This window comes from Danio rerio, chromosome 7 (assembly GCF_049306965.1).
Source record: "Danio rerio strain Tuebingen ecotype United States chromosome 7, GRCz12tu, whole genome shotgun sequence".
In the NCBI taxonomy this organism is placed as follows: Eukaryota; Metazoa; Chordata; class Actinopteri; order Cypriniformes; family Danionidae; genus Danio; species Danio rerio.
Genome location: NC_133182.1, coordinates 57,582,771 through 57,654,859, shown reverse-complemented (window position 1 = coordinate 57,654,859; position 72,089 = coordinate 57,582,771). Strand labels below are relative to the sequence as shown.

At 36.4% G+C, this 72,089-nt stretch overlaps 3 protein-coding genes across 5 annotated transcripts; 1 reads left to right on the top strand and 2 right to left on the bottom strand.

Moving 5' to 3' along the window:
* Positions 1-15,936: 15,936 nt before the first annotated feature.
* kcng4b (potassium voltage-gated channel, subfamily G, member 4b) lies at positions 15,937-23,390 on the bottom strand. Of its 3 annotated transcripts, none has more exons than XM_009303500.4 (3): positions 23,028-23,390; positions 19,302-20,147; positions 15,937-16,894 (listed from the first exon to the last, which is right to left on the bottom strand). In XM_009303500.4, the coding sequence occupies exons 2-3, from the start codon at positions 20,046-20,048 to the stop codon at positions 16,034-16,036; spliced, it is 1,608 nt and encodes a 535-aa protein (XP_009301775.1). In that variant the 5' UTR covers positions 20,049-20,147; positions 23,028-23,390; the 3' UTR covers positions 15,937-16,033. The 3 variants fall into 3 exon arrangements, with proteins under 3 accessions (XP_009301775.1, XP_009301776.1, XP_073763465.1); XM_009303501.4 differs by having other exon boundaries at positions 23,109-23,390; XM_073907364.1 differs by lacking the exon at positions 23,028-23,390 and having other exon boundaries at positions 18,634-19,991.
* An 11,002-nt stretch (positions 23,391-34,392) lies between these two features.
* Positions 34,393-56,244, bottom strand: dpep1 (dipeptidase 1). Its single transcript, NM_001320118.1, has 10 exons — positions 56,034-56,244; positions 51,177-51,303; positions 50,558-50,690; positions 47,498-47,648; positions 46,422-46,491; positions 44,446-44,622; positions 38,824-38,908; positions 38,648-38,723; positions 35,074-35,209; positions 34,393-34,975 (listed from the first exon to the last, which is right to left on the bottom strand). The coding sequence occupies exons 1-10, from the start codon at positions 56,150-56,152 to the stop codon at positions 34,805-34,807; spliced, it is 1,245 nt and encodes a 414-aa protein (NP_001307047.1). The 5' UTR covers positions 56,153-56,244; the 3' UTR covers positions 34,393-34,804.
* An 8,801-nt stretch (positions 56,245-65,045) lies between these two features.
* On the top strand, positions 65,046-69,341 carry sult5a1 (sulfotransferase family 5A, member 1). Its single transcript, NM_001076656.1, is given in 7 exon segments — positions 65,046-65,234; positions 65,379-65,587; positions 66,605-66,731; positions 66,841-66,938; positions 67,591-67,771; positions 68,102-68,417; positions 68,517-69,341. Coding segments are annotated over 6 exon segments (936 nt in total). The 5' UTR covers positions 65,046-65,095; the 3' UTR covers positions 68,284-68,417; positions 68,517-69,341.
* The last annotated feature ends 2,748 nt before the right edge of the window (positions 69,342-72,089 follow it).

Here is a 72,089-nt window from a genome sequence, read left to right as displayed (position 1 = left end):
CAATTTATCATGATTGCTGAACATGTACCTGGTTGCAAAAACCAAATTGCTGACTCTCTCTCTCACTTCTCTCTACAGAAATTCTGGCAACTGGCCCCGGAAGCAGACCCTAACCCAATGCCTGTACCTCCGTATTCAGAAACGATATTGCCATAAACCACCCACTTCACAATCTTCACCAGACTTCTCTATCTCTCATCCTGCAAGCAATAGCTCCTAGAACCCTCAATGCATACCTCACAGCATGGAATTCGTTCAAACAATTCCATATTCTACACCAACTTCCCTTCCCTGATTTTTCTCTTCTCTCTATCACTTCCTTTATATCCCACCTTCACACCGCAAATCACCTACAAGCCAGTTCAATAAAGAGCTACCTTAGCGGGATCCAGTTCTTTCATAAATCAATCCATGGGTCACCTTCCGACGCCATCACAAATTCGCAAACCTCCCTTCTTATCAAGGGTATTCAGAAAAACCACCCCACCAGCCCTGACGCTAGACAACCCATCACACTCAATATCCTTACCTCATGCATCTACACCCTTCGTAAAGGTTATATTTCCTCCCATACAGCCCGCACCTTAGATGCTATGTTTAATCTAGCATTTTTGGGGTTTCTTAGATGTTCCGAATTAACAGTTACATCTAAATTACATCGACATACCTTCACCTACACGCCCATTCCAAACCCTCCTAGCCTATCTTAATCTAAGAAAATCTCAAGTAGCTAACCCAATGGCCCCGCTTTTTACTGACGACGCTAACCGTCCAGTATCTCGATTCTGGTTTCAAAAACACCTTAAAGAAATCCTTCACCTATCAGGTTTTTCCCCAGAGCCTTTTTCCAGCCACTCATTCAGGATTGGCGCAGCCACTACAGCAGCCTCTAACGGGCTCTCACACAATCAGATCCAGACCCTTGGTCGCTGGTCCTCTGAAGCTTTCAAATCTTACATACGCCTCAGTAAATACCAACTCAAGGAAGCCCAACAGGCTCTAACCAACCCCCAAGCAACTCCTCACACGGCTCCAACTCACAAAGGTACCTAATAGAGCCTCAACTCTCGCAAGAGTCATCCAAATCAAACTCAGCAGAAGCCTAATCGTCCACCCATGGCACCCCTACAGGTTTGGCAAGGACGCCCCCAAAGGCCATTACAGTTAGCATTTTCAGCAACCTCAATTTGCTATACAGAGGCAAACATTCGTATCCTTACTGCATTTGTACATATGTATTATATTTGTGCTTGTTCCCTTCCTAATCTTCTATCCTTATAACCCTACTCTTCAGCCTCTCGTGCCTTTCTTCTCTACATTCCATTCTCAACTAATTTATTCTTCACCCTACCTCTAAACAATCTTTTCTCCTTTCTAGACTCTTCGGACTCCCGAACGAGCCCCTTGAGCTCCAACTCTCGCAGAATTCGGCCACAGTCCTTTCTTCTTCACGATGTTACCTATTCTTTTCCGCCTAGACTCTTTCTCCAAACTCCAAACCCCGCAGGGGTCTGCTCAAGCTAAAACTTCTTCACTATATTTCAACTACCTCTCTCCTTATGACTCACCTTCTAGCTCTGACCCCGCAAGGGTCGCTCCGAGCCCCAATCTCTCGCAAGTTACCCAGAACCCTCTCTTCTACCTTTCTCCTCCCATCTACACTTTACCTCCAAACTCGGACATCCATTGAGGTCGCTCCGAGCTCCAACTCTCGCAAGAGTTATACAAATCCTCTCTCCCACTCACAGATATCTATCTCTTCCTATCCGCAATCTACCCTCAAGCTCTGACCTCCACAAAGGTCGCTCCGAGTTCCAACTCTCACAAGAGTTACTCTCTTCCACTCAATGCTACCTATCTCCCCTATCTTCACTCTACCCCCAAGCTCTGACCTCCACAGAGGTCGCTTCAAGCTCCAATTATCACAAGAGTTACTCTCTTCCACCCACCGCCTCCTACCACCTCCTAGCGCTTACCTCCGCAGAGGTCGCTCCAAGCTCCAACCCTCGCAATAGTTACCCTAAAACCGCTCTTCCACCCACTGCTACCTATCCCCCAATCTATACTCTACCCCCTAGCTCTGACCCCCGAAGGGGTCGCTCCTTGCTCCAACTCTCGCAAGAGTTACCCTAAAAACCTCTCACGGCTAACCCCTACCTCACCGCTAACCAGCACCTCCCATCTACACGCTACCTCCAAGCCATGATCTCCGCAGAGGTTGCCCCTATCTACACTTTACCCTCAAGCTCAAACCTCCGCAGAGGTCGCTCCTATCTACACCCTACCCTCAAGCTCTAACCTCCGCAGAGGCCGCTCTAAACTCAAACTCTCACAAGAGTTACTCCCTCCCACTCATTGCTCCTCCCAGCTACACTCTACCCTCAAGCTTCGACCTCCACAGAGGTGCTCCGAGCTCCATCTTTCGTAAGAGCTACTCTCCTCCACTCACTGCTCCATACCTTCACTCTACCCTGACCCCTGCAGGGGTCACTTAGAGCTCCAACTCCCACAAGATTCACTCAAACCACCTATTCTCCCCTTTTTCATAACCCTGCAAACCATGACCCCTGCAGGGGTTCCTTCAAGCTCTAACTCTAGCAAGAGTTACTAGAATCCTCTCTTCACCCTTATAAATCCTATCTAATTAATGCCCATGCATTTAACCTTCTTTCCTTCTATTATATCCAGCAGCCGGATATAGCTCTAAATTTCCTGCCTTTTGGGGTTTTTTTTCTTTGAATACGCGGCTGCTGTCCTGAGTGATTAATTTCTGCATTTTGGGGAGTTCTGAGATCCACCGAGCTCGGGCTCCCTTCTTGCTCTGCCAACGGGAGGAAGCCCCGGGCTCGAGGAGCCCTTGAGCTCGGGGCTCTCTCCCGGGACAGCATGCCAAATAAGCTTTGTAAATCATCAGCTAAGTGTGAACTCTTGAACTAAGATTAAGAATCCCAGAATAAAGACATTATTCTCAGCTGGAGCAATGCTTTTGAAAGGAATATAGATTCAAGCATAAAACCATGCCTACATAGATGTCAGAATCTACTTGCGTTGAACTATGACTAACGGGATAGAACTTATGATCGAAGTGAGCTAGTAGCACCTGTGCATTGCAGCAGCACTTTTATACTTACACTCTCACAGTTTCCACACCAACCCCTGAATGGGATTTCCCCAGTGCATCAAGTGTAGTTTTGTATTTCTAAATGTCATTTTTAATGATAAAAACAATTTTTTATTATAAGTTTTAAAAACAGCTCTGGGCTGCCGCAATTCATTTGCAATCAAGAGGGAAGTATTGTTTTCGCCTATACCATACCCCAGCTAATGTGACACCAACCATAGTGCAGAATTTTTTCATGCTTCACCACACTGCACATTTCATATGGTTCTCTTTTCCCATTAGCCATCTGTTGTAATTTGACAATACGTGACCTAAAAAGTGGACAGGATATTCTCTACCATGATTCCAGTTTGAAGAGAGCATAGCCCATCTGCTTCATTCAAATGGCAATTTCAAGAGTTCACACTTAGCTGATAATCAATAAAGCGTAATTGGCATGCTGTCCCAGGAGAGAGCCCTAAGCTCGTAATATCCTTGAGCCCAGGGTTCCCTCCCGTTAGAAGGGCGAGAGAGGAGTTCAATGATGTTGATCATAAGCACGTGATCCTCTCGAAATTAGTTTATAAATAAACCACTCTTAGTGTGTGCTATGGGAAATTATTTTTTATTTCTTTATGGAGTACATTTACATGGTACATTATTTCAAAGTTCATGCTTCTCTAGTATCATGCAGCAGGCGGTGCTATCGTGTAAAGGGCCAAAGGGAAATAAAGGTTTCTCATGCTCAAGTAGAGCAATAAAGGAGAAATTAACTATGTACACAGGGACATGCCAAACCAAAGCCAAATCATGCAAAGAATTCTTCTAACTAACTGGTTGTCTGAATCAGTTGCGTTTAAAAGGCATGCAAAACATGCAGATTAGTGGGGCACAAGGTTAGAGATAAATGCAAAATATGCAGATTGGTGGGTTGCAAGGACCGAGAGAAGTGATTAGTGAACAATAAACATGTCAATCTGAAGACAAGTCATGCAAGGAGCTCTTTCTTTCCATCTTCAAAAATGTTGAAAAATGTTAAGGGATGGGTTGTATTTATTATACATGTATTTCAAATACATAATTAGCATTTGGTAGGTTTAATGAAAATGGCTTAATAATTTGTATAAAAATACTTTGGTGTCTTGTATATTTGTTTAAAATACTGTAAAAAAAAAACTTTGTACGAAGTCTACAAAATGACTTTATAATGTCACTGATTGGTGCCTTCCTAAACAAAGGCTCATTCTGAAAACATAGCCCTATATACATTTTTGGAGATCACGAATTATGTAGCCAAATGAACACTATGAGGCAGAATAACGCAGTTCCTTTTCTTGGTTACCAGCTGACCGCTTACTTCTGGACGGCTTTTACCAATGTTATCAGTTTGTCCAATAGCTTGCCATGTACATCAGTGGGTTTGAGACACAGTGAGGAGTTGACCGTGATGACGGGTTTCGAGCAGGCCCGGCCCCAAGCAATTTGGTGCCATAGGCAAGATTTCAGGTGGCGCCCCGTCGCATCGCAGTACATTCATATACTCATTAGAAACTAAACTAAATAGCTTTGTCTTGAACATTCTTTTATTTAAATTAAGCAATTGCACATTCAAAATACTTAGAAAGAAGGATTTGCACCGATGGGACTAAGAAACCTCAGCAGCGCATCTGAAGTCAGAAGAGGAGTATGCGACACCAGTCTAATAATAAACACGTGATTTCAAAAATAAAATAAGATGAAATAATATAAATGAAAAACCTAAAGATAAAAGCATGATGTAGACTACTGTATAATACACTATGTACTTTTTCTGATATAAAATTAGGTTAGTAAATCATATAAATAACAATTTAAATTTTATTGTCACTACAGTGAAATGCTAATTAGCAGAATGCCAAAAAAAAATGAGTAAATTGCAGCATAATATACCATGTGGTGATGCTAAGCTATGCTCTAACAACAATGACGTGCACTTTAACACTGATGCAAGGTTTTTGATAAATGCACTTTATACAATATGAACTGTAACACAACAAAAGCTTACGACTATGGTTAAAATCAAGAGCATTTTGATTGACTACTACAAGCTGGGAAAACATCAGATAACCATGCCAATGCAATTAATGTTATAACGCCTAATGCTGCTGAAAAGATCTAATATTTACACATTTGCCTGAGAAAGGAATGATGGGGGTAGTTACATTACAGTTACTATTTTCCATAACATGCCCTTCCATAACATAAGCTGGCGTTAAAACTAACAGATAGAGCTAGCTATTTATTGATTAGCAAACCATGTTATGCCATACCAGTCAACACTGGGATGTAAAAATGGGACAACAATTAGCTTTAAAAAGAAGACATAGCAAACATTAGAAAATATTATCAATAACATCAAATATTTTGCCTATTAAAATCAATGGCCTATACAGAAAATAAATCAAGTTATAAAATCCCATTCACTTTTTACTGTATTTAAATATTGATTAGCATTACTACAGTTATTTAGTGAAGAGCAGCAATCTCTCATTTTGTTTTTTGAAAACTGAGGTGTCACTGTAAGAATGCACAGATCTATAGGCTAATGAAAGCATTAGTTTAGTAACTGTTAACAAAAAAAAATTGTTGGGTTTAAAATAATACAAGCAGAACAAACATGTTAACATATTATAAATGTATGTGTCTGTTTAAACACACCTAAATCCCCAAAGTATGCCAAACTTTCGCTCCTCTTTAAATTGTGTGTACAGAAGTGGAACAGTTTATCATACAGAGCACGTCCAGTAGTCAGACTGCATGCATACACTGATTCAGGGGTTGCGTCGATCGACGCACAGCTTTAACGGGAAAAAAGTGAATGCAGACATTTTTATCAACGTGCTTTCAAGCCAAACTAAAGCGAAAGCACAATTCTCTTGAACAGCTCTTGCAATTATATCACATTTGAGATCGGCTCTGTTTTCACGGTACTTTCACTATTTATAGAAAGTTTAAACATACAGGGCAACTACGAGGAAATACTTAGACGTGATGATAGCGGGGAAAACCGTGGAGAGTTGACAAGTATGTGTCAAGCTAATTAATGGCGTTATCGATCACGGATACAGTAAAATAATCATCTTTGTCATAACATTACCTCTGTCTTTGTCGCATTTTTCCTCATCTTCTTTTCTTTTTTGCCTCCCCTGCGCACTAGACATGTTGACCCATCAAAAAAAAAATAATGTGGGCTTATTCTTTTCTAAAGTCATACCTACTAGTTTTAAGTATAGTGGAAGTTACTTTTTTTTCTTCCCCCATTTCTGGCACCCCCCTGGACGTACTGCGCCCTTAGCATTTGCCTATACTGCCTATGCCACGGACCGGCCCTTTTTTCGAGTCTGGTAAGGAACGATTCCAGAAAGCGGATAAAACAAAAACAGAAGCCAAAAAAATAAAATAAACAAGTAAATAACAGGGTGAGAATGTGGTAAAATCTGAAAACGTGATCAAAATCAGACAAGGGCTTTTCTTTTTCTGGATTGCTTTTGAAAACTGTGCATTGCGTTCAGGGAAGTGGGTCATTAAGTCAATCGATGCTTTTGAAAACACCATCAGTCAGTCGATTGATCGGTCTATCGGTGAGTCAGTCAGTCAGTCAATCAGTCAGTCAGTCAGTCAGTCAGTCAGTCAGTCAGTCAGTCAGTCGACAGTCGTGGTCGTGGATTTACACGAGAACAGCAGGTACAGGTACTTTGAGAGAAATTTGAGATTTCAAAAAGCATACACAATTGTCTCTAGTAGTTTCACAAAAACAAAAACTACAAAAAATGTAGCTCCTGGGATGTATTTGGCACTCTCCAGAAATTTATATAGGGTTACTTTTATTTTAGAATGAGCCTGGGTTGGCTTTCTTAGTTATTTGCCTAGGCCTGAGATCAAAACAGAAAATGTATTTATATTGAACAAGGTGGTCAATGTTTTAATTTAGGCGCAACAATATTTAGCTATGTTTCCATCCAAAACTGCATATGAACTATATAAAGATATCCGAATAAAGCAGCATTTCCATCCAAGGTGTCAAAGCAAACAAAATCGTCACTTCCTGTTTAACTGGCGCCAAATATCAACAGTAAAAAATTAATTTGCTGCGGCAAAAGGAGCTGCGTCAATCTTTTCTTTATTTAATAAATGACTTGCACCTCAGAAGGCAATCTGAAACACAGTAAATGCGCAGTGGCGTTTGAAAGTGTCACAATGTGCTCAGCCTACTGGTTTGTCCATTTCACACATTTTTATCATCACATGAGCTCCTAAAACAAAGACGCATGATCTTTTTCAATGTGCATACTGGAATTTGTTTGTTAAAAGTATTTCCATCATAATTTTTGCTCATCTTTTTTATTGAATAAAAAGTTTATCCTACTGAGTTATGCGCATACTTTTTTATGCACATTTTCCAAATTTATGCGCTCCATGGCGTTTTCATCAACCGTTTTTTATGCGCATATCCAAAATGTGCATAAAAATAGGTGGATGGAAATGTAGCTACAGAAAATAGTATACTGCTAAGACCAGGAATACACTGTGATTGCTCTCCCATGTATGCCATGGCCTGTGATATCTTAGTTTAATGTTTCTATGTTTGATCACATGGCTTAGTCTTTGGGGAACAACACCTTTGATCAATAATCAGTGCATTGATCAGGTCACCAGCCATTTTTAAGTCCTGTCTCAATTGCAAATTTCTTCCAGCGCACTGAATCATTTGTGCCCTAAAAAGTCCTACAACGCACTATGAAAATCAGTGTTCATTGATACACACTATGTGCACTTAACAGAAGTTTAGAAAATAAAATATAAATCACATGACCCAAATCATAAAACGTATTGACAAACGAGCGATTTCATTCTAACAAGAATATGCTATTCCTTTATTTTTTTTAAACATGAACAAAAATGGACAGGTTAGGAAAAATCTAGCAAACATGCTGGCATATAACGATTAATGTATTATATTTGATGTACCTTTAAAAACTTAAATTAAATAAATTAAAATTATTATGTAAAAATGATTAGTTCTGGCGACGCAGTGGCGCAGTAAGTAGGTCTGTCACCTCACAGCAAGAAGGTTGCTGGTTCGAGCCTCAGCTGGGTCAGTTGGCGTTTCTGTGTGGAGTTGGAATGTTCTCCCTGCGTTTGCGTGGGTTTCCTCCGGGTGCTACGGTTTGCCCCATAGTCCAAAGACATGCAGTACAGGTGAATTGGGTAAGCTAAATTGTCCATAGTGCATGTATGTGTGTGGATGTTCTCAGTGATGGATTGCAGCTGGAAGGGCATCCGCTGCATAAAAAATATGCTGGATAAGTTGGTTGTTGATTCCTCTGTAGCGACCCCCGATTAATAAAGGGACTAAGCCAAAAAGAAAATGAATGAATGAATGAATGAATGATTAGTTCTGCTGTTTTTTCTAAACTTGAGTGAATTTTAACTCACTACACAACCGTTAGAACAGTATGTTCTATATAGTATGAATGTGAGTATCAGGAATCAGAAATACTACTCGGACATACTACATCCGACAGTTGTCATTATTATGTTACCTGTGTCAGTTGCGTCACTTCACTCCCATTCATGAATTCTCCCATGTGGCATCATTGGATAGCGTAGCGTCAAACAATTGAACACTTCAGAATCTTGCCGGAAGTGATAGGTCATCCAAGTACTTCTCTCAGACCGTTTTTCAAATATTATGAATTCGGACTTACTACTGAGCATGCATACGTTTTTTAATGTACTGTATAGAAGTATGCAAATTTGAATGCAACCTTTCTGTGTCTGCCATGGGCTCCTTTAGTCCAGGGGTTTTCAAAGTGTGAGGCGCGCCACCCCTGGGGGGCTCCAGAGCATGTCAGGGGAGGCGCGGAAAAAAAATATTATATAATAAAAATATAATTATTAAGTTTAATTATTATATGTACTTTTTATTATATTGAAACGTTTTAATTAAACAAAGCTAAAAAAAAAAAATAATACGTCTAAAATAAGAAAACCTTTTTTACCCAGAAGGACAGCTGTAAATTCGCTTCTGTTTGGCAAGCCCGCCAATATAGGTATATGCCTGCTAACACAATGGATCGGTTTCTGAGAGCCCCCGATTCAAAGCCATCGAGTTCAGGGCTTAAACCCAAAAGACGACGATATAATGATCAGTATTTGAGTTTAGGATTTAAGTGGACAGGACCAGCTGATAAACCACGACCTTTATGTGTGGTTTGTCAAGATATTTTGGCAAATGACAGCATGAGACCCGCTAAACTTCGACTGTTTTGACTGGGATGGACAGTTCTTGGATCTGTTCTATTCATATTGAACCATCATCCTAGTTTTAAAAACGTTATATTAAAATACTTATTAATTGCACTTTCATGCAAATGATGATAAAAGTGAGTTAACAGTCTGACATCTGTCTGTGTCTTTATATATATATATATACACTGTATATATATATATATATATACACTGTATATATATATATATATATATATATATATATATATATATATATATATATGTGTGTGTTTGTGTGTGTGTGTGTGTGTGTGTGTGTATGTGTGCGCGCTTGGGAGGAGGGGGGCGCCAATGGATAAGTTGTGTCAAAAGGGAGGCCCACTGTCTTAGACTTTGAAAAACCCTGCTCTAATCCTTCCTTCCTGTTTTTCTAATTATCCCCCTTTGTTTAGTTCTTTGTTTAGTAAGTGTCTGTGCTTTCTGTGATATTTGTGTGTTTGTGCTTCGTTCCTGAGCTTCAATCATAACCACTACCTTGCCCATTTTATCTTTTCGGCCCAAGTATCTTAATCTGGGGCGATGCAGTGGCGCAGTAGGTAATGCTGTTTCCTCACAGCAAGAAGGTCGCTGGTTCGAGCCTCGGCTGGGTCAGTTGGCGTTTCTTTGTGGAGTCTGCATGTTCTCCCTGCGTTCGCATTTCCTCTAGGTGCTCCGGATTCCCCACAGTCCAAAGACATGCGGTACAGGTGAACTGGGCAGGCTAAATTGTCCATAGTGTATGAGTGTGTATGGATGTTTCCCGAGATGGGTTGCAGCTGGAAGGACTTCCGCTACATAAAAACATATGCTGGATGAGTTGGTGGTTCATTCCACAGTGGCGACCCCGATTAATTAAGGAACTAAGCCGAAAAGAAAATGAATGAATGAATGACAGAATCTTATTTAGTAGCTTCTTTTAGATGTGTTTAATTTCTTTCTATGGATTTTCTCCACCTCTTTCATAGCATGAGCCATGGCTAACACGCGCCTCTCAGTAAATTTAACTACACACTGGCCCATGTTTGTCCTCCTTTATTTGGGCAAAATTTATAATTTTCCACATGGGCTACATTAGGCTCACATTCAGATTACAATTAGCCTTAAGTGCCAAATATGTGCCTTAAATGGCCCATATATGAATTTAAATCTTTGCCCCCTTTGCTGTTGTACAGGTGGACCACTTCAGGCTCAAATTATTTAGGAAGAAATACCACCATCTTTTTTTTGCAGTTGACTCTAAATCTAAGGTGTTGTATGGTGTATCTAGGGTAGCGAAGAAATTGATCCCTCGCTCGGGCCCCTATGCAACCAATGTGACTACACATGCGAGGAAACGAGATAATTTTTGACTACACTGCAAAAAATGCTTTTCTTAGATATTTTGTGTTTTATCAAGTTTAAATATCTAAACATTCCTAAATCAAGAAGAATTGTCTAGACAAGCAAAACATAATGTCTTGTTTTAAGAAATAATATGCGAAAATGAAGTGTTTTTGCTTAAAACAAACAAAATAATCTGCCAATGGGGTAAGCAAAATAATGTAATGTAAAAAAACTAACAAAAAAAAAACATTAATTTGCTTACCCAATTGGCAGATTATTTTGCTTGTTTCAAGGAAAAACTCACTTCATTTTGGCATACTATTTCTCAAAACAATACATTATGTTTTGCCTACCTAGAAAATGCTTCTTGATTTAAAAGCTTTTAGATGTTTGGACTAGAAACAAGACACAAAACTTGAGTAAGAAAATCATTTTTGCAGTGTATGAGCTCAAACTCTAAAGGCAAACTAATGTGAATGTCAAACCTGTTTTTTTTTTTTTTTTAGCTGAGTGGCTAAGTTGAAAAACATTTTAAGCTTCAACGATATATAAACTTATTAATGTATTTATTTCTTCCAGACTGGACTGTTGTAACTTCTTGTGCCTTGGTTTGGAGAAAAAGCTTACTGCACAGCTGCAGCTAGTGCAAAATGCGGCAGCCAGACTCCTTGCTGGCACACGGAAGTGCACTAGTGTATGCCCCTGTGCTGGCTTCTCTGCACTGGTTGCCCATTTTATATAGAGCCCAATAAAATGTCCTGGTTTTGAAGGACTTCATGGTTTTCAAGGTTAAAGACTTAAGGTGACAGCGCCATCTCAGTGGTAGCTCCTCGACTCTGGAATACCCTTCCTCTTTATTAACATTAGATCCTGTGACTCTTTAGAGTGTTTAAATCATTGATGAAAATGCATCTGTTTTCAGTAGCATGTAACTGCCCTTAGTAGGTATTATGGTGTAGTTTGCTAATTTATGTTTTGCATTATATGCATTGTAATTGTAATTTAATGTAATGTAATGTGTATTTATAAAGCGCATCTGTTGTTGATAGCCATACACCCAAAGCGCTTCACAATCATGGGGGGGGGGGTCTCCACACCACCACCAGTGTGCAGCATCCACTTGGATGATGTGACTGCAGCCACAGGACAATGGCGCCAGTGTGCTCACCACACACCAGCTATAGGGGGAATGGAGAGACAGTGATAGAGCCAATTCGGTGGATGGGGATGATTGGGAGGCCATGATTGTAAGGGCCGATTGAGGGACTTTGGCCAGGACACCAGGGTTACACCCCTACTCTTTACGAGAAGTGCCATGGGATTTTTAATGACCATGGAGAATCAAGACCTCGATTTAACATCTCATCCAAAAGACTGAGCCTACTGACAATGTAGTGTCCCCTTCAGTTTTACTGGGGCATTAGCACCCACATAGACCGCAGATTGAGCGCCCCCTGCTGGCCTCACTACACCACTTCCAACAGCAACCTAGTTTTTCCATGTGGTCTCCCATCCAAGTACTGACCAGGCTCAGCCCTGCTTAGCTTTACTGATTAACCAGTCTTGGGCTGCAGGGTGATATGGCTGCAGCGAACAGCAGCGTACAGCGTACAATTTTGCGTAAATGTTACAGTATGTAATCTGAACACCTTGGTCAACTTGTGATGTTTTCAAATGTGCTTTAGAAATAAATTGAATTAAATTAAATATGACACATCTTGGTATTCACCATTGCAAGCCAATGTTGGCCACAAACCAATAGTGAGTTTGAGAGATTTATGAGAACCCGCAAAAAGGCAACATCCATGCAGTTAACATGGATGCAGTTAAAGGAAAGGTATGGAAACAAGCTCAACAAATTATTGAGAAATTGTAGCGCAAACCTTTTATCAGACTACATGGGTAACTTTTAGCTATTGTTTGGATGACCCGTCAACATTAATTTACCAGCCTTGCATACTCCAGTGATAAATGAAATACTTCGGAGCACAGATATTGCAAAAAAACAGAGATGAAATAATATTCTTACAACAGGACAAGTGTCACATTCTGAGCATCAGTTGGGTGCTACAGTACTTAGTAAAATGGAAAAAAGGAAAACTCATGACAGCTTTCAATCCAAAGCCCTACAAAATCATAAAAACCAAAGGAATTACAATTAGTGTTCAAAGAGTTCAACACATTACCACATCACTGATATCTCTGTAAAAATGCAAATCAGTTATAAAAATCTTAATGTATTTTTTTTTCACAGTTATGTTTAATATTTAAATAAAGGGAGAAATGTTATGTAATACTACACTTTTAAGAGTCAGTCTTTGGAATCATTACAGTGTTTAAAGACTTTAGGCCTCAATCACCTTTCATAGGTCATTGTTCAAGTTACGGTAGCTGTACATAATCAAATATGCATTCATTTCAAAAGCGAAAGACATTTCGATACCAACAGAATTCAATGGATATATGATACAGCAAAATGTCAGTCCACAGACCTTCTTTTACATATACAATCCCTTTAGGCTGTTTTGGAAACGTATGTGTGTTGACACAGCAGGAAAATTAAACTATGTTGTAGTGTACTGAGTGCAACAATAACACTAAAGACATAAATGATGAGCAAATGTTGACAAATTATCTTCTCTGGTGTGACCCAGCAGAAAAGTAATGATCTACTCATGCTGAATGGAATTGTATATTCACAAAATTAAGTAGATTAATCCATTTGTGTTCTTGTATTATTATTTTTAGTTTTTACAATTCTTTAAGTCAACAAAAAAAGAAAAAGCTTCATATACAATCATGATTGATAAATATGACAAATTTATGATAACTGAAGTTGAGTTACAATGGGTTTTTCTTTGTACTGTAGATGCTCAGGCACTAGGAAAAAGAGAGTCAAGTTATGTAACCAGATTTTTTTATTTCACAATAATAAATATTTATTAGCAGCATCACCAATGACACAAATTCAGGGAAAAACTATTTTCATTAAATATTTTAATAAAAATATTTGGACTTTAATTTTATCTTGTCATTTACATGTGTATATTATATATTTTGGTGTTAGAAATGCATGATTGCATTTTGAATGGTAAAAAAAAATCATGTTTTACCTCAAAATAAAGCACTTTTCATATGTACATGGCTGTGGGGACAAGCCATTTTGTGGTGCTTGAAATTGTACATTATCATTATATATTTAAAAAAAAAACTAGTTTTTACACTTCTAAATGATTCAAAATAGTTTACTTGTTTTAATAACATAGTTTATTTTATATTTTAGATTTTTTTATATTAAACTAATATTTTAGTTTATTTCATTTTAAAATATAAAGAAAACTTGTAAATTGTTTAATTAAAAACAAAAATATTATACTCGCTGTGACTTGTTTAGACTGTTTAGGACTTGTGGAGCTGCACATTGATGGATTTGCACTTCAGTGTTTAGGCTTTCAGCAGTGATAATTAAACCAAACTGAACTGAACTTCAACTTTGAAAACAGTTTAAATTTACTAGAGCGTCCTGGTTAAGCTGCTTATACTATAGAAATAAAGATGAATTAAATTGAATTTAAAAAATAGATAGAGTGTTCTGTGTTTTGTTTCAAAAGCATTTCTGTGGTTGTTCCCATTTATAAACAAACATTAAAGTATAGTAATATAATATATTAATATTATATTATTATTATTTTAAAATAATATAATATAATTATGTACAAACATTATAGGGGAACAGTGGGGAACAGATTGGGGTTAAATATAATTTTAATAAATTTATTTAAAAATCAAAACAACCAAAAAATTATCTAGCCCAGTTTGTTGTCAAACAATATAATAATTAACATACACATTAGACTAATGTGGCTTGGAAAACGCAGGATACAGTTTGTAAAATGTTTGGACATACAGTAATCTTATTACATTTTAAAGGCATGTAGTAAATTTTTGTAGAAGTGTATTAATCTGGTTTACTACTACAAAAACAAAGCAAAGATTTGTTCATTAAATATCATTCAGTATAAAAGTAAGTATACTTAAAGGGTTAGTTCACAAAAAATAAAAATTATCTTAACAATTACTCACCTTCTTGTAATTTCGATCCCCAGGACCTTCAAACATTTTCAGAATGGTCCAGAGACCATAAAATTTACATACATACAGAAAAGGAACCAAATACATTATATATGTATTATATAAACAACCTATATGACTTTAATGGTTCAACTGTAATCATAAGATGCCCAAATAACAGTTGTGTGTCAAAAAAATGTAAAAACTACATTGTTGGCTAGTGGCTTTACATAAGATCAGGGTGGGCATTTACTATACATGCAATACAATGATTGTTTTGTTGTGCTAGTGATTTAAATGGCATGACATGGGAGGTAGGAAATACTTTAATTTGCTTTAGCAACTAACAGTTTGCTTAAACTGCTGACTGTCAGTTGCTGTAGAGGCCATGGAAGAGCCACTTCTGGTGATGACTATGCATTCCAGACTTTAGGCTGTAATTGACTGCAAAGGATTTGCAACCAAGTACAGTACAGGGTGGGGCATTAATATGAATTCACCTTAACAAACTTATTGGGAGTTTCACAAGAAAAAACAATGGAGGGCCTGGTTTTAACGTAACTTTTTTCTTGTATAAGTTGTTTACACGTCCCCTCACATATACTAATGTGCCACAAACAGGATGCTAATATCACCAACCTCTCCCATTTTATTAAGGTGTATCCATATAAATGGCCCACCCTGTATTAAAAGGTGAAAGTTATTATTATTATGAAGATTATTATTCTGTCCAACTTTTGGACCCTTAACAAGTGGGAGGCACATATGCAAAGTGTTGCAATTCCTACAGCGTTCACCTGATTTGGATGTAAATACTCAAATTAAAGCTGACAATATGCAGTTAAAGCACGTCTTGTTCGTTTAATTTTAAATCCATTGTGTTGGTGTATAGAGCCAAAAATGTTAGAATTGTGTCAACGTCCAAATATTTAGGGATCTAACTGTAGGTGAGCACAGTCATATTTACAGGTTTTGACACACAAAACTGTTCATGGAACTTCATGTGATTACAGTTGAACCACTGAAGTCACATAAAATGCTTAGGCAATATCTTTGGTTCCTCTTCTTGAACATATTGGAACTATTGCTGCCTATGGAGGATGTAATAACAGGTAGGTCAAATCTTTGAAAACTTAATTTCAATGATTAAGATATTTATTACACAAACTCTTTCCAGCAGACTCATTAAAACATACAGAAATCCAACAGAAAAAAAATGGAAGTAACATGTCAGATATCTTTGCAACATGCAGCAGCAGTGAGGGTTGGCTGAATGGCAGCTGTGCCATTGTCTTTACGCAGGCTATTTCTGTTAGCAATGGCCCAAGAAAAGGAGTCTCTCTTCAACAGTCTCTGGGCATCCTCTTTAGCAGTGGCATCCAGGATGGCCACTCGCTCTTCTTTATAAATCATTTCTTGTTCCCGCTTCAGTTCGTGATATGAACGAGAAAACACATGGAAGATGGATGTTGCTGGAAAGGCCATAATGAGAATACCACTCAATATGCTGCTAAAGGCCACAACCTGGCCAGGTATACTGTATGGCACCATGTCACCATAGCCGACCGTGGTCATGGATATGATTGCCCACCAATAGGACGCAGGGATGCTGCTGAAGCTATTGGGACCAGTGGCTTTGCCCTTGCTGAATTCCTTCTCTGCCAAGTGGACAAGAGGAGAGAACAAAGCCACAGCAACGCAGAGGAAAAGTAGCAGGAGTCCAAACTCTCGCATACTCCTCTGCATTGTAAGACCAAGCGTCTGAAGGCCCAATGAGTGTCTTGCCAGCCGCATTACATAGAGGATTCGCAGGGCCCGCATGACCCGCAGTATTAAACCCAGTTTATCTAAATATCCACGACTTGTCCCGGCACCATTAAGCTCAGCTTCATCAGACGTATCTTCGCTATCAACAACCAAAGAAATGTAGTATGGTAGAATGGCTATGACATCGATGACATTAAGTGGATTTCGAAGAAACTGCATTTTGCTTTCAGCCTGCAGGAAGCGCAACAAAAACTCCATGGAGAACCAGGCCACACACACCGTTTCCACAATGAATATGTTGCGGCACTTTTCTGTGCATTCGCCCTGTAAAAGAACAAATAAAGGAACGGTGAAAAGGCAATTAAAAAAAAGTGATATTTTACTGCTGATCTTATTGTATATGAAAGAGGTGGAGTTGTTACCCATAAAGTGAGCCTCAACCAATCAATATCAAGGAATGAAAGTAAACATTTTATTAAAAATATTCTGTTGAACCTCGAAGATTGTTTGAAGAATTTAGAATGTGAAACCAGCTACTGTTAGGCTATCCACATCTACAGGGGGAAATAAATAGTGATCACACTTTAATTTAATGGTCCATTTGTTGAATTTAAGTTACATTGCATCTAAATGCCAACTAATTCTCATTAGATTATAAGCAGACTGCTAGGTTGGGGTTAGGTTTAGTGTGTTGACGTACTTGCAAAGTTTCTTATAGTCAGGTAAAGGGGTCTGGATACAGACTTGGTGTAGTGCAATCTGAGCTCCATCCAATGTTTTTTATTGCGCTCACCTAATCCTACCCCTAACGATACCCGTCACAATAACATCACTCACTTAATTGAGTGCATTGTGTCTGACAATGTATCGCTGAGTGATGCAATCTCAGCTTGCATCATAAAGGCTGAATCCAGATACTATTGGTTAAATGTCTGTTTAGCAGCAGTATCAACACATATTAAGCAGACAATCTACTAATACACAAATGGACCATCAAAATAAAGTGTTACTAATACATTCATACAAGTTTGGACCAACTTAATGGTGAGTAATTTATGTCAAAATTGTAATTTCTTTGGATAGAATGCCTTTAAGAAAAGTTAGGAATTATGGATATCCATGCTGGAAATGAAAAGACAGCTGCTCCACCCAATCAAAACACCCAGAGGTAAAGGATGAGTGCTGAGCTTCCAGCTGTGTGCTCATTCAGAAATCATGTTTATGGGTGAGCTTAAGTATTCGAAACTTATTATTATGGTAGTATGAAGCAGTGTGACATGAATGCAGTAGAGCTTTTATTTTGCCACAGTTGAGCTTTTCCAGTAATGTTTATGTCCGGAAGAAGCAGCACTGTTTCATTCATTCATTCATTCATTCATTCAGCTTCCCAGCCGAGGCTCAAACCAGTGATCTTCTTGCTTTAAGGCGATCATGCTACCCACTGGGCCACCTTGCACCCTGCAGCACTGTTTTACTAAACAAAATAAATTTAAAGATTCTGTTTTAATACTGATGTGCGCAGTCTAATAAAATGCTCAACATACTTTGGTATTTCCCTGTTTTCTATTCAACCAAATTGGAAATAATGGGTATTTGACACCATTAGCATCATTAGCAAAACTAATTATTTCTCTGGGTTAATATAAGTACATAAGTAAGCAAAATATATAAACATGTATGGTTTTTTTTATATTTTAATAAAAAAATCTTAAATGCCCTTAAATCATATAAATTTTTAGAAACTGATTTAGTTCAGTTAGCTAAAATTTAATTGGTCAACAATACGAAAAAGCCTTAACCCTGGTTCTTTTTCTTATAATATGACAATATTATGACTGGGGCAACACGGTGGCTCAGTGCTTAGCACTGTCGTCTTACAGCAAGAATGTCACTGGTTGGAGTCCCGGCTGGGTCAGTTGGCATTTCTGTGTGGAGTTTGCATGTTTTCCCTGTGTTGGCTTGGGTTTTCCCCACAGTCCAAATACATGCGCTATAGGGTAATTGAATAAATTAAACTGGCCGTAGTGTATGAGAGTGTGCATATGAGAGTGCATGGGTGTTACCCAGTACTGGAAGGCCATCTGCTGTGTAAAACATGTGTTATAAGTTGCCGATTCATTCTGCTGTGGCAACCCCTGATGAATAAAGGGACTGAGCCAAAGGAAAAGAAATAAATTAATGAAGTATTATAACTGTTTAGCATATACTTTTGGGAAAAAAAGACTGAAACCCTAGAATGGTATGATATGTGATCTAAGGAAATCAAGAAAGTTATGTCATGTCATTAAATTCAATGTTTTTAACATTAGCTTTGTATCATGATATACCCAATAGTACTTCTAGCTCAGACTTGCAGTCTCAGACACATGTACTCAGAGCTATATTACTTTGAGGCGTAGTGTTAAGGGTGGGGTTAGGTGTACACATTATTAAACATCCGGTCTGCAGCCAGACCCTTCTCCACAAAATAAATACAACACACAAACCCGATACAAAAGTGATTATGAGTGATTAGACCAGGCATGGGCAAACTTGATCCTCAAGGGCAGGTGTCCCTGCATAGTTTTGCTCAAAAACTAATAAAACACACCTAAACACACATCAGTGTCTTCAAAGTCAATAAAAAGTGTGTTTGATTATTCTTGGAGCAAAACTATGCAGGGACACCGGCCCTTTAGGATCAAGTTTGCCCATCCCTGGATTAGACAGAAGAGTGATTTTGTAGACTTGCCCTGTTTTCGTGATCAGGCAAGGTGCTGATACACAAGCTGATAACTGTCACTGCAATCATGACCACAGAGAAACACGCAAAGAGCTTCCCGGCCCAGCCGGAATGAGGGTTTTCCACTATCTCCTGCAGCCGATTCATGAGCCTGATGAAGCCCTTGTCCTGTGCAAGAGGCCTTTGTAGGGCATGCCTCTTCTGCTTCCTCTCATCCTCCTTTTTCTTCTTTTCTGCCACATCCTCCACACGAGACAACAACTTGCGCCGGCAGCAGCGCTCCATATGAACAGGGTCGATACCCCAGTAGGTGAGTTCATCAGACAGCGACACAGCACAAACCTGCCGCAGCAGCCTCAGTTTCCCTGCGGCAAGAAAATTTAGGATGACCCTAAAGGCCACTGAGCTGCGGTCAAAGAAGAATTCCCGTCGAGCCTCGTCATAGTCATCACAGAGCTGGGCGATATCATCCGGGCTGCTGCAGTGACGCAGCTGTCCCAGCCGAGAGAGGGGGAATTCATCCAGTGTGCTCCATGGGAATGTGTAGCGATCCCCTCCAACATTAATGAGGGCTAGTTTACTGTGGTCCACGTCTTTCAGAGTAGAGATGCCACATAGTCGCTGGGCCCGCTGAAAGTACACGCCTTTGATGGTTTCAGTCTCTGGGATTTCAGTGAAGAACAAGTCAAGACTGCTGTCATCTGTGCTGACCGAGAGATTGCTAAAGTCATGGTTAGCATTGCTGATGATGGGCATGGTGGCATTTGGGCTGTTGGGTTTGAATTACTGTGGTATATGTGGGTATGCAGCTTTCGTAGCTTAAACAGGAAGTAGAGCACCGGAGTTGGTGGAACACTGTAAAAAAAAGGGATGTGATTAAACTGAAACTAATAAGCATTATGAACAGTTTTCAAAACTCAAAGCCAGATTTCATAGGGTGACTATTTGTCCTTTTTTGGGACTTAGAAAACGAAGGATTTCTAAATCTCCAGGATTCAGTTTCACTTTCTACAGTTGTCATTAAGGGTACTGTATGTTTTTAGATAATGTTTACCTGCGTTTTAAGCCATGCCTTGTTGCACACCATATGTCAGTCATGTACACAAACATTGACAAGTGCATCTCAATCCCTCAGGCAATAGCAGTAGAGAGCAGAGAGCAGTTGCTTTTACCTGTCAAAAGGTGCCACATGGCTAGCGTAACAGTGAAAAAATTTTATTTTTTAATTTTAAATTTAAAATAAATTTTATTATAATCTGTTGAATAGAAACAGTCACCCTAGATTTATGGCCTTATTTGACACCACTTCCCCCCAGAGCCACCCCACCCTTCCATACAATCGGACCGGGGGTCCAATTTAAAGTTTGTTGGAATAATTTTTTTGGTCCAAAAATCCTTAACGTGGAGTCATTATGATTATTTCACTACTCATTGATCCATTATTAAAACTACCACACATCCTTGATTGGGCTGCCTACTATTATGACTGTACAATATACAGTTTAAGCATTGACTTGCAGGTTGTAGATTAGTTGTAAATTAGCTGCTTAATCTTTAAGTTTAATAGATTGAAAGTTTATCATTTCCATTTGCTTCTATGGCCTGTTATTTTTAACTTAAGTGAGTTTAAAGCAATAGGATTGTGATGCTTATAGCTTTTTACAAAAAATTTACTGTTATTTATTTGTAAAGTGAAGATTATGCAAAAGGCTTTTACATTTAATTATCAGAACCTCAATGCAATATTTGACAGTGCCTGTAATTTGTTTATTATATTGTATTAATTAATATATATAAATAAATATATATATATATATATATATATATATATATATATATATATATATATATATATATATTTAAAAAAAAATTATATATATATATATATATATATTTTTTTTAAATCTGCTAATTTATTTTTGTTGTTATATTACAAAAATAATGTGATGTCTGTTGTTTCCAATATAGCGCAGTTGTATTGGCAATGGTTACTGAGAGAGCGAGCACATGCACAAAAGTGAAGTACTGACAGAAGTTTTCTCTGAAGTCAAGAATGATCATGGAAGTCTTTAAGAAAATTGCTATAATAAATTGTTACCCTGTGCTCTTGAATAGAAGCTGCAGGTGCAATTTGCCGATTGTCCTGCAGATGACCTCATGACTCTTCTTACTGTACTCCAGATCACTCTGAGGTCAATGCTGATCTTCAAGATCTGCTTGAAAGCATTGTTCACCCAAAATAAAAATGTACCCCCTATTTGCTCACTCTTAAGTGGTTCCAAACATTTATTTGTTTCTTTTTTCTGCAAAAGACATTTTGACCAAAGCTGAAAACAGCTATAGAAGTCTATGGTTACCGATTTCCAGTTCTTTTTCAGAATCTCTTCTACTGTGTTCAACAGAAGAAAGAATCTCAAGTGACAAGAGAAGGGTGATCAAATGATGACAGAATCTTTCCCTTTGAGTTATGATATAGGAAACAGACCATAACCGACATCAGTCATGCAGTCATTTACCAGTTTGTTTAGGTTTAGGAAGAACAGCCCAATATATTACAGTAGTCATAATACAATGGTTATATCAGTCTATAATATCATAGTACTGTAGAAAACTGTTCTACTGCCATGTTTCCTTAGGGAGGCGCTATTGAGTTTCTACAAGATCTTAAGAATTAATAAACCATATGGGCATTTAGATCTGTGCCTACAGGGCACCATACACGGCTATGAATCTTTTTAAATAACAGCAGATGAAGTGGGCTGACCCAAAACAAATTGCTTTCCATTCAGCTGTTTCCAGTTATGTAAGTCCACCTCCTCTTTATTAAAAAAGTTACATTCGGAAATGGGGCAACATAAATTATCCTATAAACCTCTATTCGAAAAGTACTTTTAATTTTTTAACTAAAATTTGTAACTTCACTCCCTCAAACATCATTTTACTCTGGAACTACATACTTTATTCTAAGTTGAATGGTTAGTTTCATCCAAACAAACAAATAAATGTATAAAGAAATATTTGTAAAAAATGAAGAAAACGATTTTGTCATCATTTATTCACTGTCCAAAGCCACATGTTGGTTCATGCACATAAACACAAATTAAGATTTCAGTTTACTCTACACTTTAATTATGCAAAATTAAACTTTCTAATTAAAATCCAAAAAAGAACTTTGCATAACAGAAAGGTTCTTTAGATTATTAAATGTATACCTCACACTAGCAAAATGTTATTCTAGGAAATGTTCACTGAAAGGTTCTATATGGAAACTAAATTGTTTTAGTTTTTTTTTTTCTATGGTATGACTTTGATTCAGTTTTGTAACATTTATTTTAAGACTGTATCACTTAATTCGTGGATTCACTGTAAGATGCTTTTATAACCTGTTTGTATCTTTTACTTTTAGGTATTTACTGGTTTATTAAAATTACTTGTGCTTTAAATATTAACCAATGTTTACTGATCTGAAAACAATAAATTATGACATAATATATATGGATATATTATATATTTAATTTCTACACCCTTATCCCTTACAATGCATATAAAAGTTGGCATAATCAGAAATAAAATGTGTAAAGAGAAAATGTAAAATTCAACTATGACCAAATTGAGCACATTTATGATTTATAACTGTATTTTTTGTTGTGCTTTATGACTGTGCAGAATAATTGAAAAATCGTTCAATGCATACCATTTCATAAAACAGAACAAACAAAAAGTCTTTCGACTTACCTGCATTTTTATCCTAATAGAACACGTTTTTTCCCTCATTTGTCATATTATTCAAATATTTAAATTAGGAATGAGTATCACCTAAGTTTAATAAGTCGATAGATGTTCCTCGTCCCATCCTGGAAGTTCGTTTGCTGCAGTGAAACGCTGCCATGAGCTCCTCTTGCGCGTCTCTCACAGGACACTGCTCTGATGGACAGGAATAATCTATCTCATAAAGATCACCTGAATATCTAACACAGTCGGCAGGGGAAAAAAGGTTGAGTAAAAAAATGCTTTCGGGAATAAAGCCGATTATCTAACACTGATGTCCTCCAGAACCCCGCTGTTGTTTATTCCTGTGCTTTTCGGATATTAAACACCAGCGGTTGTGCGCGCGTGCGCGTCCACTTACACTTGAGGAACAGCATGCGTCAAAAGAGGGAGAACAATAAAATATTTTAAAGCCATGTCATAACTGTAAACATTAAGTTTGTTTAAACTGGAGGAGTCCAAATATGTCATTTCTTTTCATTTAATTGTGTACCCAAGATATATAGCAAGATGTTTAATTGTAAAATTAAATATGACTTTGATCAAGCTTAATTATGAATGTTGTAGGCTATTAAGGACGAAGAGCAAGCTATACATTCTGAATTAATTATCAATGTTCATAGCGGCTATTAAATGCTCACCTATGACTACATATCAACTTTTTATGATTATACAATATTGCATTATAACTCCATTCACTTGTTTTTATTGCATAAGACAAACTAAAGTTGGATTAATATATTCCAAAATTTTACAGAATTATTCTAATTATTGTTATTAAGAATCCATAAATTTAACAAGTTATTAAACACAGTGATTAACCATACGAAAAGGGGTGTTGTTGAAAACATAGAACATGCTTTGCAGAGGTAAAATCTCAGACATTACGTGAATCATTGCTTTAGTCAAATATGTACATTGGGAGATTGTAACCCTTGATCCACAGATTAATGAATATCAGGGCTTAGCTGTAATCTCCTGTAGACAGATGATGGTGCCTGAACAGTGAGCATGCTGGGACAGTTGAACCAGTGACGACCCATGCTTACCACACTGGATAAACAACAACACGGTTATCTGCAGGGTTTTGGTGAACAGCTGGTGTTTGGAAGAATCTTTACTCTTCTGTAATCAAGTTTTTGTTTTTTGTCACGTTCAACCTGTTCTTAAACCAGCTCTCAAGTTACCTGTAACTGGATGAACTGGGTCTACAGATAGAAACAGGAGAACCTTATTAAGTGCTTTGACATCAGGGTCTCCTTACATTCAGCATCTAGGTTTTCTTTTCTTCCTGGTCCGTTCAACAAGTAACCTTCAAAGAGTAATCAAGTTTATTAGCACAGTTTGAAGAAAATGTATGCCTGTGTAAAAGTCGTTACCAACGCTGCTTGTAGTTGCCATGATTTTTTTCTGTATTTTTAGAGAGTCCTTATATTGGCCAAGGTGTTCTGGATGATTGATGTATATATAATGAGTTGTTAGACTGTTCTGGGTGACTGCTTACTGGCCAGTGTCAGTTCCTTAGATGCTGGGTCGCCTTGTTAAAAACAAGGTCACTAACCTGTAAGAGTGCACATTGTACTGCGTAATGTAATGATGCCTATTTGTGGATAATAAAATGGAAATTAAATGACACTTAATAATTAGAATGCACACTCCTATTACTATCTAAATGTGTTTAAAGTAAACTTTAAACAATACAGTATAATATTATACATGTGCATGCACATAATACAGAATAGAGAACAATGTATAAGACGAATAAGATAAAAAAATAAAAAATTGCAAACAACGTAAAATGTGCTAAATTTCCAGGCGTTAATTAGCTTGAATTCTGATAGTCAAATGATCATTCTGATTACTGAAAGATCATCCATGCACACATCACAAGTAAGTTTATGTAAAAACTGTTCATACGATATTTTATAACCTGCCAATTTCCTAAGTAATCACATGAAATTCAGTGCTAATAACGTGAACAGAGGAAAACACTAGAGGGCTGAACTTCTAAGAAGCACTATCTACTAAATAAGAGAATCTCAATCCAAGCCCTGTTTTCAAGAATCTACAGTACTTTTACGGACCAAAAAATCTGCAAATAAAGCACCCAATTAGGGCATTTAAAGTTCACTACACACTTGATAAGAGATGGATGTTGAGAATTGTTGTGACTTACAACCACAATAAATAATATTTTTATAAAATAAACATTGAATGAATGGTACAGTAGCCTTCTCAGTCAAAACATGAACCAAATTTTCATGTAAAGACATGACTCAGGTAAATTTAAAGTTGTGAATATTTAAGAAAATAACAACAGTTGAACATCCAATCAATCAATCAATCAATCAATCAATCAATCAATCAATCAATCAATCAATCAATCAATCAATCAATCAATCAATCAATCAATCAATCAATCAATCAATCAATCAATCAATCAATCAATCAATCAATCAATCATCCAATCAATTAATCAATCAATCAATTGTTACAACCCCAAATGTCCAGGGCTGATCTTGAAAATAAGTTAAAGAAAATAAATAAATAATCAGTTAGCAGGTTATGATTTAAATGACTTTAAAGATTCTTTTGTTGTGAGAAGGGGGAAAAAGTTTGTAAAATGCTTCAGGACTGAGCAAGGCCAAAATAATAAACAAAACATTAGCTAACTACACCCCAAAGATAACTTACCTAACGAACCAAAAGAAATGCAGAAAATCAATTACAAATACTACACTTACTCTTATACTAAATCAAAAAACAGGAGAAAATGTCAGTGTCAAAGTAAATGGCATTCAGCACCTAAGGCGTTCAGCTAACAGCTTTATCATAAAAAAAATATGTGTGTGACAGTCACAACAAGGAGGGGGGAGAAGAAAGGTGGAGAGCACCTTAAAGTTCACAATTTAAGAAAAACAAGAAAACACTTCAACAGGTTTTGAACAAGAACGACACATTCTTTGGAAAGCTCTCCGTCTCTCCCCCTACGATCTGACTCCATCGGCCTGCTGTTCAAAAGATGCTTCATTCTCCAAGCACTAACCACAGCGCATGCGTGCAGCATGTCTAATTAGGGCTGGGCAACCTGAAAGCAGGAACAGGACAGGATGAGAGAGAAAGAGAGAGAGACACACAAACACATAAGTAAAAAAAGAAACAACCGACCAATACGCTAAAGCATAAATCAATCAATCAATCAATCAATCAATCAATCAATCAATCAATCAATCAATCAATCAATCAATCAATCAAAATATCAAAATCAACAGCACAGTTTGCTCGTAAATGTGATTTATAGACTAGTCTTACACTGTAAAAATTGTCCCGTTAAAAAACAATAAAATACTGGCAGCTGCAGTTGCCAGCAATGTACTGTTATTTTACAGTATGTTGCTGTAAAAATACATGGACTACATTGATTTACACAATACTCAACTGAACTCATTTTGCTCACTGAAAGCAACTGCCTCAACTTGGTCAACTGCTGAATGAGTTTATGAAGTAATGTGCTATACATGCTTAGAAGCATACTTATAATGATATAACTTATTTTAGTTAATTAGAAAAGTTTGGTTTAACTCTAATGTCTTATTTTTCACAACAGCACACATACATGTAAATCTGGAACTACCAGAGAGATTCTGACTGCATCAGCAACTAAACAGCTGATGTTTTTAAATAAAGAAACATACAGAATAACATCAGCAGTTCATTGTTCATCTTTAACTCATACAATAGCTCTACTCTCCTCCACAACGGTAACACACAGAAGAAATTAGCTTCAGGTTTTACAGTAAAATACAGTTTTTCCTTGATTTAACAGTAATCTACTGGCAGCTGTGGTTGCCAGCAATATACTGTTATTTTACAGTCTATTTCCATAGTGTAAATTAACAGTATATTACTGTTAAAATAAATTTTTACACTGTGTTTTTACCTCTCACACCTTTAACCCTTTAAACCCCAGAGCATATACTTCAGTTTTTATTGAAGTGTCCACACTACTGAGTGTTCAAGAAACATGGAGCAAAGCTGAAGTAAATTCATTAATTAACTGACTAATTAAATGATAATTGAGGATTAACAATGAACAAATGAAGAAATACTGAAGGGAAAAACAAGAACAGAACATACAAAACTTTAGTCACAGCTTTATAATGAAATAACCTGAAGAACAACAAATGATTAAATCATTTAAATGATCAGCGGATGATTAAACAACTCTACAAACATCATCACCAGCTACACTTATTACTTAATACATGTATTTTTGTATAACATCTACTAAAATTCTTCTTCTTCCATCATGGAGAACAGAGTTTGCTTTAGTTGGGCTCTTAGCCCTGTCATTTTTAACATTTATATATCTTGGCTGCTGCAATTGTTAAGAACTTTGTTTAAAAAGCTCATTTATTGTGGCAAGCCAGCCAAAAACCTAAATAAAATCTGGTGATGTTCATGTTGCTATTAAATGGTAGAGTCTGTTCTCATTTAGTATAATAAAATTTACTGCTCCTATTCAATGTTAAATCTATTGTTTTACATTATATGTCTATATATGGCAATGGTTTCTGGAAGTTTTTAAGAATATCTTGGACAATAACACTACTCTACGGTGTATATCACACTCAAAGAGACATCAATAATCAGCGTATGAACCTCAATAATGGTGACAACTAACAAAATAACAGTTTAACTCACAAACAGGCAACTGAAAGTCTAAACATAAACAAAAGCAGAATCAAACGCAAATAAAGAAAACTGTAAGACCAAAATACAACATTTATTTATACCGCAATGCATGCTGGGATATTTGTACCGTGCCACTCCCAGCATGCATTGCAGCATGAAACATTTGAGATGTTACCATTGTTGAGATACAAGGTCAGATTTATGAGGTCTGAGTTTGTAGTTGTCATAACTGAACTGTTTTTGTATGTTATTTCTTAACTGTTAAGTAATTACGGAGGTATCTTTTCTGTTTCCACTTCTCATTAATTAAAGTAATACCTGCAACTAAGCATAAAATCTATTGCATGAGGCCCTTCTTCCAGATTTATAACAAAACATTCATCAAAACTAATTTCAGACAAATAGATTTCTCTATTTATTGACTTCCCAACTTTATTGCTATAATACAAGCATTTTGTTACCTCTTTATTATAGTAATTGGAGAGTCTAAATTAATAAGTTCAAGGGTGAAGAGCCCAACTAAACCAGCCCCTAACTCCATTACGGTGACACAAAAAACACCTTAATTTCTGTTAGATCTCAATGAGAATAGTATGGAAGTCAAATCAGTCAGTAATAAGTGTGTGTCTGCTGTTGTTTGTGGAGTTGTTTAATGATCCTCTGCTGAGACTGAAGCTGTTTTATTTTATTTGATTTTATTTAATGTTGTAACTCAAGTCACTGTTTGTGTTTCTTGTTTATTTTCTTCAGTAATTGTAATTATTAACAGCAGGTGTTCATCAGTGTCTGAATTCACTCATTAGTGTTCATTAAAACTGTCAGGTGAACTATATTAGTTAACTAGTGTATGAAATAGTGAACAAGGACACAAAGTGTGATTTCAAACACAGACTTCAAAACATCAAATCTGAACTCTGTTAGCTCACAGTTTTCTGCAGTTGGTTACTTTCTCGAAAACAAAAATGTTACCCAGAAAGCACTGTTTTTAACAGAATATTACTGTTTTAGTGAAAAAACATTATTTTACCGTAGAATCTGACCGTTTTTTAACAGCAATTTTTTACAGTGTATTATTTTTTGGCTTCCACAGATTACAAAAGCAAAATGCCTCTAAAATTTTGTACTGTCATCCATTCAAACTTTCAAAAACTTGGCAAACATTTTTTTAGCTTCCACAGATGAAAAATACCTCTAAAAGTGTGTACTGTCATACTCTCAAACTTCCACATCAGTCAAATCCAGCCCAATCTCTCGAGTGAACTTAACTTTTTTACGTTTTGTCAGTTTGTTGGCTAATTCCTACGAGTTCAGCTTGTTACGAATTGCCTTGAGCCCTAATCTCATTATGTTATTGAAAAAGAAAAAAGATTTAAGCATACAAAAATATACCACACATGCTAAAATGCCTGTCTTTGTGAAATTTCACTTAATAGTCGATTGTCTTGAAAACCAACGTTTTGGAATGTACTAGAACAGTACATGAACTAGTAGGCTACATCAGATGCTTTTGGTCTTAAAGTGAACGCAGCTTTATACACCTGCTTTTGTCTCAATCCCTTGATCACACACTGTACACCCCAAAAAAGTTAAGGTAACTCAAACTGTTTGAGGAAACCAATTGCAACAAACAATAGGTTCAAAAACGCATCCCAATAAGTACTGTGCACTTACTCCATTTGAGTAAACGAATTAATTTGAGCACTGTAAAACCCAACAAATGAAGGGAACTCAAACCAACTGAGTACTGTAAAACCCAATAAGTTAAGGCAACCGAAACCGTTTGAGGGAACCGATTGCTACAAACCATTTGACTTAAATAACTAATGTATACAAGTACCGTGAACTTACTACATTTAAGTTGAAGTAAGAAGGTATTTAATATTAACTCATTACCTTTAACACTGAGTTCAAAACTCTTTTCAAATAAGAAGAATTAATTTTCAGTCAATTTTGAGCTAACTACACTCATTTCATTTGATAAAGTTGACTGTTGTGTTTTACAGTGCATGACAAAAGAAGAATCATTCAACTATTTAATCAAACTAAGCATAATAGCATGGATAAGAATTTGATTTTGTAATATAAATGTTCTTAGTAGGATTTGCATTTGTATTTCTGTCTTTTTCTCTCTATTAACATATTGACAGTAGTTTACCCTTCTAAAAACATACTTGTCCTATACTATATTAATACGGAAGTTGGTTTTATTATGAATGACAAGTTGTGAAAGGTTGTCGCCACAAGTATTGTATTTGAATAAACAGGTGCACAGACTGAATAAACAGACTGCTGTGATTAGACTACTAGGCTAATGGTTAAATATATATAACAGGAAAAACAACTAATACATAATAATAATATTTAACTTACCTCTTATATCTGTATATTCAATTGTGTCCACTAGGCGGAGATGTTGACTTGCGGTTTTAAAATTTAGCACAAGGCTGACACACTCCGGATGTTTTCAACACATATTCTCTGTGAGCCTTTTAGTCACTAAGCAACGTTTGAGCGAGAAACAGTCCGAAATAGCATTTATCTTTGTTCACAAATACATAAATAAAAATAAATGAATAAAATATGAACGTAGTTTCTACAAAAAAGAATGGACAAAAAAGAAACAAACAAACATATTTTAACTATTAAAAACAGTAAATTTCATTGGCTTCTACTATGTTTCGGTGCGTATTAAATTAGGATTTCATATTCCAGTAGGATTTATTGATTTTAACTTGACATGATGAATAGCAAGCAATAATTTACAAATTCTTGGTGTTGATGTCCTTATTATTCAAAGCGTTATTCTCACATTGAAATTTTTCCACAGGTTCCCTGTGAGGATTGGGTTTAGGGGTGAGGTAAGGACAAATAACAAGTGGTTTTTACTGTTTGAAAACATGCCTATTGTGGTGTCTGGTTGGTTTAATGACATTAAGAGTGTACTCACACTATCCTTCCTGAACCGTGCCCAGGCCCGTTTCCTAGAGGCACCTTCGAGAGAGAGTTCGAAGAGATCAAAAATGGCGTACGAAAGTGGGTCAGCCATGTACTGGCGCTAAAGGAGGATACGGTCCAAATAACAGTTCTAAAAAATTGCCACAATCGTAACCTGGAGGAGGTACAGAATGGGAATGCTACCTCCAAAAGAAAATATCCTTGGCCAGCTAAAAGATATGACTTTGGTAGACAACCCTGATGAACCGATTTACATGTTTAGAGATATACTACAAGCTACCTTGATATAGATATTCTACAAGCTTTCCTGATATAGTAGTACCCAAATATATCAGCAGTAACGCATGCATAAATACTGTATAAAAGGCTGAATCATAAAAACCAGCAGTGCTCTTAACTGACTTCTTTATAGTAAATGTCTTAGGTCCTTTATTCTTAGCAGAGAATAAAGTAAAGGGTTTGTTTTGTTCTTATTATTCTTTCATTCTTCTTTTTCACTGGATCTATTTTATTAATAAAAGGGTATTTTATTCCTTTTTCTCATTGGAGTGGACAATGGATTCATTTGCAAAACCTATCAAGATACCTTTGTGTGGTAAAATATGAATCTTATTATTCCTTGAACAACATTACAAAAGATGGTCCTAAACAAGACTTGCTGCAAAAGACTGCTGCATCAAGTTCTGCTGGTGTGCCTATTATCTGAGCTTTGAGTTCCTTGTGTTTTCCTGTTCTCTCTGTTGTTGTCTAAACTGCACTGCACTTTGTTTATGGCATTGTGCCATGCTCTTTGTTTCAGAGCTTTTTGGAGGAGGCTAAAAGTGTGTTTGACTGAGAGGCCTGGGGCAGAAGGGTGGAACAGGTCCTAGTTATACTGGATATGTACCTGCACGGATTAAATACTTATACCATGAGACTTTTCTGGCAATCATTCTGAGACTATTATTTTTTTAAACAGATTTCACCATCAATCCAGTGGTCCTTCAGCATTTCTGGTTGGTACTTCACAAGCTCCATATTAACTGTATCATTATGTCTTTTGTCTGCTTGTTCTCCTGTGTCTTGTGTTTTTCAAGAGAAGCACGTGGACCTGTCAGATATGTCATTTGATTACCTCAACCGAGAGAGTGATCAGAAGTCTCAAGCTGCTTCTTTACATGTTCTTAATGACTGTGCTATAGATTTATCGCAGCGTACGTCTCTGCACTTTTGCACACATCTCCACTGTCTTCTTGATGATCTGAGATCAGCGCTAACCTTGAGAAGCAGCAGCATCACTGATCTTCATGAAGAACAAGCAGCAGACCGTGTTGAGTTGCCGTGCTCCTGAGCCCATGTGGCTTTATTTAACTGCACAACATTGTTTTTATCAGTTTATTATGTATACAGTTTATATCTCAAAGCTGAAACACATTTAGTTGAGGGTTTCTGCCTTGTTCTACACAACAACTTTTCTGGATTTACTCACTGTTTTCAAAATATTAAATATGGTAGTTTGTAAAAGACATAAATTGATTTGATGATTTTACATAGATAAACGTAATTTTTTAGTTATTTGTTTCTCACAAGACTTTTGGAAGGGTGACACGGTTGCTAAGTGATTAGCATTGTCGCCTTACAGCCAGAAGGTCGAGTCCCTGGGTTTGCTTGTTCTCTTTGTGTTTGTATGAGTTTCATCCAGGTGTTTCCCTCACAGTCAAAAGACGTGTGCTTTAGATGATGTTTCCCAGTACAAGGTTGCAGCTGGAAGGGCATTCGATGTGTAAAACAAATGCTGGATAAGTTGGCGGTTCATTATGCTGTGGTGACCCCTGATGAATAAAGGGGCTACAAACAAATCATTTGAGGAAAACTTTTTATATGAAGTTACAGTATGTAACAATTTTTTGACAATATTTACACATTTTTTTCACAAGTTTTACTTTATTTTGCTATTCTTGCTTTTATGAACTAAAGTAGTGTTCTGCACCCACTATATATATAAACATACTTTTAACTGTTGCTTCTATTAGATACTGTCCACTGATATTTTATTAGTTGAAATTGTTTACATTGAGCATATTTATATAAACGGATAGCTCACGCAAGAAATAAAAATCAAGTTTACTTTCCTACATTTACTCATCCTTCACTTGTTCCAAACTTGTTTGGTCTGTTGAACACTAAAGAAAATATTTTGAAGAAATCTGGAAACGTGTAACTATAGTATTTGGTTTTCCTACTTTGAAAGTCAGTGGTTACAACTTTCTGTTTTTATTGTTTCATAAAGAAACTAGTAAAGATTTGGAGTCACCTGAGGGTGATTAATAGTAAGGAAGTAGTTGATTTTAAGTAGAATTAGGTAGAATTTGTGATGTAGAATAAGATCATACTTTAAAAGTCCTAATAAACAGATAATATTTTAATGTAACACTTTACAATATGGTTCATTAGTTAATGCATTTACTAACATGAACTAATAATGAACAACACTTGTACAACATTTATTAATCATAATTGAACATTTACTAATGCGTTATTAACATCTTGGTGCTTGTTAACATTAGTTAATGCACCATGAGTTAACATGAACTAACAATGAACTACTGTATTTTCATTAACTAACGTTAACTAACATGAACAAATACAGTAGTAAATGTATTGTTCATTATTTGTTCCCTTTAGTAAATGCATTAACTAATGTACCTTATTGTAAAGTGTGACCATATTTTATTAATCGACAGGTAATAAGCCAATATACAGTAGTTAATAGTGGGAATTGGTACTTAAACTAAAGTGTTACCAAGTAATGTAGATATAATTTTGAACTTTAATTATATAGCATAATCATGTTATGTTTTTATTTAGTTTTTTTAAGAGAGGAGATGACTTGTCACAGTTGTTGCATGTGTTGTGTAGTGTGTTGGGAATGTGTGGGGGAAGGCATCAAGATAAGAGAGTGATCCTGCTGAAAACAGGGCTGGTTTGTTTTCTGGAATTCAAATAGCAACATCATTTTCCAGAAATCACTCACTGCGTCCTTGACAAGAATCATTGGCAGACATTCAAATGTACCCAGACGTACATCAAAAAGCACCAAGTTACTTTGCTGGTTTTGACATCAGTAAACTACTTTTCCGGTAGAGGCTGTGTTTTGATGAAGTCATACATAAGTCAAAGAATACTGAAATAAGTTAAATTTCCATATATAAGTCCAGTTATTTCAGAATTTCACATTCGGTTCAACATGATTTACTATCAGTTTATGAGTAAACAATTTCAATACCTTTTTTTTCAATGCAGAGTAAGAAAATATTGATATTTTTAGTTTGCATTTACTTTAAATTTACAGTGAACTGAAAGTCACACTATTATTCTTATGTAAGCTATCACATAATTGGTTGTTTTGTTGCTATTTAGGCCATGTAAATTAACTAATTATATTGTTGTCAATAAGTACTTTATGTCCTGTGAGGGTTTTGCCAAGCAATAGTTGGCCCGTTTTGTTAAATACTTACAATTAATCAAGTTAAAAGTTTTTCTTTTGTTAATATGTGCACAAAACCAGTCACAAGAGTCATTTTTTGGAGAACAACTTTCCATTGTTGTGTGGTTTGGTTTGTTAGGACAGGACAATATTTGGCTGAGATACAACTATTTCAGAATCTGGAATCTTCGGGTTAAAAAAACAAATATATCAAAGCACAGAGAAAATCACCTTTAATGTTGTCTAAATTAAATTCCTAACGATTAATAAAATCCAAAATAAGTTTTGATACATGTACAGAAGGTTATGTGATAAATGTAATCATGGAACATGAGCTTTACCTAATACTGTAATGATTTTTCGCATAAAAAAATCTATATTAAATATTACATTGAATGTTCTTCATATATTAATAGTTTAATTAAAATTCCAAACATCCAAATAAGATAATTTTTGCCCACTACTGTACCATACTTGCTATATATATATATATATATATATATATATATATATATATATATATATATATATATATATATATATATATATATATATATATATATATCACTTTTTTAGTCTTACATGTTTTGTAAGATCCATAACCAATGACAATTCAAAGAAAGGCTGATTACAACAACTTGTTTAGCAGTGCTAGAACCAGGACAAGTGGATAGAAAGACTGTGCGCAAGTTGAGCTGGATTTATCAGAATACCCATAGTCTGTCCTGCAGGGGTTCTGGACTTCTTTAAGAGGAATGGGCTTATCATCTGGTTTAGTATTTCTCAGGCTGTCTCTTACCTAATGAAAAATGAAAGTTAGTTATGTAAAAATATTTAAGCAGACAAACCAGTGTGTTTTAGCATGTACTGTATACATAGCGTGTGTCAGTTTCTTACATTCTCAACGTCTCTGAACACTCTCAGCAGATTTCTTCCCAGTGCATCCTTGATCTCATTATCTGACCAACCACGCCTGAGAAGTTCAACCACCAGGTCTGGATACTTTGACACATCTTCTAGACCAACCGGCACCCTGGTCAAAACATAATAATGTTTGATTGGTTAATTTTTGTTGTTAGTGTTATGGTAATGGTGGACATTATTTTTACTTTACCCTGAAATACCTTGAAGTGCTTTGCAATTTTGTTTAAAGTGTGTCACAATTTCAACTAAAACATGAAGACAATGGAGGACAATAAGTAGTTCCTCCTCTTTAAAAAAAATAAAAATAAATAAATAAATAAAAACAGGCAATAGTATTCTGTTGGGGCAGATACTAGAGATACCAGATTGTTCAAAAGATCTGGCAAGAAACTGAAGTATAAGGTGATGTCAAAAAAATTGTTGATCCATTTTGGCGGTAGTGACAAAATTCAAGCTTTGGATGTTTCTATTTTATACATTAGATATAGATAACCTATGATCTATATCAGTGGTTTTAAATTAAACTCCTGAAGGGCCACAGCTCTGCATAGTTTAGCTACAACCACCTCTAACTCACACCTGCTTAGTCTCTAATAGTCTTGAACACCTTGATTAGTTGGATCAGCAGTGTTTGATTAGGTTTGGAGCAAAACTGTACAGAGCTGCAGTCCTCCAGAAATCGAGTTTGAGACATATCATCTGTAAAGATATACAGTGGGTGACACTTTAAAGGGAGCATTCCCACCTGGAATGGCACCGCCGCACTAAAGGATTAGGATGGTGTATTAAAAATAACCACAGTTTGCGATCAAGAATTACAATTCCTTTATTAATCATTAAAAACTTGTTAACAAGCTTTTTTATCATTGTTAAGTGAATTGATGAGTCACTTTGGATAGTAAAATTAAAGAAATAAAAGATAACTTAAATGAAAGTACAAACACACATACATAAATAAGTAGGCCTTAATAAATAAATAAATAAATAAATATATATATAAATAAATAAACAATGCAGTATTTTAGCCTAAATAGAGAGATGTACAGTGTTTGTTATTTTAAAATGACATGACTAAGGCAGTCAATGAATAAGCTTTTTCATTTACAATTTCTTTTTCATTTTACATTTTTCTTGTTGATTTTATTTTACTATCTGTAGAAAATATAATTCATTTCTCAGAGTTATCCTTGATTCTCTGTTAGTATGTTGTGTTTGTTTTGCCTTAAGAGATGTTAAATCATTTACCCTACAGTCATTCTTTACCATATATATTTTTATATTCTATACTATATTTTGTATGCTCTTTGAAATTATATGCTAACCAAAACTGGCCTTTGAGCAGATGTATTTTGCATACTAATGAGGCATTTCGCAGAAAGAGCTATCTTGGACAAGAAATATGCAGCAGAAACAATAAAAATAGCATGTGTCTCTCGCCTCTGATTTCCTGTGAAAACATATTGGAGCATATGTAGGTCTCTAAGCATGTGCATTTAACTGGTCCAGTTCTTCTGTGCAGAAAAGCTGACAGAGACAACCCGCCTTCTCCTTCTTCTGTGTATAAAAACTGGGTCTTTAGTCTTAAGAGAACACTCGCAGAGTGCCTGGTGTGTTCTCTTGGATAGCATTGCATAACCAATAAGACACATTTGTGCGACACAGGGACCTAATCTAATTATTCATTTGTATTTAATAAATTAATAATATTTTTAAAATGATCTCTGCCTCCTGAGTTTGTATTGAACACGCATGGAATTGATTATAAATTCCAACATATCTCATTTCATGTCTCAATTATTGTGCACAAATAATAATAAACGAATTATTAAATAGGTCCAAATAATTATTTATTTAAACATATGAGATAAGACTGATACTGATTCTAACATGATACTGATAAGAAACAAAACTCTCATTTCACTGGGATTTCAAGTATATAATTTAACTGATTAAAGAGTTATTATTTTAGGTAAATTTACTTTCACTTACTAGATACTAAAACAAAATAATGCACTTTTTACTCCACCTGCTCAGAGATGAGATAGTGGTGTTTAAATTGTTAACATGCAAAAATGTATTTGTTGATTAATTGTAAATTGTCTGCTTGTGAATTAAACTGACAATGAGTCTCCGTTAAAAAAAAATTGCTGATTCTAATTGGGTTCTGTTCTGATCAGAATGGGGTTTAGCATATATACATATGTATGTGTGTGTATGTGTGTGTGTGTGTGTGTGTGTGTGTGTGTGTGTGTGTGTGTGTGTGTGTGTGTGTGTGTGTGTGCGTGTGTGTGTGTGTGTGTGTATGTGTGTGTGTCTACAAAAATTCATAGCTGCTAGACAACATAAATAAAAGCCCAGTAGAAAAAAATAAACAAATAAATAAAATAATATATATATTTATACAACAGTTCTGTCTGGTAGCGGTGATATATTTATCAGCACCCGTACAGCTTCTTTACTCTTTGTGTGTTATTCCGCCCACATACAGCCAGCAAATAGCAGACACTACAGATCTAAAGTTTAAAAGATGCTTGCTCAACTGTTTAACTGTCAGCTTGTGATTTGAATCCAACTTGGAAGAAAGTAGTTTTTGATACTCTCTCTCTAATTTTATATATGTCATATATTAAAACAAATATCTAAACCTATATTAAAGCATGAATATTTATATAGGTTATTATCATGTTAGAAAGCTGTCGCTGGGGAGTTACAGCACCTTTTCAAAAGTTACACGTTTCACCTAATGGGTCCATACGTATACATTAAACTAAAGGTAGATTTTAAGACTACCTTTAAATTATTATGGGGTACGTTTGTGGAACTTTTTAATAATATGTACAGGTTAGATGCTACTAGTTACCTTATTAAAACATACTCTACCAACCCAATGACAGATTTTGGTACCTTCTTCTAAAAGTGTAAACATGCCAGCATTAACTATAATTTGGTAAAAGTTAATGACAGATGGACATGGTGACAGGTGACGTGACAGAGGTTAATTTTTTACAAATAGTACAATATTTAACAGTGCAATAGGGGTTAAATAATGCTAACTTGTTAAAGTATTAAATGTGTCTTGGCAGCTTGGTTTAAAATAATTTTTATATTAATATTATTAATAATAACAAGATACAGTAGACCAGGGGTGTCAAACTCAATTCCTGAATGGCCGTAGCCCTGCACAGTTTAGTTCCAACCCTGCTCCAACACACTTACCTGTAGGTTTCAAACAAACCTGAAGGACTCAATTAGTTTGATCAGGTGTGTTTAATCAGGGTTGGAACTAAACTGTGCAGAGCTGCGGCCCTTTTGGAACTGAGTTTGACACCTGTGCAGTAGACTAACAGAAAATTTTGGAGTTTTCAAATTTTGGAGTCTTTTATATTCCACTGGCCTCTGAGTCAAAAGATCTTTAATATCTCAGTTGTCCCTCTTTAAAAAAACCTCATGATATACTTTACACATGCTTGGCAATGAGCTGTGCAATAACTCTACATGATCATTAGATAACAATACAGGTAGTTCCTTGACTAATCATCATGCCTACCTTGGCACACCATCATAATCGCCTCCAAATCCAATGATACTGGCATCAGCCACTTTCTTGATGTGGTCGAAGTGATCTGAATTTCACATATAGATATTAATGTCTTGCTTTTGTATCTGAAAGTGTTCAATAAGTACAGTTGACTTAGACATTGCTTTTAATGTATTATAACTTACCAGCCACATCTGAGAGGGTAGCATGTTCATTGCAGGTTACATAGTCATTAAAAAAATTAACCATGACAATCCCCCTGTTTGTTTTCTGAAACAGAAATTCCAAAAACTGATCATATGAAAAACATTATTAAAAAACAAAACATTTAAATATTTCTTACAATAATGTCTTGGTAAGATGATGTACAACTGCTAGATTTATATTCAAATAAATGCAATGTATTTGGTTTATTGTTAGCAACAAGATGTTGTTTTCCGCACTGTAAAATCAAATTCAGTTTTTATGCAGTTCCAAAGGATTGTGACTCAACGCTCTTGTTACTGTTGATATCCCTGTGTCTTCAAGTATTTAGGAAACTTACAGTGTTGCCATTCAGACATGATAATGGATGTTTTATGTCTGACATGCCCACCGTGGTTGGGTGTAAACCTTTTTTGGGAGCCAAAACAAATCTCCAAACAAAAACAAATGTAGGTTGCTATATGAAACAACTCATACTGATTTTGGCAAAGCTAGACATGTTTCTGGGTCAACATAATGTAATGCTGAATTCCTGAAATCACACGGAAATGATTGCTTAAAAAAATGGTGTAGACAGTAAACGTATTTTTCAAATCTGTTTAGACAATCTAACCCCAATAGTTGACTTTACTTTAAAATTGTGTGGAAATCTGTTTCAATAAATGAGCCAAAGTTTGTAAATGAAGTGAAACTAACATTAATAACATGAATTAACATCCCATTAAGCAAAGTGTCCAAATTATGTATTTTAGACACTTTTGAATAAATCTCTCAAAATCACAGCATAGAATCATCAAACAGCACCAGCGGCTTTACTTATTACTGTACAAACCATTTGACTCTATTTCTGAATCTACGTCTGCTCAAGTCCTTATTTACATTGATCGAGAACTACGTTTTAAAGGGTACATATGATGAAAATCTTCTTTGTAAGCTGTTTGGACAGAATTGTGTGTAGGTATAGTGTGTCCACTGTCATATTGAATTGATATAAACCCAATATGTCTCTTTTTTTTAATTTCCTGGTGTTGAAATAAGATCTAAATCCCAGTGATTCTGAGACTTCAAAGTGACAGAGGAGTGTGGTTTTCCCCACCCACCAAATTGATTGACAGGTGCCATGTTTCTATAATAACATGTATACACATGTCCACAGAACATTATTTTGCAAAGAAACTGGGATTAAAATATCCCAACTCTCTGTGATTTGTATGTTTTTAAAACAGAACATCTTTGTAATAAAGAGAGTAAAATTTATATGTAATTGTTAGCCGCTATAATCACCCTGGACGAATGATCTCAGTAAACGCTAATATGTCTGTGTTTGTCTACTGAAAACAACATTTGTGTGTGACTCATCATTTCAGAAAGGCTTGAATAAACTCCAACACAAATACATGAAATAAACTTACTTGGTATTTTTGACTAATGAGCTGTTTTTCAGCTTCATCTGTGTCTGGTTCTATCACTGACAGCTGTTTATCTGACATAAAGCAGGAAAAGCAAACATGCATGTGGGAGAAGTGTGCAGGGAGAAGCACCTCATTTGCATTTAAAGCCACAGGCTACAAAAACAGCTACACTTTACTCAGACACCACAATGAGCATATCCTGGAAGCTATAATAAATTATTTGGTGGGTATTTTGAGCTGAAGCTTTACAGACACATTCCGTGACACCAAAGTCTTATTTTACATCTTGTAAAAGGGGTAAAATAGGTGCCCTTTAAGAAGTCACTATTGTGGTGAAGAGTGGTTTACTTGGTCTCTTTGATCCTTCATTCCTCATGTTTACTTCTATTTGTTTGCTGAAACTCAGTTTTGATTCACTGATATTGTCAGTGATTTAATTTTGAATTATGCTATGTAGTAATCTCTAAACTGATAATAGAATACATTATTTAGGCCCAGCAAAAAATAGGTTATGTTTTAAAAACACATTAAACATCTGAATCTGAATGAAACACAGCATGCACTTTGGCAAAATAAATAAATACAAAGTCACCGTTGTTGAGATTCTTGCTGATTCTTGATGTCTGTCTGTTTTGAGTGTTTCAGATGTTCATTGTGTTTTTAAAGCTTGTCCAAAGTACTGCTGGCTCTCATTCTGCTATCAGTATAGTCTAATCAACACCAGCATCCTTGTTGTAAAGTCATGCTGACAAAGGAAGTTGCGGATCTAAACGCAGGTTTATTAAGAATGGATAGGCAAGCAACAGTCAACAGAGGAGCAAACAGATATATACAGAAAATCCAGAGTCATGGTCGATAAACAGGCAGATGGTCAGAAGGCAGGCAGCAGGCAACATAAACAAACAAACAAAGCAAACCAAAGTAAGGTTCAAAAACACGGAAGGCAAGGAAAATGCATCGTAATGCTCAGAGTACAGTTTTACAGGACTCAGCACTGAAGTGTGTGTGTGTGTGTGTGTGTGTGTGTGTGTGTGTGTGTGTGTGTGCGTGCGTGCGTGCGTGCGTGCGTGCGTGCGTGCGTGTGTGTGTGTGTGTGCTGTATAAATAGTAATCAGTTCATGAGTAGCTTCAGCTGTGTCTGTCTGCAATCATGGGAATCTAGGCCAGCTGTGTGAGTGGTGCATGACAGGATCTTGTAGTCCATTTAATGGCGAATTTTTAGTTCTCTGCAATACTGTGTGTTTGTCAGTGATCTGCACAGGCTGGATTGTTGGTGATCGTGACAATTGTAATATAATTAAAATGTAACCAAGTAGCTTCTTGTTTTGTATTGTCATAACACAATGACATCAATCAAAGACAACCTAACAGCAAAGTTCACTCTTCATCACTTTTGTGTCATCAAATGAAAAATATTTTATTCTTAATAACTGTGACTGAGGTCAAAGTCAAACAGGTTAGCAATAAGTGAAGTTGTTGATGCTGTTTGTGGAGTTGTTTAATGATCCTCTGCTGAGATTGAATGTGCTTTATTTCGGTTGTTTTCGTCTAAAGATGTGACTGAAGTCAGTTGTAGCATTGAACATGTAAAAGCATGATTGCATGCTATTTTTCAGTAAAGTCAACTATTTTGGTTTGTGTATAATGTGATGTTCATTAACTATCTGTTTCACATTGTGCAAAAAAATTAAGCAGTTTAAGGTAATGGATTTCCATGTCAAATTGGCAATAATACACCATACTTTAATAACATGCTGTTATCCAAGTATGAGCAATAGCACTTATTAAAATACTGATATGTTTTTAAGTGTAATAACTGAGAAATTTGTTGTTTGTGTAATGTATATACAAAACCAAATAAGTCTCACTTCCTTTGATTTTTTTTTTTCTAACTCTAAAGTATTAAAAGGCAATAGTGGTTAACCTCACAGTTCTGACTAGTTGATGGCTTTTAGTTAGAACAGATGAAAGATTTCCAGATAGTTGTTAAAATACTCTATAAAGCAATCAGTGAGGAACAAATAGACTGGCACTATTAAAAGTTTACTTTACACAAAATTATTGATTTATTCATTTTCCTTCAGCTTAGTCCCTTATTCATTAAGGGTCACCTCAGCAGAATGAGCCGTTAAATATTCTGGCAAATATTTTACGCAGCGGATGACCTTCCAGCCACAACCGAGTACTGGGAAATACCCATACACTCTGACATTCATACACATACACTCATACATTATGGACAATTTAGTTTATCCAATTCACTTATAGTGCATGTCTTTGGACTGTGAGGGAAACCGGAGCACCCGGAGAAAACCCAGGGAGAACATGCAAACTACACACAGAAATGTCAGCTCATTCAGCTGGGACTCGAACCAGAAACCTTCTTGTTGTGAGGCAACAGTGTTAACAACTGAGCCACTGTGCCGCCCCACCCAAAATTATAATTATGTAAATAATTACTCAGTTAAATGATGTTCTAAACCCCTCATCTTCACAACACAAATTAAAATATTTTAGGTCAAATCTGAAAGCTCCTTCATCCTCTTTTGACAGCAAGGTTCACGACCAGAAAAATACCAAAAAACATCCTCAAAACTGATCATATGCCTTTAGTGGTTCAATCATATTATTATCAAGCTACAAGAATACTTTTATAAAAGTATTCTGATTAAACCACTGAATGTATATGGTTCATTTTAAAGATTTTTTTTTTTTTTTGGACTTGCTGCCTATGGAGGATATGCGAGCTCTCAGATTTCACCTAAAATATCTTAATTTGTGTGTTGGAAAAAGGTCTCATGGGTTTGGAACAACATGAGGGTGATTAATTAATGATATAATTTTCATTTTAGGGTATAGTAACATTTTAAGTGTAAAAAAAGCCAGTGTCTTGCTCTAAATATGTGAACAATTTAATAAATTCCTTCAAGATCACTAGAGAGCTACAGGCATGTGTGTTTTATTAGGATTCGTGCTAAACTCTAGACTGTAAATTCATAGTTTTAGGAAATGTGAATTTAATTACCTCGATTTCTCAAATACCGTAGTGCTCATAAACAACTGGCTCTAACAGTCATTAGACATGATAAATGATTGTGCTAAGCTATACTTAGTGGTCACTTATATATATATATGGGCGAGGCAGTGGCGCAGTAGGTAGTGCTGTCGCCTCACAGCAAGAAGGTTGCTGGGTCGCTGGTTCGAACCTCGGCTCAGTTGGCGTTTCTGTGTGGAGTTTGCATGTTCTCATGTGGGTTTCCTCTGGGTGCTCCGGTTTCCCCCACAGTCCAAAGACATGCGGTACAGGTGAATTGGGTAGGCTAAATTGTCCGTAGTGTGTGTGTGGATGTACCCAAGAGATGGGTTGCAGCTGAAAGGGCATCCACTGCGTAAAAAACTTGCTGGATAAGTTGGCGGTTCATTCCGCTGTGGCGACCCTGGATTAATAAAAGGACTAAGCCGACAAAAAAATGAATGACTGAATGAATATATATATGTGTTCATCACTTTATTGCTATGCTTTTAAATAGTGACAAGAGTCTTTCGTCATGGTAGTTATGGTACCTATCCTTTCGTTGAAGGATAGGTACCAAGGAGTTTATATTAAAAGAAACCAATATAAGGGTGTAAACAAGGACTTCAGTTTTACAAGATGCACTCACAAGAACTGTTGTGGGATTACACAATGAGGAATATATTAACAGCAGACAGTCAAATTATTCTTTTATTATGGACATGATCTAAAGAATGAGCAACCTCGCTCATAAAAGACATAAAAACTTTACATGAAAGAATAAACTATTAAGTTCCTAAAACCTTCCTTTGTTACTTGCTATAAGGCAAAAATTTTACTGCCATCTTTAAGATATGAGGGAAACATTATTGGTTCTTTCTATTTACACAATTGTCCAGTTGAACCAATATAAAAACACAATATCATACTCATATCAGTGGGATATGACTTTATATTAACAAAGCTGAGATTACCACAAATAACAGCCTTATTATAGGTCATATCACACAGCAACTTGATTGTAGATAAAATGTTTGTTTCACAAAAGCAATATCTCACTACAGTCTTATATGGCTGGGGTATAAAAAGTAATATGTCACTTATGTAATTATATGACTTGCTATCCATCTCACGATAAACTACAGCATTTGCAGGTTGTAAGTTTATGGTGCACTTACCACTTTTACAAGCACATCATCAGGAACATTTCTCTTGTGTTTACAGATGCTGTAGGCAGAAGAGTGGCTGAAGATAATAGGGGCTTTGGAGATGTCCAGCACCTGGTTCATCACTTTCTCTGACACATGAGACAAGTCAATCAGCATTCCAATGCGGTTCATTTCCCAGACCACTTGCTGAAAGGATCAAGCAAAATGATGACCACACATGTCACAACAATTTAAAACTTTCTCTAAAGGAAGACAGCAAGTCAGGATAGTCTACTGTATCAACTACCATTTCTCAGCTTAAAGGGCACCCATGATGAAAATAATTTTTTTGAAAGCTGTTTGAAGATATATTGTGTCCACAGTCATATTGGGGTGATAAAAAGATGATAAGTCTCTTTTTAAAATAGGATCCAAATCCCTACCATTTTGAGGCCCACTTGATTGACAGCAGTGTATTAGCATACTTCACAGCCTGATCGCATAAGAAAACATAAGTATTGTTTATGTTTTGTTAGTTTAGTGGCTAATTTATACCAATTTGTTCAGTCATACAAAAATGTATAATTTAGTAAAGGAGGCATGGCACCTACCCCTAAACCCAACCGTCATTGGGTGATGAGCAGATTGTACTAAATTGTATGAATTAGATCGTATAAATTCATACAAATTAGCCACTAAATAAAAAATTTACGAATTGTTTTGAGATTGCTTTGGACTCCGTAGTAACGCATATAATAATATCAACAAGACAAGACATGCGCAAAACAAGTGGGATTAAAAGAAAAAAAGACGGGATAAAGACAATACATTAAAATCGCTGTAATTCATCACTACAGCCATGTGTGTCAGTATAATTTTAAACAAGATGCTTCAATCCTGGTTTGTGGACGTTAAATCAGATTTATTTTGTACAATAACATGACAGATATTGATACATCAGTGGATATTAGCGTGTACCTGTCACATTTGTCATACAAAAACAGTGCAAAGTTAAACGTGTGAGCTGTGAGTGTATGGGTGCGTGAACTTTGTAATGAAATTTTGTGTGACTCATCATTGCAGAAAGTCTTGAATTAACTCCACAACAAATACATTAAATAGTCATTGGGAAAGTTCTTACTGTAGTATTTCTCACTAACATTTTTTGAGATCGGCTTTCTTCATGTCTGTCACTGTGCTGTTTATCTGATGCAAACTAAAAAATAAGACATACTCTGACAGGCACGAACGGTGGACGGGGAGTACAAGCTTATTTGCATTAAGACCATAGGCAACAAAAACAGCTACAATGTGGTCAGAGCTGAAAATTCCAATATTCTGAAAGGTACAATAAATAATCTGATGGGTGTTTTGAGCTGAAACTTTACAGACGCATTCTGGAGACAGTAAAGACTTATCTTAAATCTTGAAAAGGGGGTAAAATAGGTGCCTTTTAACATGGTAAAATTAAAAGTCTATTAATTATAATTAATTAATTGACAACCTAAGTTTCTAAAGTCTAAATTCTTCATAAATGCAATATATAATTTGAAACCAAAAAGTTGGTAATATCAAAATCTGTAACTTCGAAGTACTGTTTTATTATCATTTTTCAAATCTTAGACAAAATTAAGAAATCAATTGGTGATAAGAAACTTAAAATGACCCTTAAAATGCATTTTGATTAGTTTATTGTACTAAATTAATTGTAATTAAGGATGCCTAAACAACACAATGTAGCCTATATATATATATATATATATATATATTGCATATATCATGTCTTTATATGGTTCGTAGAATAATACATTTGCGAAAATAAATAAATAAATAAACACATTTTATGGAAAATAATTTTTTTTGTAAGAATATTTCAATAATTTTAAGAATCAATCCAAACTATGACTGACATGTAAATACATTAGGCAGTAACTTTTATTTTATTGTTTGCACAATCATATATTGGTTTAGGTAGTATAACCAAAAGTGTGTTAAATGTGTCTAACCTTGCCGAATTCAGACAAACCAATATTTCTCACAGGATTAGATTCTGTGTCCATTAGCCAGTTGTCTGCCCTAGAAGGAAGTGAGATTACAATGTAGTAATGGAAAAAAAACAACGTCTGCTATTTTAAGAGATCAATTTAAATGTCTTCCTTAATCAGATGTATACGTATGCTAATGTGGCTTTTGTCAATTCCTGAGAAAACTAACATTGCTTTGATTTCAGCCCACACTTTATCTCTAAATGCCAAATCTGTGAAGAGATCATGTTTTGAAGACAGTTGGAACCAGGCCTGGAGTTTCCCTCAATTTCCATTCACTTTCAAAGCAGCTGTCAGTGTGTGATATGGGCGTGTGGCCAAAAAGTACTGTATTTAAAAACACCTTTGGCAGTTCCCTTTCCCGACAGGTTCATGTTTATTTTCTTCCAAACTCATGGGATGTTTTTAAATTTGAATTTCCTTACACTGCAAGATAAACCAGTTTGTACTTTTTTTGGAAGTGAATTCAATTCATGTTATACTGTAAAATGTCAGATACAGTTGAAGTCAGAATTATTAGCCCCCCTTTTATTTTATTTCTTTTTAAAAAATTTCCTAAATGATGTTTAACAGAGCAAGGAAATTTTCACAGTATGTCTGATAATATTTTTTCTTCTGGAGAAAGTCTTGTTTGTTTTATTTTTAAGCTAGAATAAAAGCAGTTTTTAATAAAAAAATAAAATAAAATAAAAATTTTAAGGTCAAAATTATAGTATTAGCCCTTTTAAGCATTTTTTCGATAGTCTACAGAACAAACCATTGTTATACAAAAACTTGCCAAATTATTCTAACCTGCCTAGTTAACCTTTAAATGTTAAATGTATAGAAGTGTCTTGAAAAATATCTAGTCAAATATTATTTACTGTCAACATGACAAAGATATTAGAAATGAGTTGTCAAAACTTTTATGTTTAGAAATGTGTTAAAAAAAATCTTCTCTGTTAAACAGAAATTGGGGGGGGGGGGGGGGGGGGGGGGATAAACAGGGGTGCTAATAATTCTGATTGCAACTGTATGTTTCGAGTAAAGCCACTCACCAGGGTGTGTTGCAGCTGTGTGTGAGAGTAAGATATCGAACCCCCAGCTGGTACATGGTGCGCAGAGTACCCAGACTGCTGTCAATTGAATGCCCACCTTCTACGCCAATCAGACTGGCTGTCTTATTCTGTTCAAATGCATCCATTATATCTGTAACCACATTTTAGTTATATTTTAAATTTTAAAAAGTTATAAATATGCACACATGTTTACATTTTCTCAGATGTTGCAACAGTATATCATTTATTATCTTGGTGCGCGATGGGTGTGATTTTGCCAAGAAGGATGCAGTCCTGGATTACCATCTATGTTGATCTTGAAACATCATTCTTGCTCAATGTAATCCAGACCTAATTCTTATCCTTAAACTTAACCATAAAATAAATTACAGTCAGAGGGTAATAACAGTTGAATAACAATTGTATATGACCTTAACTGCCTTGACTTGGCATAAACTGTAATTATTTTCTCTTAAATCTTATTGGCTTATTGGAATGTTGTTTCTGGATCAACATAAATCCACAGATAGTCCTACTAGGTGAAATCGCACTAACCATCAGTGCCAACCAAGTCATTATTGTTAAGTATTCCTATACATTGCTGGAGATGGCAAAATACATCCCAGGAGGTATGTTTCTTGCAGTTTTTGTTTTCACAAATCCACCAGAGGCTGCTGTGTATGCTTTTTCAGATCTCAAATTTCTCTCGTGAGTGCCATTCGCATCTGCTGTTCTTGCAAAAATTCACCAAAAGCTGCTGTCAACTGACTGATTGAATTACTGACCAACCAACCATTCACCCTCACTCACCTTCTTCCCTAAACCCAACCGATAGTTTTTTTTTAAAGCACCGACTGACCTGATCATCCACTTCCCTAAACCCAACTAACAGTGTTTATGAAAGCAGTCTAGAAAAAGAAAAGACCTTGTGGCCATCTTTTTTATCACATCTCCAGATCTTACCACATTCTCACCCTGTTGTTTACTTTCTGGAACCGTTCTTCACCAGACTCAAACACAGTCATCACTGTCAATTCCTCTCTGCTTCTCAAGTCTGTTGAGGTATGCAGCAAGCTACTGGGCTAACTGCTAACAGCTGAAAAGTTGCCTACACTGAGGTAAGAGGTCAGCTGGTATTGCGAAAAGAAGTTGTCAACTGCATTATGCCGCCACGTAGCATTTTTTATAAAGACAATATGCAGCCACACGTAGCTCTGGCTACATAATTCATGCTTTCGAGAAATGTATAAGGGGGGCATTTTAACAACGAGTCCATGTTGATCAGTGCACAATTTGTGATTTTGGACACAAACTGCCCACCAGAGACAAAATAAAATCCATATACATCATATTAGATCATACATTACCAAGTTTTCTAAGATTCCACGACACTCCACAGCCTCTGTTTGAGACAAACTGCTGAGATCTTTTAAAATTCACTGAAAACATAATAAAAATTTCACATCTGTTGGTTTGTCTTTTTAAATATTGTATTAAGTATGACAGTTTTTTAATTGTGGAAACTTTTATATGTCATGATCAAGTCTAATTTGTGAATGCTCAAGCTTCTGTTCTTGACTAATTAATTTCCACTTTAATTATATAAACTTTTAATTATCACACTCAAGTGAAATCTGTGAATGCATAAGCTTCTCTTCTTGATCAATTCAGAGTAAAACATGTGAATTCCTTAAATACATACTCTTCTGACCGGGTCATTTGAATCAGTCAATGATTAACTACAGAAGCACTCTGACCTGATCATTTGAATGTCAATTGTTAACTGCAGAATCACTCTGACTGGATCTTTTAAATCACTGAGTTGATCTGAGATGCAGTCACATCAGTCCAGTTTACAAAACTTGTTCAGTGCGATTTGCAAAATGACTTAACTGAAAATAATCAGCTTTTTCACAAATCAAGCATCTACTAATACTATTCTAACTTTGAGTGATTGACATTTATTTTGACCAATTCAAAATAACAATGTACTACATGTTTTAAGACATCGAGTGGAGTAAAAGGTTTGATATTATGCATAATAATGTAGTGAAGTAAAATCAAAAAGAGCGCATGCTGTACAAAAATAAAACAACACAAGCTCATTCTGAAAACGTAGCACTATATACATTTCTGGAGATCACGAATTACGTAGCCAGAAATACGTATAGCTGCATTTCGTCTTTAAAACTAAGCTACGGAGTGGTAAGCTGTTCCTTTTTGTGCTTACTGTACCAGCTGACCGCTTACCACCATGTGGATTGCTTTTGTGCTGTAACCAGTTGTCAAGGCTCGTTGCATGTGTTGGAGAATTTGAGACAGAGAGCGGAGTTGACCATGACAATGGGGTTCGAGTCCAGTGAAGAACAGCTCCAGAAAGCAGGTAAGACAAAAACAAACAAATAAATACCAAGATGAGAATGTGGTAAAATCTGAAAACGTAGTAAAAATCAGGCTGCCACAAGGACTTTTCTTTTTCTGGATTGCTTTTCAAAATACTGTTGGTTTGGATTAGGAAAGGGGGAGGGTGGGGGACATCGGTCGGTTTGGTCAGTCAGTAAGTCAGTCAGTCGACAGTGGCCTTTGGTGGATTTATGTGAAAACGACAGGTGTGAATGCCACTCACGAGAGAAAATTGAGATCTCAAAAAGCGTACGCAGCGACCTTTAGTGGATTTACATTGTTCAAAAGAAGACATAAACTATGTTTGTGACAAATGAAGGTTGAAATTATGTTAAAATTTTCAGTTTTGAGTGAACTGTCACTTTAACTCTTTTACACAGCATGACATGGCTTTGTGTCTAACACACTACAGACGTAAGGACTATTGTAAATTGTGCAGTAAGCATAATTTAATAAGTTTAATCAGTTCCCTCCTGACTGTAAAACAATAAATGTTTGTTCTTTTCCAGTTCCTTTTTCTTATAATGTCACAAAAGCTAAGGCCTGTTTCTGTGGGTGTACTGAAACCATCACTTTACACCATACAGTACTGACCTTAATTTGATTTACTTTTACTTTGAGTGGGATTTAAATTCACTACATTTTCACATGGCTTACCTTGACTGCTAGCAGCAAATTTGAAATCATCTGGGTATTTGTCACACATCCTGTGAATTACATCAATCTGCTCCAAGGTCTGCCTGACTGCATCTTTGTACTGGGTATCACATGGTACAAAGGCTGCCCAGAACTGCATCAGAAAATTAGAACCATTCACAGTTCATTTTGTATGTGTGTGTTAGGGCTAGGATTTGGGGATAGAATACAAAGTGTTAAAGTAGATTAAATAAACCATTAAACCATTACATCTATGGACAATGTCTGGGATTTTTTTGTGGGGACCAAATAACACCAGCCTTTTTTTTACTTTAAAGGGAATTTCTCATGCACATGATGGTTAATACAGCTTTTAAATCATTCAAAATGAAGTGTTTTGAAAAAGGTAAAACTGCAGAATGTTTTCTGTTAGTGTTTGTGGTAAGGGAATAGGCCAGTTTGTGCATTATAAATTGCATTATGTCTATAGGAAGTCCCCACAAAGATGGCTATACAAGTGTGTGTGTGTGTGTGTGGGGTTTGTGTGTGTGTGTGTGTGTGTGTGTGTGTGTGTGTGTGTGTGTGTGTGTGTGTGTGTGTGTGTGTGTGTGTGTGTGTGTGTGTGTGTGTGTGTGTCTACCTGTGCTGAGAGGCGCCCATGTTGGATTTTTTCAATGTTGGTGTGTGTGGAGTTTAGTCTGTGCAAGTCCACATCATTCAGCTGATTATTGAACAAGTCTCTCATCTGCCAGGGCAAGTCATTGTGCCTGTTTATTAAGAGATTTATAATAATAATAATAATAACAAAGAAAAGATAATTAGAGAATCCACGAAAAAAAAGTAAATGTCATTGTTCTGACACTTGAAAGATCAATTTTTGTTTTCAATTTTTCAAGGCAAGGCAAGGCAGGTTTATTCAAAGTGCTTTACATAAACAAAAATACAAGACACTTACAATACAAGTATACTGTAAAAAATAAAAACAACAAAGAATAAACAGGATTAAAAAACTGAATTAAAATGTGTTAAAACCAACCCAGGCTCATTCTGATTACTTACTGCTAAATACATATCTGAAGCGGGCCAAATACGTCCCTGGAGGTACATTTTTTTGTAGTTTTTGTTTTCACAAATCCACCAGAGGCAGCTGTGTACGCTTCTTGAGATTTAAAATTTTTATTTGCGCCTGCTGTTCTCGCGTAAAACCACCAGAGACTGCTGTTGACTGACTGATTGAATGACTGACTGATCGACTGACCCACCCTCCTTTTTCCCTAAACCTAACGAATAGTGTTTTCAATAGCACACACTGACCGACCCACCTCCCTAAACCCAACCTACAGAGTTTTAGAAAGCAATACAGAAAAAAAAGCCCACGCCTGATTTTGACCAAAGACGAAAACATAAACCATGTCACTCGTCTAATTTTGAATTGGGGAAAAGTGTAACAGTCAATATTACAAATGAAGCCCCACTTACTAGTACAGGAGCCAATCATCGATTGCTGTAGACTGACATTTCTCCGTGGAGAAGCTCGGATCAGATGTGTGCTTTTACGACAGTTTGGTGGTTAAGAAACACACTGGAATCTCAGCGAACTCTTGCTTCACAGACATAAAAAAAAAAAAAAATATATATATATATATATATATATATATATATATATATATATATATATATATATATATATATATATATATATATATATATATATATTAGGGATGTAACGGTATCAGAATTTCACGGTACGGTAATACCTCGGTATGAATGTCACGGTACGGTATTTATTGAATCATTTACAGGAAAAAAAAAACTTTTGAAAATACTCCAAAAAAGTGCCAAAAGTGTCAATGACATACAAATTAGCCATCTATCTGTTAGCTTTGAAACAGGAACTTCAATTTTAATAACAAAAAATTATTAAACCATGTAAAAAAATAAAGTTTCAATTTAGTATTGTTGAAAACTCATCACATTTAACATTTAATCACTCACTTAGATAGAGATGGGTTTAAAGGAAAATTATCATATAACTATAATCTGGTAAAAGCTGGTATCTCTGGGTATTTACAATGTCCCCTGCAACAGAAAAAACCCCTCTCATTTGGGACTGAGGATTCTGGGACAAGAGAGATATGACTTGGCCCATGTTGACAGCAGTGGGGTAACGTTGTGCATTGTCTTTCCCCCACTTGAGAAGACAAGCCATGAGTGAGATAGAGGTCTCTTTGCGGTACAAGTCAATGTCTGCATCAATCTGAACAGTGTGCTGTGTTTCTGCAGTCCCCATGACTGTTATTAGTCGTATTCCCCAACTTGCAGGCACGTGCACACATAGGGCTCAACCTGTGCAGTGCACATGCCCTTTTTAGTCTTGGATAGAAAATGCCCTTCCAAAACGATCAAAAGTGCCCCCGCGACGCGACACAACCTCCGTCCAGTCCAGCCCTTCAGTAGGCGCGCGACAACACCTCTCTTGAGTATGCGCGCTCAACCCCCCCTCGGCGCTTTACAATACGCACGCCACAACACAGCTGATCAGAACGCGCGCGACAGCACCGCTATTCAGCACGCGCGCGGCGACAACACCCGCTTTAGGTTCGATCATTTCCATCTTTTTTTCATCTCCGCTACTAGCAGCACACTCCATTTCCGCATTACTGGATCTGTAGCGACAACAGACCGCAAAGGATTATGGCCACGCCGGGGCTGATGGGAAATGAAGTTTCAGCTACCTCCCGTTCGCTTCATTCGCCTGAGCAAATTTTCTCAGAAGACCTATAGTTTTACCGAGTCATGCGACTTCGGTAATATCGAAAAAATTTAATATTGCGGTATGACGGTATTTACAATATCGTTACATCCCTAATATATATATATATATATATATATATATATATATATATATATACAAATAAAGCTTGATATATGTATTTTTAAATTACTTAAGTGTACTTGATAACAAAAGAAATTAGTTAAGCAAACGACAAACTGAAAAATGGCCGTTTTCCTATCCTTTTTTTCTTTGAAAACAGAATGGATGAAAAATAACCTGATTCGCCCTGTCAAACGCACATCAGATAACAGCAACCACTCAAACGCCTACAAACTTGTACACAGAGTCTCTTTAATTTCTGGTGGAGATTCGCCTTCAAGGCAAAGTTGTGAATTACTTCAGAAGAGCAGTGTGATCTGACGAGGCATTACCCAGATGATGATAATGTGTAAAACGGCCTTAAATAAGGTTGGTGTCATGATCTCGTTCCTTTCGAGTGCGCATGCACATTAGCCTGGGCAACCTGAAAAAAATGCTGATCTTTTTTTATGTAACTGCAAACTTGGCAAAAAGTTTTGGAGAATTTGAAGTTTCCCTATTCAGACCAAATGCCCAAGCAAACTGCCCAAAAGACAATTCAAAGATGGTTGCTGAGAGAAATTACTTGCCTTAAGGGACGTTTTGACCACATTTTCAGATTTTACCACATTCTTACCCTGTTATTAACTTCATACATTTTCTTGTCCGCTTATTCCCTTTATTAATCCAGGGTCACCACAGCGGAATGAACCACCAACTTATCCAGGAAGTTTTTAGCAGCGGATGCCCTTCCAGCCGCAACCCATCTCTGGGTAACATCTACACACACACACACACATTCACACAAACACTCATACACTACGGACAATTTAGCCTAACCAATTCACCTGTACCGCATGTCTTTGGACTGTGGGGGAAACCGGAGCACCCGGAGGAAACCCACGCGAACGCAGGGAGAACATGCAAACTCCACACAGAAACACTACCTATTGCGCCACAGCTTCGCCCCTGTTATTAACATATTTATTTTATTCCTCTCCTTTATTTTAACTCCTCCCTGCATCTTAAGTACACCAACGTACATGGCGAGCTACCACAAAAACTGGTAACAGTGGGAAACCCATCCACACTTAGGTAAGTGGTCAGCTGGTAATTGTAAAAAGAAATGGCGTCATACCAGCCTGTGGCGTTCGTTATAAAGATAAAATACTGCAATACATACTTCTGGTTCCATAATTTGCGATCTCCGGAAATTTATATAGGGGGATGTTTTCAGAATGAGCCTATGTTGGTTGAAACAGGTTTTAAAGGAATTAAAAAAGAAAAGAAAGACATTGAAACCTTATTTGACTAATTGATATATTCCATAAAAACTTCATGACAAACAGCACCCAATTAATTCTGAAAAAGTTGTAAAATGCAATGAAGTCAAGAATGTCTGTCTGAATTGTCAGTACTCAGTTACACTTCATTTTGGTTGTCCATTTGAGTATTAGTAGACTGTCTGCTTAATATCTGTTGATACTGCTCCTTCAGCAGACATTTAACTGACTGTAAGAAACTTTGCAAGTACATGTAACTTACACTAACCCCAACCCTAACCCTAACAGTCTACTTATAATCTAATGAGAATAAGTTGGCATGTAGATGCAATGTAACTTAGATTCAACAAGCGGATCATCAAAATAAAGTGTGATCCGGTAATCTTTACCTTGTTAAATTGATAAAATAGAAAAAAGCATTTTTTTCACTAGCAAATTTAACTGTACTTTATTAACATATTTATTTATATATAAATATAAATTATATTTATATATTGAATGCTTCACCACAATCAAAAAAACTTGGAACAGTGACATATAAAAAAGTTATAGAATATACAAATTAAATGATGCACAATTAACAGAAACAGTGAAGTTTGGTGGGTACAATGAACATGCTGGACTGGCCTCTCTGCAGTCCAGGTTTTCATTTCCAAAACTAGCATTAGCCAACTAAGTTGTAAGTTCCGTTGTCATTATAGTTCAGTGATTTGGTGTTTCAGTGGAAAGATGGATTCGGGAAACACCAAATATCTGAACTATAATTGTGACAACTGAAATTGCGACCTTAATGCAGCCCTGGACTGCAGAAAAGGGTGTAGTTAGAAGTATAGTACACGGTTATGTTCTATTCTGAGTTATCCTAATGATGTCCTATTCCTGTTAAAAAATAAATAAATCAATATGTTAAAGGAATACTTTTAAATCCATAAAAAGAAATGTTAGCTAGGATTCAATAAGTTCAAGAGACCTTCACTTCTACAGCACAATGTAGATTGTGTCAAAGCAGCTTTACAGAGATGAGCTACACTCAGCAATGCAAAGACAATTCCTTCGAGATGATAGATAGATAGATAGATAGATAGATAGATAGACAGACAGACAGACAGACAGACAGACAGACAGACAGACAGACAGACAGACAGTTATAGATAGATAGATAGATAGATAGATAGATAGATAGATAGATAGATAGATAGATAGATAGAAGATAGATAGATAGATAGATAGATAGATAGATAGATAGATAGATAGATAGATAGATAGATAGATAGATAGATAGATAGATAGATAGATAGATAGATAGATAGATAGATAGATAGATAGATAGATAGAGATACAGACTGACAGACAGACTTACCCATCTATAAGTGGGGTTTCATCCATCAGTTTCAGTGCCCGGTCCATCAATTCATCTGCTTCAGAGCTGAATGAGAAAACCAAGAGCACTAAACATAAAATCTTGACCCATTCCATCATCACCACACTATTTAGCCACTGTTACTGCCGAAATAACACTTGTTTTGCTCACTGCTAGATGTTTATCCTCCTCTCTGTGTAAAGACACACTAATTCTGAAAAACCAGTCAAGGATTAGGTTCCCATAATAATTATGAACTTTGCCAAATGTCAGTTAATGTATAATTTAGGGCTGTAAAATTGCTCCATAAACACGACAACTGTCACATAAAAGCCATGTCTTTATTTTAATGATAGAGTAAGGTGATGTAAGTGATTGTGGTAAAGTACATCATGTGATACTTTTTTCAATTTCATGTTTAAAGTCCATCTGCTTCAGTCTCTGGACAATGTATTTAGAGAGATTACTATGACTGGAGAGACTTAAATACAGCTTAGATTTTAACCTGCATATCGTCCATGGTACACAAAATTATAGCAGTCCAGGAAGGCTAAGGGGTTAATGTATACCATCATTAGAATGACATGTTCCCATACATAAAAAACATATGTATACTCTATAACTGAAGAACACAGATGATACACTGCTAGGCTGTACTTGAATTGGTAACACTTTACTTGAAGCGAGCGTTCATTAGACTGTCATGAAATGTTTATAATTATGACATAAAACATTTTATGCATGCTTATGTCGTTAAGTGTCATTTGTTCATTTGTCAGTGTCATTTTAAAAACAAAGGTGGCATTGATTGATTTGTCCTTGTTATGACTTGACATAACCAAATACATCACAATCTTGACATTATCAAGACAACATAATTCCCCTGTAAACCCAACTGTTGTCCTTACTAAAGATATTACGTTAATATAACTTGACCTTGCTTAATATTCATTCATTCATTTTCTTGTCGGCTTAGTCCCTTTATTAAAAAATAAAGGGTCGGATTCACATCAGAATAAACCACCAACTTATCCAGCAAGTTTTTACGCAGCGGATGCCCTTCCAGCCACAACCCATCTCTGGGAAACATCCACATACACATTCACACACACACACTCATACACTACGGACAATTTATACTCCATTCACCTGTACCGCATGTCTTTGGACTGTGGAGGAAACCGGAGCACCCGGAGGAAACCCACACAAAGGCAGGGAGAACATGCAAAGTCCACACAGAAATGCCAACTGAGCCGAGGTTCGAACCAGCGACCCAGCAACATTCTTGCTGTGAGGCGATAGCACTACCTACTGCGCCACTGCTTCACCCTCCTGCTTAACATACTAAGTTTTAGCATCAAAACCTAAACATGTATGTTACCCATAAGGCAGCAAAAATTCTTTGACCTTTTTTTTTTGATGGTCCATTTGTTGAATTTAAGTTACATTGCATCTGCATGCCAACTAATTCTCATTGGATTATAAGTATACTGTTAGGTTGGGATTAGGGTTGGGGATGGGGTTAGGGTTAGTGTAAATTGATTGCCATGTCTCTTATAGTCAGGTTAATGTCAGTTGAAGGAGCAGTATCAACAGACATTAAGCAGAGAGTCACTAATACTCAAATGGACCATCAAAATAAAGGGTTACCTTAATTTCTTTAAACGATCCACCATGTCTCTGTTTAAATAATTGGCTGTGCTTGAAATTGAGCCCTGACAAAAGTGCTGATTGGTCAATATATGTTATATGACGCAAGGTGGTCATTTTGCTTGTGATGCTGAATTCTGCTGAAGCACAGCAGGACAGAGGCACTATCTGAACCCATCTGAAGAAGAAGAAAAGTTAAATTAGTGAGTATATTTAACTGCTTATACACATTTTTCTTAATTGATATACATGCAGGGGGTAGTACTGTCTGAGCAAGAAGGTCGCTGGTTCGAATCCTGGCTGGGTCAGTTGGCATTTCTGTGTGGAGTTTGCATGTTCTCCCCATGTTTGCGTGGGTTTCCTCCGGGTGCTCTGGTTTCCCCTATAAGTCCAAAGACATGTGCTATAGGTGAATTGGGTTAGCCAAAATTGTCCATGGTGTATGTATGTATGTATGTCCTGGTCCTCCAGGTTGGGTGTTGATTGTTGGGCTAATAACCCACCTCGTAAAAAAAAGACGTTATGAAACACCAACATATTGTGGCAAAATTTCAACTCCAATATAAACAGCCCTGGGAGTAAGTAACAAGATTATAAAGGCAGAAAAAATTGTAGGTTTAGTCTATTACACATTTTAAGTTATCTATACTTAAACATTTAAGTTAATTCAATGAAGAGACCACATTTGGTCAAGTCAATAAAATAAGTTGTCAATTTCCCATTACTCAAACAAACTGATAATAATTTGGAGGCTGAAGTATGAAAAGGAGCGCTATCCTGCTGAAGAATTTGCCCTCTCCTGTGGTTTGTAATGCAATGCATGTTGATGTTGCCATCCACTCTGCAGATCTCTCACACACCCCCATACTAAACGTAAATCCAAACTATGATTTTTCCTTCACCAAACTTGACTGATTTCTAAATCTTGGCTCCATGTGAGTTCTAATAGGTCTTTTGCAGTATTTGTGATGACTGGGATGCAGTCAAACAGACGATTAATAGTATGGGAAAAATCAACCTTCTGCCACTTTTCCAAATGATCAACTAGAAATCAAGTTATTATTACTTTGTTTCCACAACTTGCATCAATGACAAGACGTTTGTCAGGTAGTGTAGTGTATTTTGAAGAATACTGTTGGACAGCACCTATCGATTTTTATAGTAATTATTTCCTACTATGAAAATCAGTCGTCACCTTGGAATTATAAGGTTCTATCTGCATTCTAAATGATTTTGAGATATTGAGCTTCAAAGTTTTTGCATTCCAAATATAGCAAGCAGTGTGTGTGTAACATTTGTTTTTTAAATAAAAAGTCTTAAAATGTTATCAAATTATAAAAAAAATCCCATAATGTAAATGCATTGTCAAGTAATAAGAATATGTCAATAACTCAATTTTGACAAAAATGTCAGCTAGAAACTATTAGAAATAATTTTAAGGTGACGAAGTTGGTACCAGCATTTTCAAAATTTCTTAATTTGTGTTTAACAGAAGAAAGAAATCAAAAAAGTTTAAAACCACATAAGGAAAGAGTAAATTGTGAGATTATTTTCACTTTAGGGTGAACTATGCTTTTGTATAACGTGAGAAAAATGTTTTTCACAAAACCTTGCAGTATTTGTATTGTAGCACAAGTGAATTGTATGAGGAAACTGAATGCAACTCCGTCATTGCAGCAAAAATTAACACATCACCTTTAAACTTTCAAATTGAGGATGTTTCATTACCACAGTACGATAATAATCAAGTGGTCTGACACTTTTATCCACAGTCACTGACTCAAGGCCGCAATGCTCATGACTCACAACCTGTTGCTTATGGTGAAAGAAGCAGCTTTTTAAAAGTACAGTTCTGTTACTACTTTCTGTATTAATCTTGACACATAAAGACCATGTTTCACAGCATGTTTCTGTTCCTAGAAATTGATTTACACTTCCTGGAAAAAAACGTATGACATGCCAATTATCTTTATTTTTATTCTTCATCAGAAACTAATTATGTGAAAAAGTGGAGTTGGTTTATGGAAAGCACCCTGATTGGACAACAAGTCACTGTTCTCTTAAATTGTCATTCATAAATCATTTCTCACAAAACCGGCTGGGTTGCCATTTATCATCTAAAAAAACTAGTATCTTTTGTAACATCTTTTTTTTTCAAGCACATCCTCTTAGCTTAAATTAACCTCCTGCTGATAACGCAAACACCACAAAAAAAAAAATTTACCCATGTTTTTTCCTATAGCTCTTCCTGTTGGCTCAAACTATACACCTGTCAAGCAATAACTCAGTTTGAACATACCTTAGATATGAATCTTATCTTTTATGTGATTACTTTACAACATGTCCTGTATTTCAAGAAGACAAATCGTTACAAAATCGTAAAAATATTCCTTTCGGCTTGAGAGAAATGAATCTGTAACAGAAACTTGTCTTGGCATTTATGTGTTTTTCTCAACACTCATGATTCGGCTTCCAATACTAAGTGCAGGTCTGTTCCCCTTCGGGCCACTCACCCCAGTGGCAGCTGCTCTGCAGTTGGCACTCGGGTGGATCTGAGGGTTACAGTGGGAGTAAATCCACCACCCTCGGACTTGCAGGCCATTGTCTGATGAGGATTCAAACCTGCTCCCTCCCTCTGGGGTAGCGAGTGTAGTGTCGGATCTAGAAGCAGACATGATAAACGTGCTTTCCCGGGCTGCTTCGGCTGTGGGCCTGGAGATGGCTACCAAGCGCAGGTGCTGACCCAGTTGCACGAGGGTGATTCCAACCGAGGCTTGTTACACGAGCCCCGCACCGCAATCGACTGTGCTCTACTGACCACAAGTCTGCTGCGTGTGCCCTGGGAAGGACGATAGCCACATTAGTGGTCCAAGAGCGCCACCTCTGCATAAACCTGGTAGATATGCATGAAGTTGACAAAGTTCACTTTCTTAACTATCCATATCCCAGGCTGGCCTGTTCTGCAAGACCATTGGTGAATTCAAGGCCGTGCAGTAAAATGCGATGGGCAGAGTCATCTATCGGTGGCAATGTAAGACCGCTCCCCCAGCCAAACCATCCACATCCACTATTCCTCACCGAGAGCACTCCCCACCCCAGGGCGCTGCTAAGTCTGAAAAACGCACTGCGAAGTGCCCCTGAGACAGGCCATATGGAAAAGAGGGAACTGGCTCTTGGGGCCGGGCCCTTCATCCAACAGCATTTAAGAACGCCATCAAACCCCTAAAGAAAGAGCATTTTCCTCTTCCCTATATGTGACAGCGGTACTTCAGCTATCGTGCCAATGATACCGCTAGTGACGGCTTTGCCTGCCTAGTTAGCGTGGATCAGTCTATCGCGGTGACTCATTTTGCAAGATCAGACTCGGCCTCCCAAGTTCACGGGTGTGTGTTTCTCCAGGGTCATCCCTGTGTCCACCTCTGTCTAACGAGAGGAGATTGTGTCCTCATGGTGAAGGATGCAATCGAGCCAGTCGTTCCAGCTGAAATGGAGAGCGGGTTTTACAGTCCGTACTTCATCGTATTCAAAAAGAGTGGTCGGCTAATCCTAGATCTGCATGTTTTGAACCGCTGTCTTCTCAAGCTGCCGTTTAGAGTGCTTACGCAGAAGTGCATCCTCCGGTGTGTTCTTCCTCGGGATTGGTCTGCAGCAATAGACCTGAAGGACGTGTACTTAATGTCTCCGTACTTCCACGCCACGTCAGTTTTTGCAGTTTGCATTTTAAGGTCGAGCCTGGCAGTACAAGTCCTCCCCTTCAGGCTCCCTCTGTCTCTGTGGGTTTTCATTAAGCCTGCGAAGGGTGCCCTAGCGTCCCTTTAGCCCGCGGGCATCCGCATGCTCAATTATCTCAACTGGCTGATTTTAGCACCTGTGGGATCAATTGATTACACACAAACACACTGTGCTTCAGCACCTCGGCCTATTGGGACTTTTAGTCAACCGAGAAAAGAGCAAGCTCGCCCCGTGCAGATCATCTCTTTTCTCGGATTGAAACTGGACTGGATCACCATGATGGCGCCCCATTTCTCCAGTGAGCCTACTCGCACAGATACTGTGTAAAGTCAGGAAAGATGAGAAACAGGTCTGTTTATTGTGCCTCTCTGGCTCAATCTGACCTATATTTCAACTCTCCTCATGATGGCCCCTCCTTGGCACATCCCCTGGAAGAAGCTTCCTCTCTGGGACAGGCACCGTTTGGCACCCGCGTCGGGATCTATGGCTTATGGTCCATAGATGGAGTGCGGAGGACCTACTGATTAGGTGGTTATTGACGTCACTCAGGCTAGAGCAGTCCCTGCGAGGCTTGCCTACGCCCTGAAGTGGAGTCTATTCGCTGTTGGGTAAACTTTTCTCTGAGAAGGACTGCGAACATGCCAGATCAGTGTGATGCTATCCTCCTTCAGTTGGCTGGAGAGAAGGTTGTCTCCTCTCCTCTGCACTGAGGGGTTGGTGTTACAATCATCCACGCTCTGGCCAGCTCTGGGGAAGCCTCGCCTATCCATCCAGTTCCTAGAGGCGCGAGATGTGGATATTAATTCTATCCTGTTCCCCTTTCATACCCACTTGGAGATCTCTCTTAGAAGAGCTCTGCTGGTCGCGTCGACATCGGTTAAATGGGCAGGTATCTCAAGGCATTTTCGACTGACCCACTCTCACGTTTTTCCTGAGACCTCGGCCCACCTAGGTACCCTAAGATCTTACAACGCTCTTTTTAGACTAGATAATGAACCTGCAAGCGCTGCCTATGGAGGAGGCAGACCCAGCTTTTTTAATTATGTGTCCTGTTTGAGCTTGCCATATTGTACAGACCACATACAAAGCTTTTAGATTCGTGTCTTTCTTCCCCGCTAACCATCTATTTTATATGAGTACTCCCCTATCTTAGGGCTAGTCCATATGTCTTCTTGCCACCAGGGGTCCCAACTTGGGCAGCAGGTGGCCTCCGCAGCGTCCTCGCTATCGGGACTGCACGCTTTCCAAACGTACTGTTGTATTTAAAATTCCTAGAATTTAACTAGGTGCATTTTACAATTCCCGAATAATATATCTAAATCTGTAAAACTTCTTTATAAGTGCAATAAGTAAGGGCCGGGGAACACTTTCGAAGACTGCACCTCTGGTGATGCAGGTGCATTCACGCTTTTGGCTTGGCATAACCTCTCATCAGGGGCAAAGTAAGGTTCAATCATTGTGGCGTTTTCCACAGATTTCCCCATAGTGGAAGTTTCTACATAGCAATAAAGTTTCCCTGCCGAAGGGGAAAGCAAATGTTACAAAAGTAACCCTTGTTCCCCAAAGGGGGCAATTCTATGTTTCTTTGCCACAATGATTGCCCCTTAGCTTGCTCTCCAGCTAGAAAAGTATGCCTCAGCTTGGCACATGCAATGCTTAAATACAATATTAATTGAAAGTAGCGCCAGCTGTGCATGCTGACGCTGCCAACTCATTGACATTTTATTGGCCCGATTGTATACTCTTTCAGAAACTTGGATTCTGACGAAATCCCCCATAGTGGAAGTTTCCACATAGCATTTCCGTTTCCCCTCTCTGGGAACAAGGGTTACTTTAGTAACCGTTGCATTCTGCATGAAGCTGCACACATGCATTTGTTTATTTACCATGGTTGTTTTTTCATTAAGGTTGACACTGTAATATTACTGTTTACTATATTATATTTTTACTTACTTCATATTCATATAACTTATCCACAGCTAGCCATTTTTATACTTGTCAAAACTAACATAATTTGGCTTGTTATATACTATTGCTGTGAGGCAACAGTGATAACCACTAAGCCACCATGCCGCCACACATTTATTACAGTTTTTTACAGACTAGGACACATTTCTCAATACTTAGGTCACTTTTGCAAAACTCTTCACACAGTTCTCCTAACCGACTTTCAGCTTGGCAAAGCAGTTCATTTCACATTCAAAATGCACTACAACTAATAAAACACTTTATTCAGGTCTCAAATAAACTTTCAGAACACTAGTAAAGGTTGGCAGCTGACAAACACACTTTGTTATCCACAAAACAATGACCTAAAAAACACTAACAACATGTAGCATTACACAGTGTTTTCTTGTGTAAAATAAGAACACATCTGTGTTTATAATTGCAATATTTAATGTTTATAACTGCAATATATGTTACTGGAATAAATCAGGCATGATGCAGAATTCAACAATATCTTAAGTAGTTTATTTATTTATATTTTTTGCACTAAATAATTCCAAAATACAAGAATTTGTGAACACACCAATGTACTATTGTATCTGATACAGGTACAATAGTAATGCTAATCTGGCTGGTTAAACTACAACTACATTTTTAGATTTGAAATATGTTTCAATAAAATATTGCTGTTGAATTTTTATGATAATTGATCCGTAGTTTAGCCCACATAGACTATTGTTGTGCTCACTGTGTGAAGAGTTTAGCAAAAGTATTGAGAAATGTTTCCTAGCATCTGTAAAAAGCATCATATATAGATATATGTTAATGCAATGGTCAGAAATCTGCCACTTTCACAATCATATATGACAAGGTTATGAATGGTTTTAATTCATCCAAAAATATTTACTGATTTAATTTACAGCATGCATAATGTAGCAGATATAAACTTAATTATATATTTTATTAATAACTGTGGTCTTTATTATTATATATACTACACTGCAAGTCATAGGCAACAATTCATTTGAGAGTTCAAAAATGCAAAATAATAATAATAAAAAATAATAATAAATCAATACTCATGGTTCATGATATAACAACATGAATTGTCAGTGCAAGAAACCAAACATTACTTACAATGTTACCTTTAAGCCACAGCCTCAGGAAAATCTGCTTGTTTCCCTCAAACTGGTTGGAGCCAATTACTGTAGTTTACATAATCATGTGATGATGTTATATACAGTATACACAATTAAAATAATCAAAATCAAAAGGGCTGCAGCAGTGATGAACAATGTATTGTAGTTTTATTAATGAAAAATTGTATTATTATTTGATATCTTATAAGCAAACTGTAATTTTTGTTTATGCCAGCTAATAAAATTGTCACTGACAAAATTGAAAACACTCAGAGCCACAAAAAAAAAAAAAAAAAAAAAAAGACAGGGTCAAAAGGAATCCAAGCAACCAACATTTCAGGAACAAACTAAGCCAAGTTCAGGGAATTGATGCACAAAATTAAGATGTTTATCAAATATCAAATCCACTATCATAGTGTGATCTTGAATTTCCTCAGTAACCAGTTATTCAGGCAAATTTGCATAGGTACTTTCCCTTTCTTAGTGACGTGTCACTTCCTTTTTTTTTTGTCTATAAATTAGTTGACAGCAATGTCAGTACCTCAGACCTTTTAGTTCAATAATTCTTTTTCAAACATTGAATCACGTGCAAACATGTCTCGACTAGATGTCACAGAATCTTTTCAGGGCATCAAGTTTCCTGGGCACATGCATACTGAAGAATCCCTGAATTTTGCAACTGACTTCAAGTTTGAAGAGACAGATACTCTGATAGTCACCTACCCCAAATCAGGTAATAACAAAATTATTTTCTGTATTTATTTTTAAATAGCAGGTTTTCATGGTTTGTGTATTTCATCTTTCATTCATCTTTTTTCCAAGCAAGAAATTGCTCATGAATTCATTTTCTCCTTGATTGAATTATTTTGCCTTATAGGAACCACATGGATGCAGGAAATCCTCACTCTGGTTTTGAGTAAAGGGGACCCGACTATTGCCCAAAGTCAACCTAACTGGGCTCGTGCTCCATGGCTTGAGCAGTACTACTGCCCTGAAGTTCTGAAAGCATCTTCTGGACCTCGCATTATTACTACACATCTGCCTTACCATCTGCTGGCACCAGCCCTGCAACACTGCAAAGCAAAGGTAAGAGGATGGGCAAGACACACACGATGCACTGTTTAGTTTTATTAATTAAACTCATACCCAATGATGGTTTTACTACTATGTACATGAAAATGTAAATATGTAACAATTGTTAACACATTTTGGCCATTCACTAACACGATAACCACTGTTTACAGTCAAGCCTGAAATTATTCATACCCCACAAAGTTAACTCAAAACTGTAAGGCAACTTGCTGGACAGCAGATTTTATTTTGACTTAACTTTTAGCCCAAGTACTACACTTAACTCTATTTAAATAAGTCAGCTTAAAAACTATTCATCAAGTTGCCTTACAATTTAAATCTACTTTTTTATAGTACTTTGTGCTTAATAGTACCATATACCATATAAAATTGTTTATAATTACAATAGGGGCAAACTCTGAAAGATTAATATTTTAGATATGAGATGAACTCAACCACTTGCTGTTATTAAATCAAGTCTTTAAAAACTTATTTGATCACACTTTCACTATTAATAAACCATTAACTATAGTTTACCTTTTGCTTTAATAAACTTCTAATTTGCAGCTTATGAATATTTATTAAGGTGTTAGTTAGGTTTAGATATTGGGTACGATTAAGAATGTGAAATAAAATCCTGCATGTATGCATGCATATATAAGTACTAATAAACAGCCAATATCTAAACAACAAATAACAACTTCACTCGCTATTTGTGTTTATTAGTATTTTTTTAACAGTTCAAGCTATTTAAATGTCATAAGATGGTGTGCTGAGATGCGGTTATTTCTCTGCAGGCTTTGGGTGTGAGTTCACAGAAACCCGCTATACTGGCCTGGGGTGCATTTCCTACAGACAAATTCCATCATGAGCAATGGAACTTTTGACAATAGTTAAATAATGATGCTTTTGAGGAATACACCCTGTCATGCATATTAAAGAATTTTCAGTTATGATGATAACCAAAATGTATTTCTGTTGAATTTACTGTGGTGACATGTTTGCAAGTAATAATTGTTTGTCTTTCCACAGGTGATATATGTGGCAAGAAATGTCAAAGATGTGTGTGTTTCATATTACCACTTCCACAAGATGGCAAATTTTCTCCCTGACCCAGGAACGTTCCCTGAGTTTCTGAAGAATTTCCTAAAGGGTGACGGTTAGTTGATGTTTATATTATCAGTCAAATATTCCCATAGTGTTTTTTTTTTTTTTTTTGTCTGTTGTAAAAATAATTTATGGCTCTTTTTTTTTTTTTTTTTTTGCAGTGCATTATGGATCTTGGTTCGATCATGTCAACGGCTGGACCGGTCATGCTAAAAACTTTCAAAACTTTTTTTACATCACTTACGAGGAAATGTTTCAGGTAGGATTACTTCATTTATCAGTATTTGGAAACCACATACATACTGTATATGACCCTGGACCACAAAAACATAAGTCATAAGTATTATATATTAATTTATTTATTGAGATTTATATGTCATCTAAAAAGTTAATTTAAATCTGATTAAGTAAGCTTGGCATTGATGTGTGGTTTGCTAGGATACATGTCAATATTTGTCCAAGATACAACTATTAAATCTGGAATCTAAGGGTTCAAAAAAATCTAAATACTGAGAAAATCACCTTTAAAATTGTGTCTACAAAAATATCTTCATGGAACATAACATTTACTTACCGTAATATTCCAATGTTCTTTGACATAATAGTGCCCTGTTTAATATATGTTTGACAAAATATACCCCTGCAACATAATAACTGGTTCAGTGATCCTGAGTTACATATACACAGTAAAAATTCTATGACAAAAAGGCATGACAACAATTTTTAAATGTTACTTTAACCTAATTTAATAAGTTAATCAGGTTACCACATTTTTTTTTGAGCTGTACAAAGTTTAGCGTAATATTTTTTAAGTTGCGACAACAAGCAAAAGTAACATGATTCAAAAAAAAAAAAAAAACTGTTGAATGTTGAAACAAGCTTAAGTTTGCTACTTTTTATGATTTTATCAGGATCTTCGTGGGTCTCTTCAGAAAGTGAGTCATTTCCTGCAGTGCACATTATGCAAAGAAGAGCTGAATCTTGCTGAGAAGCACTGTAGCTTCAATAGCATGAAGGAAAATGCCATGGTCAACTATACCCTCATCCCCAAGGAGATCATCGACCACAGCAAGGGAAAGTTCATGAGAAAAGGTATGTTGCTAGTATAACACTCAAAATAAAAACTGACGTTTAGAATTCGTATGGAAAAATCCTTTCTCTAAACATTAAAACAGTGATGTTTGCTGTTTGTTCAAACTTCTTGTATAAATTAAGCTGAAACAACACAATTCTTAAGGTCTTTTGGGGCAACTTGTTTTTTTTCTATTCAATCAACTTAAATTTGTTAAAACTAATGTTAACTGAATTCCTTCATGTTGTCCTAACACAAATCTTTTGTGTGGAACCCAGCGAACTTTAATAATGTTTAAAAAATGTCGCTTTTTAAAATCTTCCTAACAGTAAAATCTACCTATGTTTCAGGTAAAGTGGGAGACTGGAAGAACATGTTTACAGAGGAGCAGAGTGGTCTCGTCGATGAGGTTTACTTTTCACAGATGGCAGATTCCTCACTGCTGTTTCAATGGGATCAGCCCGGGGAGACTCTAGTGCCCCTGATAAACATTAATAATTCTGCATCCAGAGAGATCCTTCTCCTCACATAAGCACTTGCCACTGTTATATAGTATAACATAATTGTATGTGTAATAATGTTTCTAATTACCTCCATAATGTAAATAAGCTAAGCAAAATAAGCTGATCTATTTTTGTTTATCTACTTGGTGCTTTTAACTTAATAATATATAGCTTAATAATATATATATATATATATATATATATATATATATATATATATATATATATATATATATATATATATATATATATATATATATATATATATATATATATATATAAAGATTTCATCTCTTTAAGAAAATTTTAAAAATGTAGCAGATGTTTAGTAAAAGTTACAAATGTATAGCCCCTTAAAGAGACTATAAGAGAAATGTAGCAGCATTTACAACCTAAATAGCTTAAGAGTTGCAAATTTAGTTTAATGCAATATTACTTAGATTATAAGTAAAGTGGTATAGTCATTTTTGAAGATTAACAAACATTTATTAAGAATTTATAAGAATTATTATTAAAATGTTTGATATTGACATATGACCTCATATGTCGTATGTATGTGTTTTTGTTTTATCAAAGAGAAATATATTTATCATCTGAATAAATAAAGTTTTTCATTGATGTATACATTTAATTAGAAATGACAATAATTGGCTAAAATACAGCCATTTAAAAATCTAGAATTTGAAGGGTTCAAGAAAACAATGATGAGAAATTGGGTTTTAGTTGTACAAATTAAGTCTACAGCAACAAATAGTTTTATATATTTACAGTAAAATATCATCAAGAAACCTGATCTTTACTTAATATACTGATTTAATTTTTGACATTAAAGAACCCATACCAAGACCCATACATTGTATTTTTGGCTATTTTCAAATATATACCCATTTGACTTAAATGTTGTGTGCGGGTGCTCCAGGATCTCATATCATGTAATTTACAATGAAATGTAAACAATTGAAATGTAATTGACTCATTTGTTATACTATAGCTATGCAGAGCCTTGAAGCATAAGGGTCTATTTACCTTGCTCTTTGCTGTTCATTATGGCTTGGAAAATAATGTTAAATAAACTAAATTGACAATGTCTGCTGTTCTGGTTTTTGTGGTCATTTTAAATGAATAAATGGTGTGACGATTAACACTGTTTTGACCACTCAGGGGTGTTGAGTAGAGCTAGTTAAGCTCATCTGATGTTCTTGTGAGCATTAGGCTAATCTAAAAAGCCAGATCTTTAAAATGCTGCTCTCTGTAATGAATAGAGTGAAGTGTTTAGAGGCGGACTACTGCACCTGTGATGCACTTCTTGTGATGGATGGCACTTGAAATCTGCATTTGGATGGAAGAAACAACATTTTAAACTCTAGCTGAGTCTGCCAATCTCACGTGTGTAAGACACGGTGTTATGCTCTGTACAAATGAACTGGCAAGCTGTGGGGATAGATTTGTTAAAGATTTGCTCCTTTCAAATGAAAACGGAATTTTTGTGGAATATGTTAACTTTAAATTCATAGTTGTGTTTCTTGTTTGATTTATCAAGTCTGATTTGTCATGATGAAAAAAATATAGATATTATTCATAATTTTATATAAAATAAATAGCACTGGAGGCAGCATGGTGGCACAGTGAGTAGCAAAATCTCCTCACAGCAAGAAGGTCGCTAGTTCGAGCCCATGCTTTGTCAGCTGGCATTTCTGTATTTTGCATGTTCTTCCGTGTTGGCTGTGGGTTTCCTCCGGGTGGATGTGAGTGAAGGAGAGCATATGGGTGTTTCCCATTGATGGGCAATGGCTGGAAGGGCATCCACTGAGTAAAACATGTGTTGGATAAGTTGGCAATTCATTCCACTGTGGCAAACCCAGATTAATAAAGAGACTAAGCCGAAAATAAAATGAATGAATGAATGCATAAATAGCACTTTATGAAGTTGGCCTATTCCTATTCTACAATGAAGATAAATCAGTCTTGCGCTTTTTGTATATTATTAAGAGTTTGCTTTGTCACTTTATTTGGGTAACACTTTATGTTGATGGTCCATTTGATTACTGGTAGACTGTCTGCTTAATGTCTGTTGATACTGCTCCTTCAACAGACATTTAACTGACTATAAGAAACTTTGCAAGTACATGTCGACTTACACTAATAGTAACCCTAACACCAAACCCAACCTAACAGTCTACTTAATCTAATGAAAATTAGTTGGCATGTAGATGCAATGGAATTTAATTCAACAAACAAACCATCAAAATAAATTGTGACCAAATGAAAAAAAGAAAAATACAACCCAGTCTCATTTTGAAAATGTAGCCCTATATATATTTCTGGAGAGTGACAAATACATCCCAGGAGGTACATTTTTTTGCAGTTTTTGATTTTGCAAATCCACCAGAGGCCGCTGTGTATGCTTTTTGAAATCGTACATTTTCCTCGCAAGTGCCATTCGCGCCTGCTGTTCTGGCATAAATCCACCAGAGGCCGCTGTTGACTGACTGACAGACAGACAGATCAACAGACCGATCGACTGACCTGCCCTCCTCCTTCCCTAAACCCAACCAATAGTGGATCTTTTAAATCCTTCCTCAGGTCATAAAAACACATTACTTACAATAATTTCCAAATGCTTTAAATATATGGAGGTAAGCCCAAATTAAAACTGCATCAAACCGCCCGTAGCGTTCACTTTAAAGACAAAATGCAGCTATACATACTTTTGGCTACATGATTTGTGATCTCCCGAACTATATAGGGGACATTTCAGAATAAGTTGAAAATGTTGAAAAAACTGTGAAAGAACTGATAAAGTTAGTGATCCCTAACACTTTATCAAATATCAGACTTCAAACTACACAAATCTATCAATTTTGTCTAAAAGGTTCAAGAAAACCTTGAGTACATTTTTTGAGATTATTACAGATTTGTGTGTTGAGCATCAATTAAGACAATGTTAGCACCTGTCAGCTTTAATTTTGGCGAAAAGTAGATAATTTTGAGCTTTTGCCAGCTAATTTCATCATCTTAGTTTAAAATCATTATCTGCCTGTCCTGTGATGACGTGTTTCTCATTATTATTCATCGTGGAGTTTTATTATTCTATGAGAAAAGCTTGCTTCTTAATTATTCATAACTGCACATGCTTTCCGAAGACAAAGCAGACATTTCAAGCTAAGAGACACAATGAGTGAGACCACATCTGCACATGGCACGCAGTATTTTGCAGTTCCTGAAGGGTCGTATGTGTCTGTTTCCACGAATGTGTTTGTTTTTCACAGTAATGCTTTCAGGGCTGATACAGCAAAGCTGTTGGTTTTTGTTGGGAGAAATGTATGTGAATTGTCTTTTATCAGTTGAGTTCATTACCGTTCAGACACATGGGCTACATCCGTGCTGCTGTGTTCACCCATGTTTAAAATCTCCAGATTACCGCCAGGGCTAATGGTTGAAATAGACAGGGCAAGAGACCGGCTGTACTGCGCCAATGTGTCTGCATTCAGACCCGGGGATTGAGGAGGAGAGAAGCACTCTTCATTTAGGATTTATATAAACACAATTATCTTTATGATGATACAGCACACTGTGGTTATGTGTATATGAAATTATGAATAACAAATGTAGCAGGGCATTAAATTACTTACTGTTTATTTCTGTGCATTTTTACTTTGTAAACTATAAAATATTGGGTCTCCCAAAGGTTTGCATTGTTCGCTCCCCTCTTTTCTCCTTGCTCTGCTAGCCACGTCCACTCCTCCATCTGCTCACAGCATTCACACCCATCATGAAGCACTGTTGGAAAAAAATTTGAGGTAGACTTGAACTGAAACAGAAGGTTTCATGGCCC

What these genes read in the sequence shown, in the direction of transcription:
- kcng4b (XM_009303500.4), bottom strand. Translation starts at nt 20,048, where the DNA reads ATGCCCATCATCAGCAATGCTAACCATGACTTTAGCAATCTCTCGGTC. An exon ending in TGCCTGATCACGAAAACAGG is followed by an intron (nt 16,895 to 19,301) that starts GCAAGTCTACAA and finishes GTTCTTTTACAG; the next exon opens with GGCGAATGCACAGAAAAGTG.
- dpep1 (NM_001320118.1), bottom strand. Translation starts at nt 56,152, where the DNA reads ATGATGGAATGGGTCAAGATTTTATGTTTAGTGCTCTTGGTTTTCTCA. An exon ending in TACCCTCTCAGATGTGGCTG is followed by an intron (nt 38,724 to 38,823) that starts GTAAGTTATAAT and finishes TGTGAAATTCAG; the next exon opens with ATCACTTCGACCACATCAAG. An exon ending in TGTTCAGAGACGTTGAGAAT is followed by an intron (nt 34,976 to 35,073) that starts GTAAGAAACTGA and finishes ATTTTTCATTAG; the next exon opens with GTAAGAGACAGCCTGAGAAA.